The following is a 72,089-nucleotide window of genomic DNA, read 5'->3' on the forward strand; positions in this document are numbered from 1 at the left end:
GACAGAGTAGATGTGGAGAGGTTGTTTTCCCCTGAGAGAAAACCAGAACTTGAGGACAGGACCTCAAAGAAAGGGGCCATCTAATTAGGTCAGAGATTAGAGGAATTTTGTTCTCTCAGGAGATAAAGGATCTGCACAATACTTGAACCAGAGAGGTGCAGAGGGTTGGCCCATTTTCAAGTCAGACAGGTTTTTAATCAGTAAAGGAAATTAAAGATTCTGGTGAGGATAATCAGATCAGCCATGGAGTTACTGAATGGTAGAATGGACTAGATGGGCTGAATGGCCTTCATCTGCTCCTATGTCTTATAATCTTATAAAGTGGGGAGGTGATGGCCTAGTGGTATTATTTCCAGAGACCCAGATAATATTCTGGGGACCCGGCTTCAAATCCCACCATGGCAGATGGTGGAATTTGAATCCAATAAATATCTGGAATTAAGAATCTACTGGTGATCATGAATCCATTGTCAATTGTTAGAAAGAGCCATCTGGTTCACTCATGTCTGTTAGGGAAGGAAATCTGCCATCCTTACCTGGTCTGACCTACATGTGACTCCTCCAGACCCACTATAAGGGGTTGGCACATAACTGTCCTTTGGGCAATTAGGGACAGGCAATAAATGCTACCTAAATGCAGCGATGTCCTCATCCCATGAATGAATAAAGAAATCTTATGACCAAATGTTTGGTCAAAGAGGTGTAATTGAAGGGGAATGGTGAATTAGAATAATAATAACTATAAAAAGGTGCAGAGGTGTTAATGAGGGAATGGGTGAGCATAGAGCTTGGGCGACTGGAGCCCAGCTGTCAATGGTGACGACGGAAATGGGCAGAATTAGAGGAGCACAGATACCTCAGTGAGAGATAGGTCGAGAGGTGACAAAGATCAGGATAGGGTGAGGAAATAGAGCAATTTGTACTTGAGCATGAGAATTTTACACTGGAGGCCATGGGGCACTGGGAACCAATGTGGGTCAGTGAGCACAGGGGTGATAGGTATGTCAGTTAGATGGGGAGATGAAGTCTTTGAAAACCAGAAGGTGAAAAGGTGGACAGGATAGCATTAGAATGGTCTAGTCGAGAAACCACAGCAGCCTGGATGCGGGTTTCAACAGCAGATGGACAAACAGATGGATGTAGATGATGTTGGAAATTGTGATGTTACAGACAGGACAGCATTCTGTCTGCTCTGTCAACTTGATGAATCATTTCAAGCATATCAGTTAGATCATCTCTTACTTTTCCATATTCAGGGGAATACAAGCTCAGTCTGTGTAATCTATCTTCATAATTAACCCTTTCAGCCCAGAACATTCTGGTGAATCTACACTGCACTCTCTCCAAGGCTAATATATCCTTTCTGAGGAGTGGTGCCCAGAACTGAACTCAGTTCTCCAACAAGGGTCTAAATAGAGCTCTGTACAACAGCAACATAACTTGCACAAAGTCACAGTTGGTTTTGGGCGGAGAGTTTCTGGGTTATCTTTTCTCTTCTGGATGTGAGAAGCACTGAGAGCGACCAGGAAGGGAAAAAAGAAAGAGAGCCAAGGTGTTCTTTCAAATGGGGATGTTGAAGATGGATATGAGGGAGTGACCACAGCAGAGTGACAGTGACAGAAACATTGTGGTGAGTTGAAGGCCGAAGGACAGAGAGTCAAGAATTAGAAAGCACTGTCCATCTCACATGGGGAAAGAGAGGCTTCCAAGAATGGAAACTGATTGGGCAATGACCCACATGATCACTGACTCTCTGTAACCATTGGTGCGTTTGTATGAAGGAAACAAACTCCATACTGTGTTACTAAAGTTGTGTCATTTCTGACCATTGGAATTGGGAGCCAGACTAAAGCACAAGAATTTTAAAGAAATTTCTATCTCTAGTTTTCTGAGAGAGTACCCCCTGATGTGAGTTACGTGAATTAGTAAAATGAGCCATCTGTCAGGAAAGGGTATGGGTTAGAATCAGACCCTGTTTCAGTTGGGGATGTGAATTACAGACAGATCCTGTTCAGGTGACAGATGTTTGACTAATAATATGGGGAATGTTTGTACTCTCCTGTCTGAGAGGATGACTAATCTGAAGAATGATGAGAGAGTGGGGGCAAGTCTCTCCAGACCAGACTTCCCTCAGCTCATCAGAGCTAAATGTAATAATGGTGTGATATGTTCACCTTACACTCTTCCAAGATTCATTTCATGTTCTGGGAAAAACTTGAGCCATTTTCAAATTTTTAATTGTTCTGTTTGATTCAAATTTAAAAATCATTTTCAAATTTATTGTCTGTAGTTTATTAATCCTTTGTAATTTAACTTTTATCCAAACTACTTTACTGTCATCATGGTGTATTTCCTATTCACTGAAACATTGAAGATCTTACAGTAAGGCTCCTGTACACTGTATATTGGAAAATTCAAAGGAGATGTAAGGGACAAGTTTTTTACACAGAGAGGTAGGTGTCTGGAACACACTGCCAGGGATGGTGGTGGAAGCAGATATGATAGGGGCATTTAAGGAGCTTTTAAATAAGCACATGAATAAGCAAGGAATGGAGGGATATGGACCATGCATGGGCAGAATGGATTAGTTTAACCTGGCATCATGTTCAGCACAACACTGTTGGGCCAAAGAGCCTGTTCCTGTGTAGTACAGTTCTATGTCCTATGAAGTGCAGTCCATCTCCAAATGGACTATTCCATGGATTAATGTCATTGTTGGGGTTGCATGAAGAATTCCTGAGACTCTGGGCTCTCAGAGCAAATAGCTCCTTTTCTCCCCAACTTATGTTGACTGGAGCACAGCTACATTGTAAAGTGAATGAGGAAATTCTAGACATTTCCCCTTTTACTTGGACTATCTACCTTTTAGATTCTGGTCTTACTGTGGATACACAACAATGCCCCCTTTTAGATTCTGGTCTTACTGTGGATACAGAACAATGCCAAACAAGTGTGTTGTGTGATTAAGCTTCTTTATTGAGTACACATTCACATATATATTCATGGAGGCTGCTACAAGTAAACTCATAAAGCTGACGTTTGGCCTTCCCATGGATAAGGGTCTGTCTTCAAACTGCTGAATGAGACCTTTTTACTACCTTAGTGATTAACCAGACCAATTCCCCTCAAAGATCTCACTGCCCTCTAAAGCTCTTAATGTTTGTGAATTATGTCACTAAGATTGATGTTCACACACCCTTCAGGATATTGGGACAACAGTGGGAGATATTTTACCCAACCCTGTCTAACCTGGTGTTGGTGCCAAGTGGTAATGTTCATCTTCTCTCCTGTCCAGCGTTTGGCTTTTTCTCATGGTAAGCCAGTCTTTGAGGGTTAATCAGAATTTGAGCCTTCATTAGGAAAATTGACTTGAACACTTTTTATCCTTCTTAAAGGTAAATAGTCTTAGGCTATTCCAGCTGGAAATATCAAGATCTTGTAGATGTTTGATGCAGAAAAATACATCTTTTTTTTGTCCCTTGTCCATTAAGTAGTAATCAAAAGGCTGTTTTGTAGATTTTTTACATCATTGTTGCCTTCCTCACCTCAACCACCCTTTCATCCAACCCCACATGCATGATTGTAGAGAGCTGTCTATAAATGTATATCTAAGTCCAAAATCCTTGACGGACTTCAGTGAGGCATTTGACAAGATTCCTCATAGTCGACTGGTTAGCAAGGTTAGATCACATGGAATCCAGGGAGAACTAGCTATTTGATATAGAACTGGCTTGAAGGTAGGAGAGAGAGGGTGATGGTGATGGGTTGCTTCTCAGCCTGGAAGCCTGTGACCAGCGGTGTGTCACAAGGTTTGATGCTGGGTCCACTGCTTTTTGTCATTTATATAAATGATTTGGATGTGAATTTATGTAGTTAGTAAGTTTGCAGATGACAACACAATTGGAGCTGTGGTGGACAGTGAAGAAGGTTACCTCAGAGTACAGCAGGATCTTGATCAGATGGGCCAATGGGCTGAGGAGTGGCAGATGGAGATTATTTTAGATAAATGTGAGATACTGCATTTTGGAAAGGCAAATCAGGGTTAGACCTATACACTTAACAATGAGGTCCTGGGGAGTATTGCTGAACAAAGAGACCTGGGAGTAGAGGTTCTTATTTCCTTGAAAGTGACAGGTAGACAGGATAGCGAAGGAGGCATTTGTTGTGCATGCCTTTATTGGTTAGTGCATTGTGTATAGGAGTTGGGAGGTCAAGTTGTGACTGCAGGGACATTGGTTGGGCCACTTTTGGAACACTGCATGCAATTCTGGTCTGCCTGTTATAGGAAGGATGTTATCACACGTGAAAGGGTTCAGAAAAGATTTACAAAGATGTTGCCAGGGTTGGAAGGTTTGAGCTATAGGTAGAGGTCAAATGGACTCGGTCTATTTTACCTGGAGCATTAGAGGCTCAGGGGTGACCTCATAGAGGTTCATAAATCATAAGGGGCATGGATAGGATAAACAGACAAGGTCTTTTCTCTGGGATTAGCAAGTCCAAAACTAGAAAGCGTAGGTTTAATGTGAGAGGGGAAAGATTTAAAAGGGAACTTAAGGGCAAGTTTTCCGTGCAGAGGGTGGGGTGTGTATGAGATGAGCTGCCAGAAGAAGTGATGGAGGATGATACAATTACAACATTTAAAACCCATCTGGACGCATAGATGACTGTGGAGGGTTTGTAGGGATATGGGCCAAATGCTGGCAAATGGGACTAGACGTATTTAGGATATCTGGTCAGCATGGATGGGTTGGACCAAAGGATCTGTTTCTGTGCTCTCAATGACTCTGTAAGCCTCACAAAATTATCTAGTCAATGTACACAAAATAAAATTTCGTCACCCTTCTATAGGAAGTTGTTAAACTTGAAAGGAGTGTGGAAAATATTTACAAGGATGTTGCTGGTACCAGAGGGTTTGGATTATAGAAAGAGGGTGAATAGGCTGCAGCTTTTTTCCCTGGAGTGTAGGAGACAGAGGGCGAACCTTGTGGAGCTGGAGGAACACAGTGGGCCCGGCAGCATCAGAGGAGCAGGAAACAAGATTTTGAGACAGATCTGGTAAATGTTATCATCTATTCTTCTATTAGAGGAAGGAGTTGAAATTTTGGATTATTTTGTGTGAAACCCGCTCTAATGGTCAGTGTGAATGTGGAAGTTGTGGACACAGCTTTTATAGAGACATAGTTAGTGTCCAATTTCTTTTCTCGTCCCACCAGATAAAACTGAAGAGAAAACACAGGTGACCATGGGCCAATTTGTTTAGAATCAGTTAATAGGGAAAATATTAAACTCTGTTTTAGATGATTTAATTGCAGAGCCTTTAGAAGTACATCTCAAGGGCAATAAGTGATGGGAACAAATGTTGATCTGATGCCCACGTCCCATTAGTGAATATAAAACTGAAACCTGTGGGTCCGTACACTAGAGACCTTGGTGTTTATAATCCTATCGATCATCCTCAGTAAGTAAAATGTCTTATTTTAAATATATATTTTATTCATAATCAATAAGTACATACAGATATTCATACAGCACATAACAGACTCTTTGGTTCAACCCTCCATGCCGATCTCAATCCCATCTTGTCCCACCTGCCTGTTCCAGGCCCACATCTCTGTATACATTTCTTATTCATGTACTTAAACAAATGTCTCTTAAATGTTGCAACTATACCCACATCCACCACTTCAGTTCTACACAGTATTTACAGAGAACAAAAAATAAACAAAACATGCAATTATTACATTTCTGAGAGCTTCCCTAGATTTGCAAAACAAAAGTCATTTTCTACTTCTGTAGGAAGCAATTTGGAGGCATCAAGAGCATCTGAAAACAGAACAGATTCTCATTATACTCTGGCACAAAGACTTTAAACAGTAGTCTTTCCCATTGCACCTTGGTGCATTCCTCAGCAGATTGTCCTGAACATTGAAATGTGCCAGTCTGCAATATTCAGTCCAGGTCAACCCTTTACACTGTAAGGCTAATAAGTTTCAGGCAGACTGAAGAACATCTTAAACTCAGTTGATGGTCCTCCAGCCACAGTTGACATTGGTCTCGGTGTGCCTCCCAGGGAACAGCCCATAGAGCACAGAGTCCTGCGCATAGGAATGCTCAGGACAAACCTTCACAGACACCACTGTATCTCTCTTCATACCTTCTTGGCAAAGGCACATTCCAGAAGATGAGTGATATCACAGCTGTACTGAAGGAGGGCACCATGGAGGATTCGAGCAGTGAGACAATATGGGCAGAACTCAGAAATAGGAAGGGTGCAGTAACAATGTTGGGGCTGTACTACAGGCCTCCCAACAGTGAGCGTGAAATAGAGGGACAAATATGTAAACAGATTATGGAAAGGTATAGGAGCAACAGGCTGGTGGTGATTGGAGATTTTAATTTTCCCAACATTGACTGGGATTCACTTAGTGTTAGGGGTCAAGATGGAGCAGGATTCATAAGGAGCACCCAGGAGAGTTTTCTAGAGCAGTATGTATGTAGTCCAACTCGGGAAGGGGCCATACTGGACCTGGTGTTGCGGAATGAGCCTGGCCAGGTGGTTGAAATTACAGTAGGGGAGTACTTTGGAAATAGTGACCACAATTCCGCAGGTTTTACAATACCCATGGACAAAGATGAGAGTGGTCCTAAAGGAAGAGATCTAAACTGGGGAAGGCCCGCACAGCCCGCTTCTATCTCCTTCCCAAAATCCACAAACCCGCCTTCCCTGGTCGACCCATTGTCTCCGCCTGTTCCTGCCCCACCGAACTCATCTCCACCTATCTGGACTCCATTTTCTCCCCCTTGGTCCAGGAACTCCGAACTTACATCCATCACACCACCCACACCCTCCACCTCCTCCAGAACTTCCAATTCCCTGGTCCCCAACACCTCATTTTCACCATGGACATCCAGTCCCGATACACCTGCATTCCCCATGCAGATGGCCTTGAGGCCCTCCACTTCTTCCTGTCCCACAGACCCGACCAGTCCCCCTCCACCGACACGCTCATCTGCCTAGCCAAACTCGTCCTCACCCTCAACAAATGCTCTTTCGATTTCTCCCACTTCCTACAGAATAAGAGGGTGGCCATGGGTACCTGCATGGGCCCAAGCTATGCCTACCTCTTTGTAGGTTACATGGAACAGTCCCTCTTCCGCACCTACACTGGCTCCAAACCCCACCTCCTCCTCTGTTACATTGATGACTGCATCGGCGCCGTCTCATGTTCCCAAGAGGAGTTCGAACAGTTCATCCATTTCACCAACACCTTCCATCCCAAACTCAAGTTCACCTGGACCATCTCCAACACATCCGTTACCTTCCTTACATTTTTCCATCCCCACCCTTGTCTGCCTTCCAGAGAGACCACTCTCTCCGCGAATCCCTTGTTCGCTCCACACAGCCCTCCAACCCCACCACACCCGGCGCCTTCCCCTGTAACCGCAGGAAGTGCTACACTTGCCCCCACACCTCCTCCCTCACCCCTATCCCAGGCCCCAAGATGACTTTCCACATCAAGCAGATGTTTACCTACACATCCGCCAATGTGGGATACTGTATCCATTGTACCCGGTGTGGCTTCCTCTACATTGGGGAAACCAAGCGGACAGAACACCTCCGCTCGGTTCGCAATAAACAACTCCCCCTCCCATTCTTTAGACGACATGTCCATCATGGGCCTCCTGCCACAATGATGCCACCCGAAGGTTGCAGGAACAGCAACTCATATTCCGCTTGGGAACCCTGCAGCCCAATGGTATCAATGTGGACTTCACCAGCTTCAAAATCTCCCCTTCCCCCACCGCATCCCAAAACCAGCCCAGTTCGTCCCTTCCCCCCACTGCACCACACAACCAGCCCAGCTCTTCCCCTCCCCCCACTGCATCCCAAAACCAGCCCAGCCTGTCTCTGCCTCCCTAACCTGTTCTTCCTCTCACCCATCCCTTTCTCCCACCCCAAGCCGCCCCTCCATTTCCTACCTACTAACCTCATCCCACCTCCTTGACCTGTCCGTCTTCCCTGGACTGACCTATCCCCTCCCTACCTCCCCACCTGTACTCTACTCTCCACCTGTCTTTTTTTTCCCCTCCATCTTCGGTCCACTTCCCCCTTTCTCCCTATTTATTCCAGAACCCTCACCCCATCCCCCTCTCTGATGAAGGGTCTAGGCCCGAAACGTCAGCTTTTGTGCTCCTGAGATGCTGCTTGGCCTGCTGTGTTCATCCAGCTTCACACTTTATTATCAATGGATGGAAGGCTGTTTTGGGTGATGGACAGGGCTATGTTTACAATTCTCTACAGTTTCTTGCAGTCTCAGAAACAGCAGTTGCCATAGCATGCTGTGATGTGTCCAGATAGGATGCTTTCTATGGTGCATCTATAAAAATTGGTCAGAGTAATTGTGGACAGGCTGAATTTCCTCAGCTTCCTGAGGAAGTAGAGGCATTGTTGGTCTTTCTTGACTGTTACATCACCACAGTTCTGCATGAGTGACATACCACACAGAAGTGATAGAAATAGTCAGAAGGAACGAAGCACAGTAGGATTTACTATTGAAGAATAGTAAATATACTTAACAAAAGACAAAGTAGACAGCATGGATTAATCTTCAAATGCAGATCCTCTGAGTTTCTGACAGCACAGACAAAATCTTTGTCCTCTTCCTGATTTGAACTGTGTGTCAGGAAGATTTTTTGTTCAATCTGTGATTCTTTTTTATTCACTCATGGGATGTGGGCATCACTGGCTAGGCTAGCATTTATTTTCCATCCCTAAATTCCCTGCTTGAGTCGGTGGCAGCTGTTTTCTTGAACTGTAGCAGTCTTACATGTAGGGACACACAGTGCTTTTAAGGAGATGATTCCAAGATTTTCATCAAGCAACAGTAAAGGAATGGCAATAAAGTTCCATGTCAGGATGGTGTAACTACAGGTGGCGCCTTCCATGTCTCCATTCACCTTGTCCTACTTGGTGTTCAGGGTCACAGATTTGGAAGGGGACACTGCAGAGTGATGGTGGTGACTGTACCAATCTTGACATTTCTATGTTTATCATTCATTCAGAGTGTTTCTGTGCCATATTTGGATATGGGTTGTAATAATCCATTCAGTTGGTTAAATGTGAGTCGCCAGCATTTTCTCATCCAGATGGCTCATCCACATGAACACTAACTGAAAACAGACGTTCATTCCTCGTTCTCAATAGTATCTAGATGTTCATGGAATCATCAGACCCCTACAGTGCAGAAATAGAAACAGAGGAAGACAGGAATTAGGAGCAGGAGAGGGTCATTTGAGCCTGCTCTACCATTTTACACGATCATGGCTGATCTTATCCTGGTGTCAGCTCCACTTTCTTGCCTGCTCCCAATAGCCTTTTATTCTGCTTTCCATTATAAAAAATATCTATTTCTTTCTTGAATCTGTTGATTGATTCTGCCTCCACTGCACTCTAGGGCAGTGAGTGCTGAAGATTCCCCACCCCCTAAAAAGAGTAATTTCTCTTCATCTCAGTTTTGAACTATCTCCTCTCACTCTATTTCTGTGGCCTCATGTTCTACACTGACCCACAATGAGAGTATCTGTTAAATGTCCACTTTATTAATCCCCTTTAGTATTTTATATACTTCAGTCAGATAACCCCTCATTCATCTGAACTGCAGGGAGTACAAGCCCAAGCTATTCAATTACTCCTCGTACAATAGTCCTTTCATCCCTGGAATCAGTCCAGTGAACCTCCTCTGAACAGTCTCCAGAGTCACCACATACTTCCTCAAGTATGGAGACCCAAACTGAACACAATATACCAGATGCGTTTTCTCCAGTGCCTCAGCACCACTTCTTTACTTTTATAATCCAGTTCTTTTGCAATAAATGCCAAGATTCCACTTGCCTTTCTTATTATATACTGCACTTGCACGCCCACTTTCTGCAATTCTGCACAAGGATGCCCAGATCCCTCTGCATTGACACACTTTAAATCTACTTCCCATTTAAATAATAGTTTGCCCTTTTGTTTCTCCAACCAAAATAAATAACCTCATACTTATCCACATTAAGCTACATCTGCCAGTTTCTGGCCCATCCTGCTAATCTATGAATATTTATCTGTCAGTTCAACCTGTCAATGTTTGCAGACTATTTATATAGATTGTAAATAGTTAAGGTCTGAGAACAGAACCCTGTGGCACCCCACCAATTATAGTTCGCCGCCCACAGAATGACCCATTTCTTCAAACATACTACTTTCTGTCAGTCAGCCAATCCTCCATTCAAGCCAATACTCTACACTTAACTTCTGGGATCTAATCTTCTGGATCAGTTTTTAACACAGCATCTTGTCAGATACTTTCTGGAAATCTAGACATCCGATATCCACCAAATCTCCATTATTGACCTTGCTGGTTACATCCTCAAAGAACTCCAGCTAGTTTGTCAAGCACAATTTTCCCTTCATGAACCATGCTAACACTAATGATTGAGCTTTGTTTTTCCAACTGTTCGGTTATCTCCTCCTTTATGATTGACTTGAACAACTATTCAACCACAGAAGTCAAACTAACTGTTCTACAGTTTCCACTTTTTGTGCTTCCAATAAATCGATACTTTTCCAGAATCCAGGCAATTTTGGAATATCGTAACTAATACATCTACTATCTCTGCTGCCACCTCCTTTAATACCGTAGGGTGCAGGCCACAAGCCCCAGGAACTTCTCTCCCTTAATCTAACCTAATCAATTTACTTAATACCTTCTCCGTAGTTAAAATAATTTTAGAAAGTCCCTCTGTAGTAAAACGAAAGAAGCCATTTGGCCCATTAAGTCTGCACTGACCCCTCCCCGCCAATGTTTATCCCACCTTAGATCCCCACTCTATCCTTGTAATCCTGTATTTGCCATAACTAACCCACCTAGCCTGCATGTCCCAAGACACTATGAGGCAATTTACCTTGGCCAAGCCAACTAACCTGCACCTCTTTGCACTGTGGGAGGAAGCGCACACAGACTTGGGGAGAATATGCAGACTCCACACAGACGGTCACCCAAGGCTGGAATCAAACCAAAGTGCCTGCCACAGCAAGGCAGCAGTGCTAACCTACCTGCCATGCATAAAAAAACCATGCTGCTTCATTATAAGAATATCTAGTCATTTGGTGTCTTCAAACTGTTTACACACACGCATTGGACTTGCTCTTCTGAACTGTTGTCAAACATATCGGAGGACACACATCCCACACTGATGCTGTCAGTTTGAAAGCCTCTGAGATGAAGAATGTTGCTGCCACACTAGATGTCTCTGTCAAACATTTACCAGGGGAAATGAGGCAGTGGCTGCAATAAGTGAGGTTTTATTCAGATGGGGACAATGACAAGTTTAAATCCCCACCTGATCTGCTGCTCAAAGTCACCTCCATTTCACTGGACAGTTTTCTAAGCTTCAGGAAACTCCAAGCAGGCCAGGCAGCATCAGAGGAGCAGTAAAGCTGACATTTCGGTTCGGGACCCTTCTCCAGAAATGGAGGAGGGGAACGGGCTCTGAAATAATTAGGGGGGGTCGGGCTGAGGAACGTAGGTGGGATGATGATAGGTGAGAGCAGGTAGGTAGTGGTGGGGATTGGTCAGTGAGGTGGCTGGAGCAGGTAATTGGGAGAGAAAACGGACAGGTCAAGGAGGCGGGGTGAGAGGGAGGGTTGGTCGAGGGATGATACTGGGGGTGGGGAGAGTTTGAAGCTCGTAAAGTCCACATTGAGACCATTGGGTTTTAGGTTCCCAAAGAGGAATGCATCGTGCTGTTCCTCCAGTTTCCGGGTGCTGTTGTTGTCACACTAGAGGATGCACAGATTGGACATGTCGTACAGGGAGTGGGAGGGGTATTTGAGGTGGTTCTCGACTGGAAGGTGTTGTCGTTTGTCACAGAGTGCAGGTGGTCTACAAAGTGGTCTCCGAGCCTCCGCTTGGTCTCCCTGATGTAGAGGAGGCCCCATCAGGAACAGCCAGTGCAATAGATCACATTAGGGGTTGTGCAAGTGGACATCTGTCTGATGTGGAAGGTTTGTTTGGGGCCTGGGATGGAGGTGAGGGGGAGGTGTAGGGGCAGGTGTAGCACCTCTTGCGGTTGCAGGGAAAGTTGCCGGGGGTTCTGGGGCTATTGGGAAATGTGGAGCAGACAAGGGAGTCGCAGAGCGAGCAGACCCTCTGGAAGGCAGCTAAGGGTGGGGAGGGAAATATATCCTTCGTAGTGGGATCAGTTTGCAGGTGGCAGAGAATGATGCGTTGAATCTGGAGGTTAATGGGGTGATACGTGAGGACAAGGGGGATTCTGTCTCTGCTTTTATTGGGGGGAGGGGGCGTGAGGACAGAGGCGTGGGAAATTCAAGAGGCGTAGTCGAGGGCTTCCTGAAGGAGGGAAGCTGCGGTCCCTGAAATGCAAGGACATCTGGGATGTTTGGGAGTGGAACACCACATCTTGGAAGCAGATGAGGCGGAGGCAGAGGAATTGGGAGTGGGGGATCATATTCTTGCAAAGGTGGGTGAGAGGAGGTGTAGTTTCGGTAGCTGTGGGAGTTGATCAGCTTGAAACGGATATCAGTTTTGAGACGATCATCAGAGATGGAGACAGAGAGGTCCAGGAAGAAAGAGAATTCTGAGATGATCCAGGTGAACTTGAGGTTGGGGTGGAACATATTAATAAAGTTTATGAACTGTTCGAGATCTTCATGGGAGCACGAGGCGATGTTAATACAGTCATCGACGTAGCAGAGGAAGAGATGGGGGATAGTGCAAGTGTAGCAGCAGAAGAGGGACTGTTACATGAATCCGACAAAGAGGCAGGCATAGCTTGAGCCCATGCAGGTTCCCATGGCCAGCCCCTTAGTCTGTAGGAATTCGGAGGAGTTGAAGGAGAAGTTGTTAAGGGAACTGAAGGACCAGCACCTCATGTTCCACCTTGGGAGCTGACAAACTAATGGTCTCAATTTCCCAGCTTCAAAATCTACTCATCCCAAGGCGAACCCTCTCTCTCATCCCCGCCTCCTTGGCCTATCCGTCTTCTCTCCTACATGACCGCTCCTCCCACCTCACTGACCAATCCCCAACACCCCCTCCTTCTCTCACTTATCACCATCCCCCCTACCTTCCCCAGCCCAACCCCCGTCTCTATTTATTTGAGCCCCCTTCTCCTCCCCTATTTCTGAAGAAGGGAGCCGACTTGAAATGCCAACTTTGCAGCTCCCCTGATGTTGTCTGACCTACTGGTTCCTCCACCTCCGCACTGTGTTATCTCAGACTCTAGTATTACCTCTCTGGAAACTCATGTTGCTGCAGAAATACTTGGATTGGCTGTGAGAGACGTCAATCAGAGAGCCCACCCACTCTGCCCATTCTCTCTTCCTCTTCCAGCGCTGGTTCACTTCCTCTAGGGACTGAAAACCAAGTGAGGAGATGGTGAGTGAAGGAGCAGCTTTTATACAAATTGTATCCCATAATATCCACACCAGTCTTCAGGCAGTCTGACTGTCCTGTGGGTAATCAGGGGTGGAAATGTCCCTTATGCTGTGTGAGAAGATCCAGCTGAGAGAGCTGTTTACTCGGTGTTTTGTGCTGAACTGTTTGACTGGAGCTGTGTGTTGGATATTGAGTGTGTTTATTGGAAACATTTCCCTCCTGATTTCCAGGCCGAGATTTGTTGATGGCTCATTCCTAAATATGAGAAAGTGTGGTGTAATTATCTGGGAGTGCAGAGTGGCTGAAGAGTTTTACTGATTTCCAAATATTGAGTTCTGTATAGTTTGGGAGCTGATTGTTGTGCAGGGATCTGTGAATTGTCTCTGGAGTAAAATCCTGCGATTTCCTTACTAGCTGCATTTTAGGTTTAACATCCACAGCAACCCTTCCCTCTCAAGCTTCATGCTACACAGGGATACTTCAGCATCACTTTCTGAAGGTGAGTTATAAATGGGCAACAATGCTGATCTTGTCAGTGATAGCCACATTCTGTGAACCTGTGATTAAAACTGGGAAATCAGCTGATTTGCAAAGAAGGAGAGGGAGTTGGTGAAAATCATATTTTCTTTTCCTGTTTTACAGAAGAATTGCACAATACTACATAAGAGAATAGACACCATAGATAGATCCTGACATTACCCAATAAATAACTGCACAACTGTGGGAAGACAGTGAGTCCATTCACAGCATTGCTTAACACAGAGAAATTGGGCAGTGAAACCATCAGCTGGAAATCAGGCGGGTCAGGGGACCTTTGACGTATCACCAGATCTGAAACTAGTCAGTGGTGTGGAGCCTTCAACACAGCTGATCTTTCTGAAGGTTTGGCTGTGAATGATCAGTCAGGGTGAGGCTAGGAAGAACTGTTGAGTGGCTTCAAGTGTGGTAAGAGCTTCAAGCATTTTCATGAAACAGTGACTCATTACTACAAGTGAGCAGCTGTTCAACTGTGAGGCGTGTAGGCTGAAAGGCTGTCTTAACACAAAAGGTGCTTTTGTTACAAATCTACTAAAACAAAACTGCTAATATAATAGTGGATAGTCTCAACTGCAAGTGACCTTTTGCAAAGTCACTTCCATTCATGAAACACTCATGCACTCATTCTGGGGAGTAATAGTTCAAATCTGGGATATGTAACCAAGATTTCCCATGATCATTCTCATGAATGACCAACACATTCACATGGGGATAAAATATTCACGTGAGGTTTGTGACAAATCATTCTCAGTGTCATCAATCCTCCTCAGGTATCAAATCATTCACACAGGGAAGAAGCCAGTCATGTGCAGACAGTGTGGTAAATTGTTCTCCCAGTCATCAAAACTCTACATACACCAACTTGTCCACACAGGGGAGAAACTATTACAGTGTGGGGTTTGTGACGAATCATTTTCGCAATCAGGATACCTCCATGTATATCAATGTATCCATGCAGAGGAGAAACCCTTCCATTGTGAGGTGTGTGACAGATCATTCTCCCATTCAGGATATCTGCACAAACACTAATGTGTCCACAGGGGAGAGAAACCCTTTCCATGTCGAGCATGTGACAAATCATTCTCATAGTCAGTTTAGCTCTACATACACCATTGTATTCACTTAGGGGGGAAACTGTTTAAACGTGAGGTGTTTGACAGATCATTCCCCACATCATCGAAACTCCTGCTCCATCAGAGGATTCAAATAGGGGACAAACCATTCAGGTGTGAGTTCTGGCACAAATCATTCACACAGGAGGAACCCTCGGTATACACCAATGCATCCACAAAGGACACTTTCTGATGTGAGGTCTGTGACAAATCATTCTCACAGTCAGGAAACCTCCACACACCTACTAACCTTATCTGAATCTAAACATCCTACAATTTCAACAATGCATTCTTTTATAATTTCCACATAGCTAAATTGATTACCTCTTCTGCCAAGTATTCCAGTGCTATTTTATAAGTTTCTTCAGTGATGTCAGTCCCTTGTCCTGATGTTGTTTTAAATACTTGCTGCTGCTTTTGATCTATCATTTTCTTAAGTGCAGACTTTAGGGGTTCTCCTTCCAGTTTAGCATATTTGTGGTGCTCATGAGTTGCATAACGCTGATGCGCTTTGTGTTTCTTCACTATTGCAATTATGGTGTGGCAGAGCAAACACATCATTTTATCTTTCACAGCAACTATGTCATATTGCAATTCCCATTCTTCATTGAATACCCTGTTCTCTTCCTTTAATGCTCTTTTCTTAGATTTTGACATGACTGGGTTACCAGTAAAAAAGTGTTTTTAAATGGTACACACATTTCAAAAGGTGGATTGAGTATTTGCGGACAAATAGGCAGGAGGCCGCAACTAGTGCCTAAAAGGCCCATGTGAGGCATGTGACAAGTCATTCTCATGGTCAGGAAGCCTTCACACACACCAACACACAGAAGAAAAAGTGAGAGATTTGTAATAACTCATTCTCAACTGTTGTGAAGTTGGATAAGAGTACTTGTGGATTGAGAGGCAAGAAGTTAGAATTTGGTGTTTGTAAAATGCTAGAGGGGAAAGTATTGCATGGTCCCTTTAAAGATGATATGCTTTTTCTGTGTGTAGAGATTTAAATTGGATGTTTGTGAGCAGCAGCTTGAAAGTTTGCTAGCATACAGAGAGGACCTGAATTGAAACATTTTGTTTCAAAAGGCTGTACAGTTAGCAGGTCAAATAGCAGTATTTTATTTTACCAAGACAGTAGGCTTTTGAATTTAGCCAGTCAATTTGAACCAGACACTTAGATACCAAAACCTATTAGACTTAAGTATGATGGTTTTGACAGCATAGGACCAATCCTATTGTAAAGAAATATTGATAAGTCATCAAGGGTATAAAAAGAAGGGGGCATTTGGAGAAAGCCCAGAGCCAGCTGCCATCTGCCAGACCTAATGTCCCTCAGCTTTCAAGAGAATTGCTGGCTCTCACATTCTTCTTTGTCTTAAGGAAAGCACTGTCTAAATACCAGTGGTACCAATGGCACAGCTAGATAATATTTCTGACAGAAGAATCAACAGAAAAGATGCAGAACATTCCAGAAGACACGTAATCTAGCTGTAATTTTGAGAGACTAAATACTTTCTTTTATATAGGTGGGATTTGTATTTATTGGAACAGCATGCCATTAGAATCTTGCTTTATTCGGGCATAGTTGGCAGTTAGAAGGGGTTTTTCAGTTTGTTAAAGCTTCAGTTAATTTGTTCACTGTTAGAGTTAGTTAAGTAAATTGGTACTTGTTGACTTTAAAGTGAGTGTCAGGAAGTTATTTCACCACTTTAAGTTGCTGAACGACAGGTTACACCATGTTTCACATTCCTTTTAGAAATTGAGGTGAAGTGCTCCTGTTTTGGTGCTTTGGTTTTAGTTCTCGGAGTAGGGAGTCAACCTCCACTTTATAACACATTGAGGGCTCATCGCCTGGGATTTGGACAGATACGGACAAATTTGGACAGATTTGAACAGATTTAGGGTATGAAAGGTCCCAGCAAATTTAAACAGACTTGGGAGCTAGTGTCCTAGATCTTTAAAAAGAACTTAAGTGAGAAGTAGAAAATCTGTTTAATTTCGGTAACATATTGGTTAAATCAAAAGTGGGGAAATGGCTCATAACATTACTAAAGACGTTCAGGGGGTCAAGGATGCTTCCCAGATTTGCTAAGAAAATTTAGAAAGCTAGAAAGAGGTGACGCTTTTTGAATTAGCAAACAGGCTAAAAATTGGTTTTAACTTGAAATAATAAGAAAGCTGAAATTGTAGCCAAGTTAGCCAAGCATTTAGATATTTTGGTGAAACAGTCAAATACAATGGAACGAAAAAGTATAAAATTGCAAATGAGACAACTGGAGTTAGAGGACAGAGAAAGGAAAATTTCTCAAAATGTTAACAAGACATTGTAGAGATAGATGCACAGGAACATCTAAAAACTTCCTAAAGCAGGATGAAAGACTGGGTAGATAGACATGCAATGGCCAGAATTTTTATATCTGGAGATCAAATTTTGGTAATGTTGTCTTTACAAGGTGAGCCATTCAAAATAAAAATCAGTGATTCAGGGAACATAATTAATTGATACTCCTGATTGTAGGAGAAAGAACTGATTGTCTTCTCCACATTAGTACTGTTTAACATATTGACATGACACAATGAGGATGTACATGTGTATGAAGTAGTGTATTAGAGGAAGATGTAAGAAAAAAAAGAATCAAAGAGAATTAGACAATTTCCAAAGTGAACTTCCTACTATTGGTTGAACAAATTTGTAAGTATTAGAGAATTGAGACACTGTACCTTCATATCTGGAGAAAATTTGAGAGATATAGTGAGATTTCTCAGAAAATACAAAGTTTGCAAAGGTACACTTGGATGTACCACATTAACTAAATATGACATGGATGTACCTAATTTGGACCCAGTAAAACAAAACCCAAATCAGTTACTCCCAGAGAAACAAACCAAAGTAACGAAGGTAATTTAGTATCAATTGACCAAACCAAGCCAGAGTAATCAGACTTCTTCCGCAGTCTTAGTTTCCAGACCAGAAGGTTTAATAAGATTATGTGAAGACTATAGGAATATAAATGCAGCCACAAGGATGGATTCATATTCTCTTACCAGACTGAAAGATTGTATTGGTAGGGATAATAGTGTGTCTTTCTTATTAAAAATTGATTTTTAACTGGATATTGGCAAGTACCGCTGGCACGCAAGCTAGGAAAATTTCAGTGTTTCACCGAATGTATTATATCTATTTTGAATTATGCCACTTGGGTTTAAGAACATGCAAGCCACATTTCAATAATTAGAAAGTAGAGCTATTGCTGAAGGGCTGAATTGGGTACTTTACTTGCATGACAGCGCAATATAAGGTACTACATGGAAGGAATGTATGGAATGGTTAGGAAACTTATTTACACAATTACAATCAGCCGAGTTGATGTTAATTCTAGCAGAAAGTGAATTTGCAAAAGCCAAGGTGATATATTTTAGACATGCTGTACAACGACAGGTGTCACCCATAATGGCAAAGGTTAAAGCTCTAACTTTCTCACCCCAAATGGAGAGAATTAGGTTTTTGGGAAATATGTGGATTTTATCAAATGTCTGTGCGTAATTTTAGTGCAGTAGGGATGCCTTTGACTAATTTGCTACAAAAACAAATGAAGATGGTATAGTCTACAGAATGCCAAGCTGTCTTTGGCAAGTTAAAAGCAATTTTAATGAATGAACCTGTATTAACAGCACCGAACTTTAACAAACCACTTAAATTAGATGTAAATGCTAGTGACTTTGGAATTGGAGCAGTACTCTTATGGGATGACTAGATTGGAATGGAAGAGCCCATGCTTATTTTTCAAAGAAATTGAACAGGCATCAACAGAAGTACTCAAACAACCGAAGAGGAACCATCATCAATATTAACAGCTTTTCATAACTTCAAATTTTAGATTTTAGAGGTGGACACTTTGAAACTGCCATTTTTTCAGACCATATTCCCCTGTGATTCGTGGAAGAATTTAATGGTAAGATTCCAAGGTTGTTCAGGAGCTTAGATCTGCAGGTATTTAACAAAAAAATTGCATATATTTCTGGGCAAGGTAATGTATTTGCTGATGCCTTACCTAGAATATAAGCCATCATCAACTTAAGAATGTGACCAAGAAAGTTGAATCGTGAACAAGAATCCAGCAGGAGGAAGAATGAATGGCTGAGAGGTTTGTGTTTCATTTGACATTAGGGAGAGAATTATCTTTAAGAATTGATGTTATAGTCCTTCAGCCAGTCATTCAATGCAAGTGAAAGCTGCTTCTTGTTCTGCGCCTCAATATTACTGAACATTCTGTGTGAGAAGCTCAGTTTTCACTCAAAATTGTCCTCTGATAGAACCTTCTTTTATGTGTCTCACAATCTGATTTTTTCCTGAAACAATTGGCCTGATGGTGGGAGAGGTTTAAGACAGACAATGCTTTGGAATGATACCTTCCCTGTGTAAGCACTGGAGGCTAAACAACACAGACAACACTCCGTGCACGTGAAACACATGACCTGGCTCTGAGTCTGTGCGGAGATGCTGGTATATAGTAGGAGAGGAGCAGCAGGTGAAACAATCCTGACACATGTCATACGGTAAGGGTTTGGTCTCCCATGTAGGCTCACTAATGTTCTAGTTCAACCTACAACAGTGAAATAGCTTTATTACAGAATTCACTCTGAAAGGGTTTCTCCCTTGTGAGCACATTAACGGACCAGGAGATACACTGACTGAATAACAACATTGCATCTGAAGAATTTCTCCCATGTGTGAATCTGAACTGGTTCAGAAGAAGAGTTGTATTGGACTGCTGAGTTTCTCCAGCATTTTCTGTTTTTATTTTAGATTTCCAGCATCCACAGTATTTTGCTTTTATTTTAGTCTTTACTCAACTTCGTTTACTCCACATAATATCAAGAAATGGACCATAGTATGAAAGGGTTAAAAAGAATCTTGCACAGTTATTTTAAAAAGTGAAATAAATGCCAAGTATTAGTTGCTAGCTGTGAATAAAATACAAGTACACAAAACTGCAGGAAGTCAGTTCAAACAATAAGGGATTGATTGTACCTTACCCTTGACTCTCATGCCATGTTGCCTATGAGACAGCAAAGAAGTGATAATCTTGAAAGAAGTCATTCAAACAGCAGGGATATTGAGCAGGGGAGGCTAATTGATATACACAAGTTAGATGTAAATTGCTATGTTAAAAACAATTGTTGCCAGAAGTAAGATTAGATTTGGTAGGCTGTACCTGCATTCACTCCAGTTATATATTTAAGTAGATATTATATATATATATATATATATATGTAGATTTGGGTGCCTTTGTTGTGATTGGCTAGTTATATGCACAATTCAAAATTAATCAATAATATTGATTGGGTTGAGATAATTTTCCAGCTTTGAATTGGTGCATACTGATTTCTTGTCACTGAATTCAAAAGTATAACTGACTTCGTAATCCTTTGCTCGAGGTCTGCAGCGTGTCATGGCCTAACTTTCTGGGATCCTTACTGTAGCATGCAAAAGAGCCATTATAAACACTAAAGATCTCTGTCTAGTCAGTCTCAATTGATAGGGGAAAGAGGATAACTGATAGCTATCAGGCTCTGGAAATGCCTGCAACAGTGTATAACTTAGCTATGGTAGCAAAGAGTCAAGATCTGGCACCTACCAGGAGGATGGACCGAGTCCGCAGGGACACCATGTACAAGGACCTGGGAAATGGGGGAAAGGGCGTACCGAACGCCACCCTCGCCCTGATGGCTACCTTTGGTGCGGCTGCATCAAGCTGTGCATAGATCCTCAGTAAGCAAACACCATGTGTCACTACTTACTGAGGTTCTGCCTGTCCCCGGTGTTGCGAAGGATGGGCCTGGCCTCGTTGCCGGGGAACGTTCTGAGTAGTTGGACCGTCCCATACCACCTGTTCTTCGTAGAGAAATTTTTGAAAGGAAACACCTTTGACCACAAGGCCGTCAGGCAGTGGTCAGCACGTAGTATCCTCGAGACCCTTCGGGAAAGGAGAGGGTGGATCCCATCGTGTGGTTCCCCACGCAGCCTGCCAAAGTCATTTGGCAGAATGCCTCATCGCCAGAACTTTCAACCAAGCACAAGGACCTTGCTTGGCTGGCGGTGAGAGGGGCTCTGCCAGTGAGATCCTTTATGCACGCCCGGAATCTCTGCGCCACCGCATGCTGCCCTCGAGGCGGCTGCGGGGAGGACGAGACTGTCAATCACCTCCTTCTGGAGTGTGCCTATGCGCAGGAGGTCTGGAGGGGGATGCAGTGGTATTTGTCGAGGTTCGTCCCGAGCAGCTCCATGACGCGGGACTCCATGCTCTACGGGCTGTTTCCCGGAAGGCACACCGAGACCGACATCAACTACGCCTGGAGGACCATCAATGCGGTGAAAGATGCTCTTTGGTCTGCCCGCAACTTGCTGGTCTTCCAGCTGAGAGAACTGACCCCAACCAAGTTTTGCAGACTGGCACACTCTGAGGTCCAGGACTACGTGCTGAGGGACGTGCTAAAGCTTGGGGCAGCCACCGCCAAGGCGTGGTGGGGAAAGACCACCGTATGAAACCCCTCGTCCAGAATAGAAACAAGGGCCCTATCTGGTAACTGGGCCCAGCTGGCGCCTTCCCCAACTGGTCAGGGGGCCAACGGGGACTGTGCGGGGAGATGACTGCCAGGTTTTTTTCTTTTTTTTCCTTTGTTTTGTTTTTTTTTCTTTTAGTTGGTGTACGTACCCCCTGGGTAACCTGGAGCGGCTTGCATGACTGGGTAGGTGTATAAATATGTTTTTTTTGTACATTCTATGAATAAATTATATTTTTTCAAATAAAAGAAAAGATCTGGCACCTACCGGAGAATTGCTCAGATATCTTTTGTCCAGATCTTTCACAAACTCAGTCTGTCCAAAAACACCCTTCAGCTGATCAAGTGCACAGTGAAATTTAGCCACTTCTCGGGGAATAGGATTGGGGGGTGGGGTGAGGAGAAGGATGGGGAAAGAAAAGGACGAGAGTGAAGGTGCTGGATTGATTACACTCACATGGTATTGAAGGTCACCTGAGAAGTCTCACATTGCTCCCTGAACAGAAAGCAATTTCCATCCTTCATCTCATGTGTGATGGCTGTCTGAGACGACTCCTTGTGAACCCGTTCAAACTGGATCATCTCACAATGCTTTCATTGTCAGGAACTCGGGCATCACACCTATATTCGGAGAAGGTGAGACGAGGTCCATCTCTTCCTTCCGTGGCTGATGTCACCATTCAATGCAGCACAGACTAAGGCAGAGATATTGTTTATTCTCACCATCTCTTTCCGGGGCAGTTCACAGAGAGAAGTGAATGGGATATCTTGAGAGAGCTATTTCAGGAGAGGCAAATCTACCGGTGGAGGAAGTAGATGAGGTGAATGTTAAGCTGAGAAATTACAGTTGAGGGGATGTGAATCTTCACAACAAGCAAACTCATTATAGGCCAGGGATGTCACATATCAACTCATGGGACTGACAGTCACAAAATGAATCCCATCTCACTACCCTGTTACAGTGGAACTCCTCCAGCATCTTATCAATCTGTAAGCTCCCTTGTGTGCCATTCCCTCCTGTGCATGTGCCATCCTATCAATGCACATCTTTGTCTTGGATGCAGGAGGTCTTCCTCTTGTGTTCTGCTGTAAAACACATCCCACACTGATGTTGTCAATTTGAAAGCCCCCGAAAATGAAGAATGCTATTCCCCCGCGATAAATCTCTTGTCAAACATTTACCAGGGGAACTGAGACAGCAGCTGCAATAAGTGAGGTTTTATTTAGATGGAGCAATGACAAGTTTAAATCTCCACCTGATCTGCTGCTCAAAGTCACCTCCATTTCACCGGTCAGTTTCACAATCTTCAGGAAACTCATGTTGCTGCAGAAATATTTGGATTGACTGTGAGAGACGTCAGAGAGCCCACCCACTCTGCCCATTCTCTCCTCTTCCTCTTCCAGAGCTGGTTCACTTCCTACAGGGACTGAAAACCAAGTGAGGAGATGGTGAGTGAAGGAGCAGCTTTTATACAAATTGTATCCCATAATATCCACACCAATCTTCAGGCAGTCTGACTGTCCTGTGGGTAATCAGGGGTGGAAATGTCCCTTATGCTGTGTGAGAAGATCCAGCTGAGAGAGCTGTTTACTCGGTGCTTTGTGCTGAACTGTTTGACTGGAGCTGTGTGTTGGATATTGAGTGTGTTTATTGGAAACATTTCCCTTCTGATTTCCAGCCTGAGTTTTGTTGATGGATAATTCCTGAATATGAGAAGGTGAGATGTGATTATCTGGAAGGTGCAGAGTGTCTGAAGATTCTTGCTGATTTCCTGTTGCTCTGCGTTTGTGTGTGTGTGTTGGGAGCTGGTTATTATCCTGTGGAATGGGAATGATTAGCTATGTCAATGTGTTGGAAATTGGATGTTGTCTGGCCTTTCAAATCGCTCCAAGTCCTCCTCCTCACTGTCCTCCCAAGCCATAGCTCTGTAATTTCCTCAGAAAACAGAGATTTGCATTAATATTGAGCAGTTCATAACCACCAGATGCCTCAAAGGTAATTTCAGCCAATGAAGTACCTTTGAAATGTAATCACTGTTGAAATGAGTTGTTTTGTATAACTACTCCAGATATTAATGCTGGTGATCACTGTGACCAGTTGAAGAACTTGGTCAGTGCTCGGAACTGAGATTCTGCTTTGAAATTGAGTGAGGAAGAGATAAATGGAATCTGATTTGGAGAGAAATATCTGATACATTGCTTTATCCTGTTCCCTGATCATTCAGCTGTCAAGTGGGACTGAACTGGCTCATGAAGACTATGTACTTAAGTTTGTCTGTTGCAGAGAGGCTGAGCTAACCTGGAGAATGATCAGTGAAGAAGTTTGGAAAGCATATGGAAGAGATTTACCAAATTACTTCCAGGAATTAGAATAACGGGGAGAGATTGAGTTGCGAAAAATCATGAATGAAGTCTGAGCTAGGCTGTGAGGTTGTGGTGGAATGAAATCCTGTTGCTGCTGGTGGCTCACTGCAGCTCATGGACACCAAGTTTTGGAATCTGTCTTTGGTCTACTTCCCTCATGATGATGAACACAGTGAAGGAGACGTTCATCAGTTGGGACGGAAGTGGTAGTTTTCCTTGAACATGTTTGATCTGTAGCCATTGGACCCCATGGAGACAAGATTGAGAATTTCCCCCACCACCGGTGAGATGGGTCATTCCCAGGGATGGCGATAAAGGAGATATGATTCAGAGGGTATCACTGTACCTTACCAGTCTGTGGACAGCTTTCCTCATTTGGGGATCTGTTCTCAACCCATAATAGTTTTGCCCACTGCTGCAGCTGACAGCTGAATTTGACTGATAGCTGAAGATGTGCAGGCTGAGTGAGTACAGTGTAACTGATTTCCCAGGATAAACCAGAACCCCTCCAATCAGGTGCACTGAAGCAATGTTTTCCTCAGCTTATAACACTTATAACTCAGTGTGTCTTCAAATAATTATAGCTTACAAAGGAGAAATTTCAGAATCTAGTGAAGTAACATTTCTCCTGAGTGATTTTTATGTCAAACATCAACTCTAACATGAAAAGATACAATGGTGGGAAAGTTGTCCTGGCACTGTATTTGTAATGCAAAGGCCCAGTTCAGTACTCTGGGAACAGGAGTTTACATCCCACCTGTAAGAATGGAAATCTGCTATTCATCTCTTGTTGGCTTATTTGTGACTCCAGACCCACAGCAATGTTGTTGGCTCTTAAGTGACCTCTGAAATGGCTTTGCAAGCCTACCAGTTCAAGGACAATTCAGAATGTGCAACACTTGCTGGTCTTGCCATTGACAGCCACATTCAATAAAAATAAAAAACTGAAACTACATTGACTTGTTCTAGAACATAGAACATAGAACAGTACAGCACAGAACAGGCCCTTCAGCCCACAATGTTGTGCCGACCATTGATCCTCATGTATGCACCCTCAAATTTCTGTGACCATATACATGTCCAGCAGTCTCTTAAATGACCCCAATGACCTTGCTTCCACAACTGCTGCTGGCAACGCATTCCATGCTCTCACAACTCTCTGCGTAAAGAACCTGCCTCTGACATCCCCTCTATACTTTCCACCAACCAGCTTAAAACTATGACCCCTCGTGCTAGCCATTTCTGCCCTGGGAAATAGTCTCTGGCTATCAACTCTATCTATGCCTCTCATTATCTTGTATACCTCAATTAGGTCCCCTCTCCTCCTCCTTTTCTCCAATGAAAAGAGACCGAGCTCAGTCAACCTCTCTTCATAAGATAAGCCCTCCAGTCCAGGCAGCATCCTGGTAAACCTCCTCTGAACCCTCTCCAAAGCATCCACATCTTTCCTATAATAGGGCGCCCAGAACTGGACGCAGTATTCCAAGTGCGGTCTAACCAAAGTTTTATAGAGCTGCAACAAGATCTCACGACTCTTAAACTCAATCCCCCTGTTAATGAAAGCCAAAACACCATATGCTTTCTTAACAACCCTGTCCACTTGGGTGGCCATTTTAAGGGATCTATGTATCTGCACACCAAGATCCCTCTGTTCCTCCACGCTGCCAAGAATCCTATCCTTAATCCTGTACTCAGCTTTCAAATTCGACCTTCCAAAATGCATCACCTCACATTTATCCAGGTTGAACTCCATCTGCCACCTCTCAGCCCATCTCTGCATCCTGTCAATGTCCCGCTGCAGCCTACAACAGCCCTCTACACTGTCAACGACACCTCCGACCTTTGTGTCGTCTGCAAACTTGCTGACCCATCCTTCAATTCCCTCGTCCAAGTCATTAATAAAAATTACAAACAGTAGAGGCCCAAGGACAGAGCCCTGTGGAACTCCACTCACCACTGACTTCCAGGCAGAATATTTTCCTTCTACTACCACTCGCTGTCTTCTGTTGGCCAGCCAATTCTGTATCCAAGCAGCTAAGTTCCCCTGTATCCCATTCCTCCTGACCTTCTGAATGAGCCTACCATGGGGAACCTTATCAAATGCCTTACTGAAGTCCATACACACCACGTCCACAGCTCGACCCTCATCAACTTTTCTAGTCACATCCTCAAAAAACTCTAAGGTTTGTAAGGCATGACCTACCCCTCACAAAGCCGTGTTGACTGTATTTGATCAAGCCATGCTCTTCCAGATGGTCATAAATCTTATCCCTCAGAATCCTTTCTAACACCTTGCAGACGACAGACGTGAGACTTACCGGTCTATAATTGCCGGGGATTTCCATATTTCCTTTCTTGAAGAGAGGAATTACATTTGCCTCTCTCCAGTCCTCAGGTATGACTCCAGTGGAGAGCGAGGATGCAAAGATCTTCGCAAGTGGCGAAGCAATTGCATTTCTCGCTTCCCAAAGCAGCCGAGGACAAATGTGATCCGGGCCTGGCGACTTGTCAATCTTAATGTTTGACAAAATTTTCAGCACATCAGCTTCGTCTATCTCTATCCATTCCAGCATGCACACCTGCTCTTCAAAGGTTTCATTCACTACAAAGTTGGTTTCTTTCGTAAAGACAGAAGCAAAAAACTCATTTAGGGCTTCCCCTACCTCCTCAGGCTCCACACACAAGTTCCCTATGCTATCCCTGATCGGCCCTACTCTTTCTTTGACCATTCTCTTATTCCTCACGTAAGTGTAAAATGCCTTTGTGTTTTCCCGGATTCCTTCTGCCAAGCCTTTCTCGTGCCCCCTCCTGGCTCTCCTCAGACCATTTTTGAGCTCCTTCCTTGCCTGCATGTAATCCTCTCTAGCTGAACTTGACCCTAGCTTCCTCCACCTTATGTAAGCTACCTTCTTCCTTTTCACTAGAAGCTCCACCACTCTCGTCATCCAAGGTTCCTTAATCTTACCCCTTCTTGCCTGTCTCAGAGGGACATATTTACTCATCACTCCCAACAACTGTTCCTTAAACCGTCTCCACATGTCTATAGTTCCCTTACCATGGAACAACTGCTCCCAGTCCATGCTTCCTAACTCATGTCTAATCGCATCATAGTTTCCTCTTCCCCAATTAAATATCCTCCCATTCTGCCTAATCCTCTCCTTCTCCATAGCTATGTAGAATGTGAGGCAGTAATGGTCACTATCACCAAAATGCTCTCCCACCACAAAATCTGATACCTGCCCCGGCTCGTTTCCGAGCACCAAGTCTAGAATGGCCTCTCCCTTCGTCGGCCTGTCAACGTACTGCGTTAGGAAACCCTCCTGAACACACCTTACAAAAACAGCTCCATTCAAAGCTTCTGCTCGAAGGAGGTTCCAATCAATATTAGGAAAGTTAAAGTCACCCATTACAACAACCCTACTGCGTGTACACTTTTCCAAAATCTGTCGACCTATGCTTTCTTCAATCTCCCTGCTGCTATTGGGGGGCCTGTAGTAAACCCCTAACGAGGTGACTACTCCCTTGCTGTTCCTAATTTCCACCCATACTGACTCAGTAGGCAGATCTTCCTCGACAAAGGAAGCTTCTGTAGCTGTGATACCCTCTCTGCTTAGTAGTGCTACACCCCCTCCTCTTTTTTCCCCCCTCCCTATTCTTTTTAAATGTTCTAAACCCTGGAACATCCAGCAACCATTCCTGCCCATGAGAAACCCATGTCTCTGTTATGGCCACAACATCATAGCACCAGGTACTGATCCATGCTCTAAGTTCATCACTTTTATTCCTGATACTCCTTGCATTAAAGCAAACACACTTTAACCGATCCCTTGGTTCCTTCCCAGGAAAATCCTTCCCACTAGCTGGTCTACCCCTTGCTACTGCCTCGCCTGCATCAACGCTCACCTCTGGTATACAGCTCAGGTTCCCACCCCCCTGCCATACTAGTTTAAACCCTCTCGAACTAATCATACAATGTTTTTCTAAGTACATTGTTAAGATTTTCAGAGAACACAGTAACTCTGAAGACATAAATTGCATTTATTTCAGTGCATGGGGTCTTACAGGTAACTCAGGGCATGTTTGGGAACATGGAATCATAGCTATTATGGAAACTTGGCTGAAGGATGGACAGAACTGGCAGCTCAGTATTCCAGGTTTCAGATGCTAAAGGAAGTATAGAAAGAGAGGCAACAGAGGAGGGGAGTGACTTTTTTGATTAAGGAAAACATTACTGCTGAACTGGATAAGGTATTTCTGAAAAATCATCCAAAGAAAATAAACAGGTTGAAATTAGAAATAAAAAAGAAATGATCACCTTCATGGGATTGTACTATAGACCACCAATTGTCAGGGGAAAATTCAGGAACAAATATATAGAGAGATCTCAGATATATATGTAAGAATAATAAGGTTACAATAGTGGGTGATTTTAATTTTCCAAACATTGACTGGGACTACCACAGTGTTAAAGGTTTCAATGGTGAAGAATTTGTAAAATGTGTTCAAGAAAATTTTCTTTATCAATATTTTAAATGTTTCTTTTGGAGAAGGAGCAAAACTTGACCTTGTCTTGGGTGATAAGACAACACAAATGACTGAAGTGATAGGGGAATGTTTTGGATCTAGCAACCATAATTCTATTTGTTTTAAAATAGGAATGGAAAAGGATAAGCCTTCCATAACATTAAATTTTTTAATTGAAGTAGGACAAGTTTTAATTGTTTGCGAGAGAGTAGGGCCCCTTAAAGATCAAAGAGGTTGTCATTGTGTTGAACCTCAGGACATGGGAGAGGTATTAAATGGATATTTTGAATCAGTTTTTACCATGGAGAAAGAAATGGAGACTAGAGATCTCAGGGAAATAAATATGGATGCTTTGAAAACAGTTCCCATTACAGAAGGGGAATTGCTGGAGGTCTTAGAAAATATAACAGGACCTGATCTGGTGTATCCCAAGACATTGTGGGAAGTCAGGGAGAAATACTTGTATCATCTACACTATAGGTGAGATGCCAGATGAGTGGAGAGTGGCTAACGTTGTTCCTTTGTTTAATAAGGGATGTAGGGAGAAGCCTGGGAACTACAGTTCTGAGAGTCTGACTTGGGTGATGTATAAGCGATTGGAAGTCATTCAGAACGATAGGATTTATATGCATTTGAAGAAGCAAGGGGTAATCAGGAATAGTCAGCATGGTTTTGTGCAAGGGAAATTATGCCTCTTGAACTTGGTTGAGCTCTTTGAAGAAGTAACCAAGAAGATTGATGAGGGCAGAACAGTAGACACTATCTACTTGGACTTTAGTAAAGCTTTTGATAAGGTTCTGCATGGCAGACAATCTAGTAAGATTAGATCACATGGGATTCAAGGTAAGCTTGTCAATGCGACACAAAATTGGCTTAATGGCAGGAGACAGTGAGACCTGTGACCAGTGGTGTTCCACAAAGATCAGTGCTGAGTCCACTTTTGTTTGTAATTTATATAAGTGATTTGGATGAGCATACAGAAGGCATGGTTATTAAGTTTGTGGAGGACACTAAAATTGGTGTTATAATAGACTGTGAAGAAAGTTATCTAAGATTACAGAAAGACCTTGATTAATTTGGTCAATGGGCCAAAAAGTGGTAGATGGAGTTTCATTTGGAGAAATGAGAGATATTGCATTTTGGTAAAACAAACAAGAGCAGGACTTGTACAGTTAAAAGTAGGACCTTTGGTAGTATAAAAAGCAGAGGTCCTTAGGGTACATAATTCTTTGAAGTTTGCCTCTCATATAGATAAGATCAAAAAGGCATTTGGCATGCTTGCCTTCATTGCTCAGACCTTAGAGTATAAGAGTTGGGACATTATGTTGACGTTGTACGGGATGTTGGTGAGGCCTTATCTGGAGTACTATTTCTAATTCTGGTTGCCCTGTTATAGGAAGGATATTAAGCTGGAGAGGGCTCAGAAGGGATTTACCAGAATTTGACTGGGAATAAGGGTTTGAGTTAGAAGGAGAAGCTGGCTAGGCTGGGACTTGTTTCATTGGAGCATACGCGGTTCAGGGAAGACTTCATAGAGGTTTCTAAAATCATGAGGGGCAAAGGGAAGGCGAATGGCAGGTATCTTTTTCCCTAGAGTGGAGGATTTCAAGAGTAGGGAGCATATTTTTAAGGTAAAGGATGAAAGATTTAAAAAAGGCGGGTAATTTTTTTACACAGAAAATGGCTTATGTGTGGAATGAATTTCCAGAGGAAGTGATGTATGTGAGTATAGTTACAACATTTGAAAGACATTTAGACAAGAACATGAATGAGAAATGTTTCGAGGCCTTGCACAGGCAGGTAGGTAAGGGCTAGTTTAGTCTGAAATTATGATCGACATAGACTGGTTGGACTGAAGGGTCTGTTGCCATGTTGCAATTAATAAATTCACCATTTCCCCAATAATTGATATTTGGGTGACTATCTGCAGGTAGCTCCTTTAGATTCCAAGAGTGTAGGCTGTCAGGTCCTGGGAATTTATCAGATTTTACTCCCTTCAGTTTCTCTAATACTTCTCCTCTGTTGATATTAATTTCCTCACATTTTAGCCCCTACGTTACTGTCCATGTCCTGAATTAAACTTGTCTTCTGCTATGAAAACAAATCCAAAGCATTATGTTATGTCTTATTCCCCACAATATTTTCTCTCTATCTTTGCTTATAAGGGACCGATGTTTATTTGAGACACTCTGTTTCTGTTTATTTACATATAAATGCTTTTACAATCTGTTATTACAGTTTTGGCTAATTTAGTCTCAAATTCTACTTTTTTTAAACTTTTAATCAAATCTTTAGTAGTCCTTTGCGTTTTCAAAATACACTCCCAAACTGGTTACTTTTTCCATTATAAGCCTCTTCCTTTCATCTTAATACTATCCTGAACTTCCTATGTGTTTGCTTGCTGAGATTTTGTTTCTCAATGGAAATCACACTTGTTGAGCAATTTGGGTTGTTTCTTTAAATATTTTTCGTTGCTCGGTTACATCCATACTTCTGAATCTATTTATCCATTTAACCTGAGAAATGACCTCCCTTGTACAACAGAATTGGCATGACATTGAAGGTTGTGTTTGTAAGAAGTCACTCTCAAACTGAAGCTAGAACTCAAAGATATTATGATCACTATTTTGCCAAAGTTCTTTGACTGTGACATGACTAACTAACCTGCTTCATAATTTTGCAGATAGATCCTAACCATCACCTATCATGTTTCCTTTCCCTATTTTACAGCAGGAATACACCAAACTACACCAAAGAGTACAAAGGGGATAGATACCGCAGATAGATCCTGACCATCACCCAAGGAACAACTGCACGACCCTGGGAAGACATCACTCCTTCACAGCATTGGTCAACATAGAGAAGGTTGGGCAGTGAAACCATCATCTGGAAATTGGTCAGGTCAGGAGAGCTTTGACATATCATCAGATCTCAAAACTCGTCAGTGGTGTGGAGTCTTCCATCAGAACCAACCTTTCTGAAAATTTGGCTGTGGGTGGTTGGAAGAAGTGTGATTGGCTCCAAGTGTAATGAAAGCTTCAATCGTTCATCAAGTCTCTCAAATCACTAACTCTTTCTGAAAGGTGAGAAGCTGCTAAAGTGTAAGGTAAGTGAGGAGGGTTCCACAGGCACATAAAGTCTCCTAATACTCAAGGTGTATCTGTGGAACAACTGTTAACGTAAGTACAGCTACATGGAACCAAAACCCTTCAAGTGTGAGGTGTGTGATCGAGCTTTTGGACAATCATCAACACTTGTGAATCACCGACGCATTCACACAGGGGAGAAACCATTCAAATGTGAAGTATGTAACCAGAGCTTTGCCCAGTTATCGGGCCTCGTGAATCACCGGCCCATTCACACAGGGGAGAAACCATTCAGGTGCGAGGTTTGTGGCAAATCATTCTCACAGTCATCGACACTGCTCGTGCATCAACGTGTTCACACAGGGGAGAAACCATTCCGGTGTGAGGTGTGTATCAAATCATTCTCTGATTCATCGACCCTCCGCAGACACCAACGCATTCACACGGGGGAGAAACCATTCAATTGTGAGGTGTGTAACAAATCATTTTCAACATCCTCAGACCTCCGTATACACCAACGCATTCACACAGGAGAGAGACCATTTATATGCAAGCTATGTGAGAAATCATTCTCATCATCATCAGACCTCCACGTACATCAACGCATTCACACAGGGGAGAAGCCATTCAGATGTGAAGTCTGTAACAAATCATTCTCACAGTCAGGAAATCTCCGTACACACCAACGCACCCACACAGGTGAGAAACTGTTCAAGTGTAAGGTGTGTGACAGATCATTCTCTGACTCAACAAGGCTCCTGCTTCACCAGAGGATCCACACAGGGGAGAAACCATTCACTTGCGAGGTGTGTAATAAATCATTCTCTGTATCATCAAGCCTCCGTGTACACCAACGCATTCATACAGGGGAGAAACCATTCACATGCGAGGTGTGCAACAAATCGTTCACCAGGTCATGGAACCTCCTGTTCCATCAAAGGATCCACACAGGAGAGTGACAGGTTTGTCATGGAACTTTCATGAGATCTTTGACTATCCATGGCACCGCAGGATTCACACAGGGGAGAAACTCTTCAGGTACAATGTGTGTGACAAGCTTTCACACAGTCAACGTATCTCTTCTCCATCAGCACACTCACCCAGAAGAGAAATCGTCTCACAATAACTTGTGTAATGAAGCCTTCACACAGTTTATGGACCTTGTGGAGCATCAGTGAACCCACACAGGAATGACCTACCATATTTTTGTCACTCTGTCCTCAGAATGTATGAACTTTTACACAGTCTCTCAGTGCAGGGTGTTCAGTGGGACTGGGACGCAGAACAAGAAGCAGCTTTCACTCCCATCAAACACCTAGTGATGACATCACCAGTGCTGAGGGATTATGATGTCGACAATGGAACCACCCTGCAGTGTGATGTCAGTGACACAGGACTTGGAGTAATCCCCATGCAGTGAGGGCAACCAGATCATTTACACTAACTTGAAAACACTACACAGATGAAGAAAGTGAGGCTGGATATTGTCTTTATTTGTGAGGAGTTCAATGTGTATATGTTTGGGAAAGAGAAAGTAATGGTGGAGTCTGACCACAAGCCATTTCAAAACATCATTGTATCTGCTTCAGAGCATTTGCACATGGAGATTTTGTTTGGAAATAAAGTACACTCAAGAAAAGCATATGTCCATCACTGACATGCTGTTGAGAGCTACTTACTGTTTCAAGTTTCTGATGCTTGTACAGAGCATGAAACCTTCCCGATTTACTACAAGAAAAATCAGTGCAACGTGCTGTGGAATTATGAACCCAGCAGTGACATGGAGACATCTTCTGGTCTCCAGATTATTGGAGTCCAGAGGTAAGGTATTGGAGCCACTCACAGTGAATCCATGAGAATTATCAGGGAAATTAAACATCCAACAAGGAATTCCCCAGCTTCCAGAATCCTCTGAGTGGTCTCCAACTCCAAGACATCAGACAGTCACAAGTATTGACCTGGATAGTTACCCAGGAAATCTTAGACAAGAAGAAACCTTGTCCAACTACTGGGTGCCTATGCAGCTTACCCACCAGAACTAACTCTGACCTCTTGACCACCCCACTAACAAAACCCTCTCCCTTACTAAGGCCTGGCCAGAGAGCACCACCACCATAACAGACTCAACCTGTCCCGCCCCTACTATCCCAAAATTAACAAATTCCCAACCTGACAATCTCTCCTTACCCAACCTAACTAATTCTGAACCAAACAAACCCCTTCAACTCACTCAGCTGCTGACCTATCGACCTGCCATCCCAATCTTCTGATTCTCTTCACTGCTCTCTGTGTGGATTCCTGCTCTGATTCTCTTTACTTCTGTCTGTATAGATTCTAGTAATAGGAGAGTTCTTTTGGCTGCTGCTTCAGAAGTTATGCCAGAAAGTTGACATCTGCATAAGTGGGGAGTTTTCTCTCTGTTCAGTGTCAAAAATAGAGGTTCTGACTTAGGATTTGGGGTGAATCTGACAGATTTAGCAAACTATCCAACAAGTTGCAACTCTTCAAATGTTACAAAACGTTATGCTGAAAGTATGGCCTGAAACCATCAAAGGCATCCTTGTTACTGTAAGAGAGAATTGGACAAATAGACACAAACAGATTGCCAAAGATAGCATCTTGTGCAAAACGTGCAGGGTTATTATGCCTAAAGAGATGAGAATAGAACAGTATTTAAAACTCAAATTGCTCCAATTATTTCTGGAGCAACATGAGAAATATTTGACAGATTTCTAGTGTGAGAACAGCATTCTTCATCCTCGGAAGCTTTCAAACTGACAATATCAGTGTGGGATGTTTAGCCCCAGATGTGTTTTAGAGCAGATCAGAAGAGGAAGACCCCCAGCAACCAAGGTAGTGATGTCATGCAGTGGTGGGATTATCACATATACAGGAGGTGGGGTCACAGAAGGGAATCAAACAGGATAGAGAAATACAGAAGAGGAGGGAGGATGGAGCAATTTGCTTTGCTCTGTTCTCCTCCTCCTCCATCTGTCCTTCCTTCTCAATCTTCTTCCTATTTTTCACTCATCTCTCTCTTCTCTCTCAAACTCCGCCATTACAATAATGAGGAATGGTGAGAAATTGCACAATTTTAAACTCTATCATGAATGTAAAAGGTAAGCAGAAACTCTATTCAGTATTATTAAGGCAACAATGTTATTATGACTAGATTTAACTATTTATCCTGTTATGTGACACAAGTCTATGGGACTTGCTGAATTAATTGCTGGCCAAGCATGTACACTGCTGATGAGGGTTGTTGATGTTGTCTGATGTGCCCACTCTACTGTACCAGCTCTCAGACATTTCCTCCTAGCTCCCTCTGGACCATTGGCCGAGCACTATTCCTCAACTGGTGTTTACTGATCTCATCTCATCTGGAGATCTTCCCTCCACAGCTTTCTACCAAATAGTTCCCAACTCCAAAGAGCCCTTCTTCCCACAATCCATGAACAAGACTAATCCAACAGACTCATCATTTCAATCTTTTCCTGCCCCAATAAACTTTCCTCTTCTTATCTGCAGTCTATTCGTCTCTCCCCCTTGTCCAGTCTCTTCCCCCTCAGCCAATTTCTTCCACTCGCATTTGTGATTCTTCTGAAACTTAGTATTGGTTCCAAAATTTCTAATTTGTTTGCCCCAGCAGTCTCTCTTCAACATGGACTATAAAATCCCTCACTTGTCCATCCTCCAGCAGAATCATCTGAAGGCTGTGCACTTCCTTCTTGAAAAGAGGCCTGAACAATTTCCCTGTCCATCGCCCTCCACCTGGTTGAGCTCCTACTTACTTCGAATATTTTCTCCTTTAACTTGTCTCATATTCTCCAAGTAAAAGGTGTAGCGATGAGTATCTACCTGAATCCCATTGTGCAACTCTCTTTCACGGGTATGTGGAACATTCCTTCTTCCAGTCCTACTCGGACCCCCTCCTATAACTCTTTTTCTGATATAGTGAAGCCTCCTGGTCTCAGCTAGAATTAGAAAAATTCATTGGTTTTGCTTCCAGTATCCATTTTTCTCCATCTTCATCTGGCCCTACTCTGACTCTACCCCTACTTTTCCTTGACATTTCCATTTTTTGGGGATAGGCTGTCCATTAGTATCTATTACAAACCCATCAACACCCACTTGATTATATTTCATCACAATCTTCCTGTAAGGACTCCTGTAATGGCTACTTGCTGAAAGTGTTAACACTTGCCCTTTTACCTTTTCCCTTCTCACTGCTCCACGCCCCAAACACACCTTGCAGATGATGCAGCAATTTATTTTAACTGCAAGTGTTTTGTGAACCAGCACCTGTGGAACCACGCGTGTGCCGTTTGATCAAATGTTCCAGTTGATCAAGAGGTCCATATAGTCAATGTAAAACACATGAAAATCATAGAAGCATAATGCAAGGAGTATACACATCACTCTTATACTTTGTTTACAGCATAAATCCATAATAATGCAACTTTCCTTAAATTTGCTGGTAAACAGCATTCTCACTCACACCCTCAATTGACTACTTGGGCATCACAGACATCGCAATAATACAATGAACTGCCAGTATTGAGGTACATAATTTTTGTCATTTGATGGAGTGTGGGTTCATAAGGTGCCATTAAAATAAAGTTTGCTGCACTTCTTTTAATCGAGTCTACTCAATGCTGACAATGCAGTTTACATGGTGAGACTAAACACCTGGTCAGTGACCACTTAGAGGAGCACCTCACTATCTGTGACAATGACCCTAACCTTTCAGTCACTATTTCAGTACATCATCCCATACTAACATTTCTGTGTCATTGTGGAATGCTGCAATTTTCCAGCAAGACCTTGTGCAAACTGGAGGAATAGCACATCATGTTCTGCTTTGGAACTTTACAGCCTTTAGGAGTCAACAACTTCAGCCATGAACTCTGTCCTCTATTTTGATTATAAGCCACCCCCTCTGCCGCAGAATCTTGTTTGCTGTCAGCATTGCTGACCTATTTTTAACTGTTCACACATAGCATTTTCTGCATCAATATTACTTCTCTACCATTAAAATTCCCTTTGCCGTTTGCTGTGAGCATTCTCAGTATCTGTTCCATTCATTCCTCCTTCCACTTTGTCAAAAACATAAAACCACACATATTCCAGCTCCTATCAGTTCTGGACAAGACTCATATTGGATTCAGAACATTAACTGCCTCTTTCTGTACAGTGCAGTCAGACCAGCAGAAGTTGTTGAACATTTGTTTTTTTTATTTTATATGTCGACTTGATTCATGAATATGATTGACTATTTTGTGCCTCAGAAAAGTCTTGAGTATAATTTGAAGAGCTGTCTCAAATACAGACAATCAGCAGAAACTCAGCACTCTCACTATTCCTGTCCAGTGCCATTTCTGTGTTTGGAACCAGCTTCCTGGCTGATGTTTAATAAACTGATGCTGAAGATCGATAAAGTTCAATTCACACTTAATGTTACTGACACTTAAAATTCCGAATACTGCCACTTTCAACCAGGTTACACTGATAAACCTGCACCCAAAACATAGCACAAACTCTTGACTGTAATTGGTATGCTTGTGCTTGTTGCAAATTTGTCCAAAGGCTTTACTAAAGCAAATATTTTTTAAGTGCGTTTGACAATAGAAGCAGTTATTTTTAAGGGTGGTATATCATGATCTGATTTGTTTCATGATCAATGCAGTGTGTAAACATCCACTGGATAATTTTCTGAGACTTAAGATATATTTTAAATTCTCATTTCATCGACTTTTAGCCCAGAGAATTTTTCATCTTAGTAATTTATGTGCTATTTTTTCTTAGTATTTTGTCCTGGCTTTTGTACTTAGTTCCTCAGTTGTAGATGGTTCATGGTGGTCTTGTATGTGGGGAATGGACAAAAGCACAGCTGAAGAGAAGAAGGAAACAATGACTGAAGATATCTACAGCCTTGTGATCACTATTAGTAGACAAGAGTCAAAAAGATGTGTTTTTCTTATTCCAACATCTGCAAGACCTTGTTATTTTCCAACTAAATCTGACAAGATCAGAACTGAGATTATTCACCTTTACGAAGGCCTTTGATAATAAGTGCTGACAATATTTAACTAACTGATGAATCTACAAAAAATCTGCTTTAATGTGGGAGAAAGCCACAAGATTGGCAGGGGCAAAGGGGAATACCACTGGCAACAATCCTAGGTCAGAGGGGATTTAATAAAATTATGTGCTATTGTCATCTGATGTCCTGAAGGGGTGTGAACATTGGTCTGAGTGACATACTTCACACGATAACCATCAGGAGATTGTCAGGGGAAGTGGTCTGGTTAATCACTCAGGTCGTGAAAGGGTTTCATTTAACAGTTTGACCATCTAAGGACTGACCCTTGTCACAGAAGAAGGCCAGTTTTGTAAGTTTACTTGTAGCAGCTCTATATACATATACATGTGGACATATACTCAATAAAGAAGCATAATTACACTACACACACTTGTTCTGCACCATTGTGTATTGAGAGTAAGACCAGAATCTAGAAGTGGTCTGTCTGGGGAAAAGCAGAAACAGCCACACTTTCTTCACCCATTTTATGACGTGACTATTTCAGTAAACATAGGTTGGGATGAGGGGTCATGTATCTACAGGAAGCCCTGAGCCTGGGGACTTATTCATGGAATCCTAACAATCCTTGAGCACAAAGGCTGATACTCTAGTGCTCTAGTGAGAGAATGTTGCGCTGTTAGAGATACTATTGTTCAGTGAATTAAACCAAGGTCCATTCTGTCTTCAGACATGAATGTAAAAGATCCCCTGATACAATGTCAAACAAGAGCGGGGCAGTTCACGCAGGCATTCAGACCAGTATGGATCCCACAGTCAATGTCACAAAAATATAATCAGGTCATTATCACATTTTGTAGGACCACAATTTGGCTGCTCTGTTTGTTATATTGCATCAATGTAACTATTTCAAAAAGGAATTAATTTGAGATGTTTCAGGTTGGACGAGATTATGCAAGTTTACATATAAGTGCGGTCTTTCCTTCGCAAGGGAAAAATAATATTTCTAGATTAACAATAATATAACTGGAAATTATAAACCCTTTGATGAACAAAGTAACCCAGAACATGGTGACAATGACCAAAAAATCTGCATATATGGTTCTTAGTGTAGAATCCTATGAGTTTCATTGAATAAGAGCTCATGAAAACTGGCTCACTTTACTAATACACACACGTTCATACTAGGGGAAATTCAGAATACTACAGATGTTTTTTTTTTAAAATCCCTGTGCTTTAGTCTGGCTCCCAACTCTAATGGTCAGAAATTCCACAGAAATTCAGTGGTACAAAATGGAGCTTATTCCATTATACAAACTCACCAATGATCACGGAGATCCAGTGATCACATGAGTCAATGAACCAATCAGTTTCTAGTCCTGAGCACACCCCCCTGGTGAGTTAGACAGTGCTTACTAATGCTCAATTCTGTTCTTCGGCCTCTGTTCACTACAATGTTTCTCTAAGCATCAATCTGGCTTAATTTCTCCCTCACATCCACCATTTTAGATACTTGTTCCTTAAAATTACAATTAGTCTCTTCACTTATGCTGATCCTCATGATTTCCATATCCTGGGGTGAAAATCTGAGCCTTTCTGGTACACAACTGATTTGACTGTGCATCACCAGTTCTGAGTGGACCACATCATGCACCAATAGTCCTGCATTCCTCTGTCAAAACTATTTGTTACGACAGGACAACCCTGAGAAGACATAACCCACAACTTATCCTCCCCAAAAATAACTGTGTTCTTGGGGAAGTTATGTTCCAGGTGTACAGAGTCCTGTTTAGAGCCTAATTGGAGAGCAGTGTTCAGTTCTGGGCACTGCACTTCAGTTGGCCTTGGAGGTAGTGCAGCATAGATTCACTATAATGTTCCTGGCCTTAAGGGTTTAATCATGTGGGCAGGTCACTCAGACTGAATTTAATCAGCCCATTCAGGCGTGCCAAGATACATAACCTGAAACCGATAGGACTTAAACTTGGACTTCCTGGCTTAGAGGCAGGGATACTGAGTTTGCATTCCCTTCAAATTTGAAAATTAAGCAGTATATAATTATGGTTTTTAAGATGATTAAACAAGTTAATACAGTACTTTGTCCAAAACAATGGTGAGAGCATTAAAATTTGATCAAGGGGCTCTTGTGTTGTAGTGGTAGTATACCTTTTGTAAACGAGGATACCTCTGCTCCAATTTGTGTACTAACATCTCTCAACAGGTTGATTCAGAAAATATAAAACCAGAACAGGGCTGCTCAAGGTGATGTCAACAAACACAAGAAGGGGACTGGAAATCTGGAACACTTTCCACACGCTGGGGGTCAATTAAAAGTTCAAAGCTGAGATTTTATTATTTATTGCTAAACAAGGGGATTAAGGGTTAAAGTCTAGTCAGGTAGACAAAATTAAGATAAGGATCAGCCATGATCTAATTGAATGGTAAAAGTCAAAAATCACATGACACCAGGTTTTAGTCCAGTAGGTATATTTGAAATCACAAGCTCTCAGAGTGCAGCTCCTTTGTCAGTGCAGTGAGACGAGACCACACAAACATACAGTTTTATAGGCAGAGAGATGAAAGGATCATACAACTGACTTCCTCCTGTTGAATATTTAATCGGTCATACATTCCTGTATTATAGAAATTGCAGAAGCAAAATATGGAAAAATCTTCAAAGATCCCAGAAGTGCCAATGCTGGAGAATCTGAGATAAGAAGGTGTAGAGTTGGATGAACACAGCAGGCCAAGCAGATTCAGAGAAGCAGGAAAGCCGATGTTTCAGGTCTGGACCTTTCTTCCAGACTCAAAACGTCGGCTTTCCTGCTGCTCTGATGCTGCTTGGCCTGCTGTGTTCATCCAACTCTACACCTTCTCATCTATGGAAAACTCGTTAGTTTTGATGAATTAAGATGCAAATTCCAGAATCTGTTTCAAGTTACTGCTCCAAGATAATTAAAGTATGCCTAACTTTCCAAACTTCAAACAGGCAGAGTGATCTGAATAGGCAACATCTCTGGTCAGACTCTGAACTATAGGTGTGAGGCCTTGTCTTGAGTCTGTCTCAGAGTTTTAACCTGGAATCAGGATGGTTTTGTTCCAAAAGCAGGAATTTATAAAATGCCACACTGACTGACTGTGACTACAAATTGTGTGTTTCTTAAACAAAATAGACTGTATCTGCAAATAAACAAACATCTTGATTCACCCAAGATAATAAAATGTGAGGCTGGATGAACACAGCAAGCCAAGCAGCATCTCAGGAGCTGCTTGGCCTGCTGTGTTCATCCAGCCTCACATTTTATTATCTTGGAATCTCCAGCATCTGCAGTTCCCATTATCTTGATTCACCCCATAGGTTTGTGTGTGTGTGTGTGTGAGAAAGTGTTTGTGCGAGCATGTGAGTGTGAAAGAGTATATGTGAGACAGTGTGTGTGAGGGCACGTGTGTGGGAAAGTGTAATAAGTAATCCAAACTAATTAAGGTAGAGAAATCAAAACAATTTATCAAGGTGTTGCTGTCAAAACAGGACAATAAGGAGATGCTGCCAGACCTGCTGAGCTTCTCCAGCAACTTTGTTTTTGTTCAAGATTTTACAGATGCAGAAGTGTGTTACCTGTTACAGTGTGTTACAAGGATTACCTGTAGTGCGACATGAACCCAAGATCACGGTTGAGGACATCTTCACAGGTACAGAACTTGGCGATCAGTTCTACTCATATCATCACACATGGGGACACCACCCACCATATATCCGGCAGATACTCATGTAACTCAACCATGGTTGTCTATCTCATACACTGCAGGCAAGGTATATTAGCAAGACCATGCAGATGCTATGATAATGGATGAATGAACACTGTGCAACAATCACCAGACAGGAGTGCTCCCTCCCAATTGGGAAGGTCAAGGGCATCCAGCCTCTGATCTTCAGGTAAGTGTCCTTCAAGGCAGATTTCAAGATACACAACAGTGCAGAATCACTGAGCAGAGACTGATAGACAAGTTCCTACCCATGAAGATGGCTTCAACCATGATCTTGGGTTCATGTTGCACTATAGGTAACCCCCAACACATTGTTCTGTATCTATAAAATCTTTCTTTCTGTCCTGTTTTAACAGTATCACCTTGATAAATTGTTATAATCGCTGTACCTTAATTAGTTTGTACAGTTTTGGATTACTTCTTACACTCTGTCACACATGAACCATCAAACACGCACACACTTACACTGGCATATACATATACTCTGTCACGCACACTCAAGCGTGTACACACACTATCTCTCGCACTCACACAGACACACACACATGCATACATATACAGTTAAACACATGGGGTGAATTATTTCATCCAAGATATTTGTTCATTTGCAGATACATTAGGTAATAGAATGTCCTATTATCTCACATTATAGAATATATCTATTTTGTTCAAGAAATACAATTTGTAGTCAGTCAGTCAGTGTGGCATTTTATAAATTCCTGCTTTTGGAACAAAGCCAGCATGATTCCAGGTTACAACTCTGACACAAACTCTAGACAAGGCCTCACACCGACAGTGCAGTGTCTGATCTGAGATGTCATCTATTGTATGTTCTTATCGTTCTGCCTGTTTGAAGTTTGGAAAGTTAGGCAGACACCAATGAAAGTTTTAGTTATCTTGGGGCAGTAACTTGAAACATATTCTGGAATGTGCATCTTAATCAATCAAAACCAACTGAGTTCTTAATATCCTGCTTCTACAATTTCCAGAATGCAGGAATGTATGATTGATTAAAGATTCAGCGGGAGGCAGTCAGCCAGCTACTTTAGATTTGTTTGCTCCACTCACACCAGTTGTATGATCCTCTAATCTCTCTCTCCCTATAAACTGTGAGTTTGTGTGCTCTTCTCTCTCACAGCACCTGACAACGAGGCTGCACCCCGAAAGCTAGTGATTTCAAATAAACCTGTTGGACTAGAACTTGGTGTTGAGTGATTTTTGACTTTATCCACCCCAATCCAACACCAGCAGCTCCATATCATCAATGAATGGTGTAACAGATTCATGCAATTACACCAGTTCCTACTCCCTTAATTCCCCTCTATTGTCTTCTCTACTCTCAACTCCAACAACAATTGGTCAATGTTGTCCTCTCCATCACAAAGGCTTCTTACTTTCCTATTTGTGAGTGTGTCAGGAGACGCACTGACTGTATGAAAGCATTCTTATACACCGAACACCTGAATGGTTTCTCCAGAATGTGAATGGTTTGGTAATTACTGAGTATCATGCACAGCCCAGTACAGGCCCTTCGGCCTATGATGTTGTGCTGAGCTTTTACCCTAAACCTAAGGTCTATCTAACCTCCACCACTACCTTATACTATCATCCATATGCCTATCTAACAGCCTCTTTAATGAGACTGACTCCACTACCCTCTCCAGCAATGCATTCCACGCTCCAAACACTCTCTGAGTAAAGAACCTACCTCTGACATCTCTCCTATATCTACCAACACTCACTTTAAAGCTATGCCCCCTTGTAATAGCTATCTCCACCCTAGTAAAAAGTCTCTGGCTGTTCACTCTATCTATACCTCTGATCATCTTGTACATCTCTATCAAGTCACCTCTCATCCTTCATCATTCTAAAGAGAAAATCCCTAGCTGTCTCAACCTTGCCTCATAAGACCTTCCCTCCATTCCAGGCAACATCCTGGTAAATCTCCTCTGCACTTTTTCCAATGCTTCCACATCTTTCCTGTAATGAGGCGACCAGAACTGGACACAATACTCCAGATGTGGCTGAACCAGGCTTTTGTATAGCTGAAGAATAACTTCACAGCTCTTGAACTCAATCCCTCTATTAATGAAAGCTAACACAGCATAGGCCTTCTTAACAACTCTATCCACCTGAGTGGCAGCTTTCAGGGAACTGTTGACATGAACCCTGAGATCAGTCTATCTGCCACTTCTCAGCCCAGCTCTGCATCTTATCAATGTTCCCATGTAACCTAGAACAGCCCTCTGCACTGTCCACAACTTGACCCACCTTCATATCGTCCGTGAACTTACTGATTCACCCTTCCACTCCTACATCCAAATCATTTACAAAAATCACAAATAGAAGAAGACCCAGAACAGATCCTTGTGGTTCACCACTCATAACTGAGCACCATGTTGAATATTTTCCATCCACTACCACCCTTTGTCTTCTAAGGGTCAGCCAATTCTGAATCCAATCTGCCACATATCCCCCTATCCTGTGCCTCCTTACTTTCTGCATGTGCCTAAGAAGGGGAACCTTATCAAACGCCCTACTTAAACCCATGTATACCACATCCACTGCTCTACCTTCATCCATGTGCTCGGTCACCTGTTCAAAGAATTCAATGAGGTCTGTGAGGCATGATCTACCCCTCACAAATCCATGCTATCACAAATTAAACTGTGTCTATCCAAGTGATCATAAATCCTATCTCTCAGAGCCCTTTCCAATAACTTGCCTCACTGAAGTAAGATTAACTGGCCTGTAATTTCCAGGGTTATCCCTAATCTCTTTTTTGAACAAGGGAATGACATTTGCCACTTTCCAATCTTCCAGCGCTATACCCATGGAGAGTGAGGACAAAAAGATCATCGCTAAAGGACCTGCGATCTCTTCCCATAGAATCCTTGGATAAATCCCATCAGGCCCGGGAGGCTTATCTATCTTCAAGTTCCTCAAAATTCCTAGTACATCTTGCTGACTAACATTCACCTCCTGTAGCCTACCAGCCTGTTTCACACTGTCCTCCCCTGCAACTAAGTCCCTCTCAGTTGTGAATACCTTAGAAAAGTTATCATTAAGGACCTCTTCCTTCTCTTTCGGCTCCGTACACAAATTCCTTTTCCAATCCTTGGTAGGCCCTACCCTTTCTCTGGTCATTCTCTTATTCCTCATGTACATGTAAAATGCCTTGGCGTTTTCCTTGATCCTGTCTGCCAAGGTTTTCTCATGCCCCCTTATAGCTCTCCTAAGCCCTTTCTTTATCTCCTTCCTGGCTAACTTGTATCCCTCAAGAGCCTTTTCCAATCTTTGTTTCCTAAACCTTACATCAGCATCTTTCTTGCTCTTAACCAGTCATTCAACCTCTCTTAAGAACCAAGGCTCGCTCACTCAACTACATCTTCCCTACCTGCTAGGGACAAACATATAGAGCACAAGCAGTAGCATTCCTTCAACAATCTCCACATTTCTATAGTGGTCTTCCCTGACAGCATCTGTTCCCATTTTATATTACCCAGCTCTTGCCTAACAGAAATGTAATTACCCTTCCCCCAATTCTACACCTTACCCTGCTGTATGTACCTATCCTTTTCCATGGCTACTGTAAAAGTAACAGAGTTATGCTACCACCAAAATGCTCTCCTACCCACAGGTCTGACACTTGGTCCAGTTCGTTGCCAAGCACCAAATCCAAAGTAGCCTCTCCGTGTGTTGGTCTATCTACATACTGTGTCAGGAATCCTTCCTGAAATTGATGACAGTGTGAAAGCTTTGGCACACGCATCAGACCCGAATAGTTTCTCCTATGTCAACCGTCAGATGCAGCAACAGCTTCAATGTGCCGAAGAAGGATTAGTTTCACACATCACAAATGAATGGTTTCTCCCAGTATGAATGCATTGGTGCACATGGAAGCTCAATGACCTTGAGAATTAATTGTTTCATGCCTCACACATGAATGGTGTCTCCCATTTGAATGCATCAATGACTGACCAGGATTGATAATTGTGCAAAGCCCCTATTACACATCTCACACTTGAATGCTTTCTGCCCAGTGTGAATCCTCTGGTATATCAGGAAGTTCAGACTTCACAAAAGTTCTATTACAACTTCACAGCTGAGCAACAGTTCCCCAGTACGAATATATTGGTATCTGTAGTTTGATGACACTGAAAACAACTTGTTGTGTACTTCACATGTGCATGGCTTCTCTCCTGTTGGATGCACTAGATCTGATGATGGTATAAATCCCCTGTCATAAACCTCACAAGTAAATGGTTTCTCCCCATGTAACTGTTTTGGTGATTCGCAAGTGTTGATTCTTCATCACACACTTCACACTTGAATGGCTTCTCTTCCGTGTAGCTGTGTCTGTATTTACTGTTGTACATAAGAGTTGGGTGGGAGGGTGAGCTGTGACGAGGATGCAGAGATCCTTCAGCATGATCTGGACAAACTGTATGTGGGTAAATCAATGCAGATGCAATTTGGATAAATGTGAGGTTATTCACACCAGAAGCAAAAGCAAGAAGGCAGATTGCTACCTGCATGGCTGTAAATTGGGAGAGGGGAGTGTGCAGCAGGACCTGGGTGTCTTAGTGCACTAGTTGCTGAAGATAAGTGTGCAGGTGCAGCAGGCGGTAAAAAAAAGCAAATGGTACGTTGGCCTTCATTGTGAGAGGTTTCGAGTACAGAAGCAGAGATGGGTTGTTGCAGTGACACAGGGACTTGGTGAGACCACACCTAGAATTTGTGCAGTTTTTGTCTCCTTTTCTAAGGAAGGATGCTCTTGATCTAAAGGGACTGCAGCAAAGGTTTATCAGGCTGATTCCAGCGATGGTGGGACTGACATATGAGGAGAGATTGACTTGGTCAGGATTGTTTTGGAGTTCAGATGAATGAAGGGGAATCTCATAGAGACTTATAAAATTCTAACAGGGTAGGTGCAGGAAGGTGTTCCCAATGGTGGGTGTGACCATAACCTGAGGTCACAGTCTGAGAGTGCAGGGTAGACCATTTAGGACTGAGATGAGGGGACATTTCTTCACCCAAAAAGTGGTAAGCCTGTGGAATTCATTACCATAGGAAATAGTTGATGCCAAAACATTGAATGTATTCAAGAAGCGGCCCTTGGGGTGAATGGGATCACAGCTTATGGGAAGAAAGCAGGATTAGGCTATGGAGTTGGACAATCAACCATGATTGTGATGAATGGCAGAACAGGCTCGAGGGGCTGAATTTCCTTGTCATATCTCCTTTGCTATTTTTCCAAATGCCTTGTGTGTTCAAGAAACAGATTTGAGCCTGTGGAACACCCCACAAGAACTTCACTGCCTTGGATGCTGTTGGTCTTCTTCCTCTAATTTGCTGTTAAACAATGAGGCATCTATTCCCACACTGGAAATCTCTGTCAAACTTTTCCTATATTAACTGTGGCTGCAGCTGCAATAAATGAGTTTTATTCAGATGGGACAATGACAAGTTTAAATCTCCACCTTATCTACTGCTCAAAGTCACCTCCATTTCACTGGTCAATTTTTCAAGCTTCAGGAAACTCATGTTGCTGCAGAAATATGTGAATTGACTGTGAGACACGTCAATCAAAGAGCCCAGAGATAACGAGGATGAACACAACAGGCCAAACAGCATCAGAGGAGCAGGAAAGCTGACATTTCAGGTCTGGACCGTTCCTCAGAAATGGGGGAGGGAAGGGAATTATGAAATAAATAGAGAGAAGGGGGGAAGTGGATGGAAGATGAATAAAGGACCAGATAGGTGGAAAGGAGACAGACAGGTCAAGGAGGCGGAATGAAGCTGGTAGGCAGGAGGTGGGTTGCGGGTTGAGGTGGGAGGACCAGGTAGGTGGGAGAAAGGACGAACAGGTCAGGGAGGCGGGGATAAGGTGAGCTGGTTTTGGGATGTGGTCAGGGGCGGGGAGATTTTGAAGTTTGTGAAGTCCACATTGATACCCTTGGGCTGCAGGGATCCCAAGCAAAATATGAGAAGCTGTTCCTGCAACCTTCAAGTGGCATCGTTGTGGCACTGGAGGAGGCCTAGGATGAACATGTTGTCCACAGAGTGGGAACTGGGAGTTGCAGTGGTTCACGACTGGGAGATATAGTCGTTTGTCACGAACCGAGCATAGGTGTTCCACAAAGTGGTCTCCAAGCCTCCACTTAGTTTCCCTGATGTAGAGGAGGCCACATTGGGAACTGGGATGGGGGTGAGGGGAGAGGTGTAGGGACAGGTATAGCACTTCCGGCAGTGGCAGGGAAAAGTGCCGGGGTGGTGGGACTAGTGGGGAGTGTGGGGTGGACAAGGGAGTCACGGAGAGAGTGGCCTCTCCGGAAGGCAGATAAGGGTGGGGAGGGAAAGATGTCCTTGGTAGTGGGGTTAGATTGCAGGTGGCAGAAGTGGCGGAGAGTGATGCATTGGATCCGGAGGTTGGTGGGATGGTACGTGAGGACAAGGGGGATTCTGTTTTTGTTGTTATTGCGGGAAGTGGGTGTGAGGGAAGCATTGCGGGAAATGCAAGCAATGCAGTCGAGGGCGTTTTTGACCACTGGGGAGGGGAAGTTGTGATCCTTGAAAAATGAGGACATCTGGGACATCCAGGAGTGGAAAGCCTCATCGTGGGAGCATTGTGGCGGAGGAGAAAGAATTGGGAATGGGGCAATGGCGTTTTTGTAGGAAGGTTGGTGACAGGTAGTGTATTCTAGGTAGCTGTGGGAGTTGGTAGGCTTGAAATAGATTTTGGTTTCCAGGTGGTTGCCAGAGATGGAGACAGAGAGGTCCAGGAAGGTGAGAGAGGTATCGGAGATGGTCCAGGTGAACTTAAGGTTGATGTGGAAGTGCAATAACAACAAAAACAGCTCCCCCCTCACCCCCATCCCAGGTCCCAAGAAAACCTTCCACATTAAACAGATGTTCACCTGGACATCTGTTAATGTGATATACTGTATCCGCTGTCCTGATGTGGCCTCCCCTACACTGGGGAAATCAATCGGAGGCTTGGAGACTGCTTTGTGGAACGCCTACGCTTGGTCCATGACAAACGACTGCACCTCCCAGTCGCGAACCACTTCAACTCCCCCTCCCACTCCTTGGACGACATCCTGGGCCTCCTCCAGTGCCACGACGATGCCACCCAAAGGTTGCAAGAACAGCACCTCATATTTTGCTTGGGAACCCTGCAACTCAATGGTATCAATGTGAACTTCACAAGCTTCAAAATCCCCCCACCCCTGACCACATCCCAAAACCAGCCCAGTTTGTACCCGCCTCCCTGTCATCCTATCTCCCACCTATCCGCTCCTCCCACCTCAAGCCCCATCCCCACCTCCAACCTACCAGCCTCATCCCTGCCTCTTTGACCTGTCCATCTTCCTTTGACCGAGTAACCCCATCCTAATTCACCAACTACACTCACCTTTACTGGCTCCACCCGACCTCCTTGACCTGTCTGTCTCCTCCTCACCTATCTTCTCCTCTATCCATCTTCTATCTGCCTCCCCCTCTTTCCCTATTTATTTAAGAATCCCCTTCCCCTCCCCCATTTCTGAAGAAGGGTCCAGACCCAAAACGTCAATTTTCCTGCTCCTCTGATGCTGCTTGGCCCGCTATGTTCATCCAGCTTCACACCTTTGTTATCCCAGATTCTCCAGCATCGCAGTTCCTACTATCTCTGAATCAGAGAGCCCACCCACTCCGCCCATTCTCCCCTCCTCCTCTTCCAGAGTGGGTTCATTTCCTGTATGGACTGCAAACCAAGTGAGGAAGTGATGAGTGAGGAAGCAACTTTTGTACAAATTGTATCCCACAATATCCACACCAGTCTTCAGGCAGTCTGACCATCCTATGGGCAGTCAGGGGTGGAAATGTCCCTTATGCTGTGTGAGAAGATCCAGCTGAGAGAGTTGTTTACTCAGTGTTTTGTGCTGAATTGTTTGACTGGAGCTGTGGGTTGGAAATTGAGTATATTTATTGGAAGCATTCTGCTTTCCAGGCTGAGTTTTGTTGATGGCTCATTCCGAACAATGAGAAGGTGAGGTGTCATTATCTCTGAGGTACAGAGTGATTGAGGATTCTTCGTGATTTCTTGATGTTGTGTTCTTTGAGTGCGTTGGGAGCTGGTTATTATCCTGTGAACTGTTATCAAGTCATAGAGATGTACAGCAAGGAAACTGACCCTTGGGGTCCAATCCATCCATGCTGACCAGACATCCTAAATAAATCTAGTCCCATCTGCCAGCATTTGGCCCATATCCCTCTAAATCCTTCCTGTTCATCTCCCTTTTAACTGCCTTTTCAATATTATAATTGTATCAGTCTCCACCACTTCCTCAGACAGCTCATTTCCATATACATACCACTCTCTGCATGGAAAAGTTGCCCCTTAGGTCCTTTTTAAATCTTTCCCTTCTCACCTGAAACCTACACCCTCTAGTTTTAGTCTCCCTCATACCAAGGAAAAGACCTTGGCTATTTAACCCATCCATGGCCCTTTTGATTTTATAAAACTCTACACAGTCACTCCTCAGCTTCCGAAGCTCCATGGAGTATAGCCCCAACCTATTCAGTCTCTTCCGATAGTTCAAACCCTCCAACCTTGGCAACATCCTTGTAAACGTTTTCTGAACCTTTTCAAGAATCACAACATCCTGCCTATAGCAGGGAGATCAGAACTGCACACAGTATTTCAAAAGTGGCCCAATCCATGGTACAGCTCCTCCCATGACCTCCCAACTCCTATACTCAATAATGACCAATAAAAGCAAGCAAACCAAATGCCTTCTCCACCATATTATCTGCCTGGGACTCCATTTTCAAGGAACTATGAATCAGAACTCCAATGTTTCTATGTTCAGCAACACTCCCCAATCGTATCATTAATTGTTTCATTTGCCCTAATTTGCTTTTCCAAAATGCAGCCCTCACATTTATCTAAGTTAAACTCCATCTGCCACTCATTGGCCCATCTAATCAAGATCCCGTTGTACTCTGAGGTTACCTTCTTTACTGCCCTTTGCACCTCCAATTTGATGTCATCTTTTTTCCCTGTATTCATTCAAGGAGTGAGGGCATTGCTGACTAGGTAGCATTTATTGCACAGACAGCAGTTAAGAGTCAACCACAATTCTGTGGGTCTGGAGTCACATATAGGCCAGACCAGGTAAGGATGACAGTTTCCCTCCCTAAAGGACATTAATGAACCAGATAGGTTTTTCCAACATTTGGCCATGGATTCACGGTCATCATTAGACACTGCTGTGGCCGGATTCACCCCCAGGTCCCCAGAACTTTCCCTGGGTCTCTGGATTAATAATCCAGCGATAATACCACTAGGCCATTGCCTCCCCATCTGCAAACTTGCTAACCATATCTGGATGTTCACATTGAAATCAGTTATATAACTGAGGTAAAACAGTGGACCCAGCACCAATCCTTGTGGCACACCGCTGGTGACAGGTCTCCAGTCTGAAAAGCAATCCTACATCACTGTCCTTTGTCTTCTTCCTTCAAGACATTTCTGTATCCAAATAGCTAGTTCTCCCTGCATTCTATGTGAACTAACTTTGCTAACCCATGAGGAAGCTTTTTGAATGCCTTACTGAAGTCCATATAAATCATGTCCACTGCTCTGCCCTCATCAATCCTCTTCATCAGTTCTTCAAAAAACTTAATCAAGTTAGTGTGACACAATTTCCATTCACAAAGCCATGTTGTCCATTCCTAATCAGTCCTTGTCTTTCCAAATACATGTGAATTCTGGCCCTCAGGATTCTCTCCAACAACTGGCCCACCACTGATGTCAAGCTCACTGGTCTATAGTTCCCTGGCTTTTCCTTACCACTTTTCATATATAGTGGCACCATGTCTGCCCATTTCCAGTCTTCCAGCCACTCACCAATGGCTATCAGTGATACAAACATCTGAGCAAAGGTTGCAGCAATCACTTCCCCAGCTTCTGACAGAGTTCTAGGATACATCTGATCAGGTCGCAGGGATTTATCCACCTTTATTATGTTTCAAGATATCCAGGATCTCCTCCTCTGTAATATGGACTTTTTTCAAGATGTCGCTATTTATTTACCCATATTCTCTACCCTCCATATTCCTCTCCACAGTAAACACTGATGCAAAATATTTGTTTAGTATCTCCCCATCTTCTGCCATTCCACAATTAGGCAGCCTTGCTCATCTTTAAGGGGCTCTATTCTCTGCTCAGTTACCCTTTTGCTGCTAATGTATTTAAAATCCCTTTGGATTCTCCTTAACTCTGTTTGCCAAAAATCCCATGTCCCTTTTTGCCCTCCTGATTTCCCTCTCAAGTATACTCCTACTGCCTTTATGCTCTGCTAGGGATTCACTTAATCTCTGCTGTCTATCTCACATATGCTTCCTTCTTATTCTTGACCAAAACCTCAATTTCTCTAGTCATCCAACATTCTCTACTCCTACCAGCCTCGCCCTTCATCCTAACAGGAACATACTGTCTCTGGACTCTTGTTATCTCATTCTTGAAGGCTTCCCATTTTCCAACTGTCCCTTTACCTGCAAACATCCGCCTCCAACCAACTTTTGAAATTTCTTGCCTAATACCATCAAAATTGATCTTCCTGCAATTTAGAACTTTAACTTCTAGACCCAGTCCATGCTTTTCCATCACTATTTTAAAAATAATAGAATTATGGTCATTGGCCTCAAAGTGTGCCCCCACTGACATCTCAGTCACCTGCATTCCCTTATTTCCCAACAGTAGGTCAAATTTTGCACCTTCTCTAGTGTGTACGTCCACATACTGAATCAGAAAATTTTCTTGTGCACATTTAACAAATCCGTCTCCATCCAAGCCCTTAACACTATCACAGTCCCAGTCTATGCTTGAAAAGTTAAAATCTTTACCACCCTAGTATTCCTACAGATAACTGAGGTCTCCATACAGATTTATTTCTCAATTTCCTGCTGACTGCTGGGGGGTTCTACAGTACAATCCCCTTGTTATTTCTCAATTCCAACCAAATAACTTCCCTGGACATATTACCAGGAATATACTCCCTAAGTACAGCTGTAATGTTTTCCCTAATCAAAAATGCCACTCCACCTCCTCTCTTGTGCCCCCCCCCCCCCCCCACCAACTTTGTATCCTTCCTATAGTGCTGAAACCCTGGAACATTAAGCTGCCAGTCCTATCCATTCCTGAGACACATCTCTATAATTGGTATGCTATCCCAGTCCCATGTTCCCCACCATGCCCTGAGTCCATCTGCCATACCTGGTAGACTCTTGCATTGAAATAAATGCAGTTTAATTTATCAATCCTACCTTGTTCTCTGCTTTGTTCCTGTCTGCCCTTACTGTTTGACTTGCTCCTTTTCTCAACTGTACCAATCTCAAACTGATCTCTGTCCTCAGTATCTCCATGGGTGCCACAAACCCCCCACTTACAAGTTTAAATCCTCCCAGGCAGCTAAAGCAAATCTCTCTCCCAGTGTATTTGTCCCCTTCCAATTCAGGTGCATTCTGGCCTTCTTATACAGGTCACTTCTACCTCAAAAGAGATTTCAATGATCCAGAAATGTGAGTCCTTCTCCCCTATGCTAGACCGTCAGCCACACATTCACCTACACTATCTTCCCATTCCTACTCTCACTAGCTTGCGGCATCGGGAATGATCCAGATATTATGACTCTCAAGGACCTCCTTTTTAAATTCTTGCCTTACTTCCTATATTCTCTCCTTGGAATCTCATCCTTTTCTCTTCCTATGTTATTAGTTACAATGTCTACGACAGCCTCCTGCTGGTCCCTGTCACCTTTGAAAATATTCTGCACTCTCTCTAAGATACCATTGATCCTGGCACCATTCTGATGTCTCACTGCCGGCCGCAGAAACATGTGTCTGTCTATCAAAATTGAACACTTGGAACCTGACATCCCCTCATTACATTAAAGCCAGCTTCGGCACCAGTGCAACATTCCCCTGAGAGTTCATCCCCCTACATTTTCCATAACAGCATATTTGTTTCAGAAGGGGATAACCACAGAAGACTCCTGCACAACCTGCACCCCCCTCCACCCTTCCTTTGACTATATCTTCAGTTTATCTCCCTTCCTGCAACTGCCATCTGTCACATCCCAGCTCTTGTAAATTCCTCATTGCCTCTGACTGCCTCTCCAGCTGATCCATACAATCCGATTGGATTTGCAATCAAACCCACTTCATGCAGACATAATCATCAGCAACATGGAAACTCTCCCTTATCTCCGACATCCAACAGGATGAGCACATCATTCTACTAAAGGCCATCTTTGCACCTTAACAATCTACAGACCCAAAAAATAGCACAGTCTTACTGCTCTAAAAACACTGCTCCAGGGTAACTTAGTACCTACGTTTTCATATTTTTAAAGTTAAATCAAGAGCAAATCTCAATTAAAAACAGGTCATCAAGAAAGAACCCACTCTACTCATTATTTTCAATTTATGAAAGAAAAACAGTAAAGATATACTTTAAAAAATGAGCCACTTGGCTGTTCCCCTGCTGTGAGCTTCCCCACACAGGTTTCTCCAAGGTCAGCTGTGAATTTCTCTGTTTGTTTTATTTTCTTCAACAAACTCTGATGTCCAAAGATACTTGAAATCAAACAGCAGCGGCAGATTCCCTACTGCATCAGACAGCTGTACAGGTTTATTTCTCCATGTGATTCACTTCTCATGTGGTCACTGCCTTTGCCTCTCTTCCTCATGTGTAAAATGCCATTGTTTTGATCTCTTTTTTTCTCAATGTTCCAAAACAATGCAACAGCTTATAAAACAGTAATTACTACTCCTGGAATTCAAAGAAATCAGCTCCAACACTGAAAATACATCAAAAAAGGAATAGCTCACACAGCCACAATTCTTTTCCATCCTCCATCTTGGATTATTTGTTGAATTTTCTCCACTTTCCATGTCGGTGCAGCCCATCTATAAGGGCAAGAGAAATGCATTAGTGGAACACTAATCCCTGTAAGTTCACCATTAGCTTACAAACTGTCCTGGTTTGAAACTGTATTGGTATTTCTTCTCTGTGACTGCAGTAAAAGATTTTGAATCCCGTAAGACCATAAGACATAGGAGTGGAAGTAAGGCCATTCGGCCCATCGAGTCCACTCTGCCATTTAAATCATGGCTGATGGGCATTTCAACTCCACTTCACTGCACTCTCCCCATAGCCCTTGATTCCTTCTGAGATCAAGAATTTATCGATCTCTGCCTTGAAGGCATCTAACGTCCCAGCCTCCACTGCAATCCGTGGCAATGAATTCCATAAGCCCACCACTCTCTGGCTGAAGAAATGTCTCCTCAGTTCCATTTTAAATTTACCCCCTCTAATTCTAAGGCTGTGCCCATGGGTCCTAGTCTCCCTGCCTAACGGAAACAACGTCCCAGCATCCTCCCTTTCGAAGCCATAAATTATCTTGTAAGTTTCTAATAGGCCTGACCTCAACCTTCTAAACTCTAATGAATACAATCCCAGGATCCTTAGCCAATCATCATATGTTAAAACTACCATTCCAGGGATCATCCATGTGAATCTTCGCTGGACATGCTCCAGTGTCAGTCTGTCCTTCCTGAGGTGTGGGGCCCAAAATTGGACACAGTATTCTAAACGGGGCCTAACTAGAGCTTTATAAAGCCTGAGAAGCACATTGCTGCTTTTATATTCCAACCCTCTTGAGATAAATGACAACATTACATTCGCTTTCTTAATCACAGACTCTACCTGCAAGTTTACTTTTAGAGAATCCTGGACCAACACTCCCAGATCCCTTTGTACTTCTGCTTTACGAATTTTCTCACCGTTTAGAAAATAGTCCATGTCAGTATTCTTTTTTGCCAAAGTGCAAAACCTCGCATTTGCTCATGTTGAATTTCATCAGCCATTTCCTGGACCAGTCTCCTAAACTGTCTAAATCTTTCTGCAGCCTCCCCACCTCCTCAGTACTACCTGCCGGTCCACCTATCTTCGTATCATCGGCAAACTTCGCCAGAATGCCCCCAATCCTTTCATCCAGATCATTAATATAGAAGGCGAACAGCTGCAGCCCCAACACTGAGCCCTGTGGGATACCGCTTGTCACCAGTTGCCATTCCAAAAAAGAGTATTTTATCCCAACTCTCTGCCTTCTGTCAGACAGCCAATCCTCAATCCAAGCCACTAGCTCATTTCAAACACCATGGGCTTTCACCTTGCTCAGCAGCCTCCCGTGAGGCACCTTACCAAAGACCTTTTGGAAGTCTAGATAGATAACACCCACTGGGTTTCCCTGGTCTAACCTACTTGTTACCTCTTCAAAGAATTCTAACAGGTTTGTCAGGCATGACCTCCCCTTACTAAATCCATGCTGACTTGTTCTAAACTGATCCTGCGTTTCCAAGAATTTAGAAATCTCATCCTTAACAATGGATTCTAGAATTTTACCAACAACCGAGGTTAGGCTAATCGGCCTATAATTTTCCATCTTTTGCCTTGATCCTTTCTTAAACAAAGGGGTTACAACAGCAATTTTCCAATCATCTGGGACTTTGCCTGATTTCAGTGACTTTTGAAAGATCACAACCAAAGCCTCCGCGATTTCCTCAGCCACCTCCCTCAGAACTCTAGGATGTAGCCCATCGAGGCCAGGAGATTTATCAATTTTTAGACTTGTCTAGCACTTCCTCTTTTGTAATGCCTACCATACTCAACTCTGCCCCCTGACTCTCCCTAACTATTGGCATACTACTCATGTCTTCCACTTTGAAGACTGACACAAAGTACTTATTAAGTTCTTCAGCTATTTCCTAATCTCCTATCACTAGCCTTCCAGAAATTTGAAGCGGCTCAATGCCTACTTTTGCCTCTCATTTGTTTCTTATGTATCGAAAGAAACTTTTACTATCATTTCTAATATTACTAGCTAGGCTACCTACATATTTGATCCTCCCCTTCCTTATTTCTCTCTTTGTTATCCTCTGACTGTTTTTGTAGCCTTCCCAATCTTCTGATTTCCCAGTGCTCTTGGCCACTTTATAGGCTGTCTCTTTTTCTTTGATACATTTCCTGACTTCCTTTGTCAGCCATGGCTGTCTAATCCCACCCTGGATAATCTTTCTTTTCTTTGGGATGAACCTCTGTACTGTGTCCTCAATTACACCCAGAAACTCCTGCCATTGTTGCTCTACTGTCTTCACCACTAGGGTCTGCTTCCAGTCAACTGTAACACCATTATATCCGATTTTGCCTTCTCTCTTTCAAACTGCAGACTGAACTCTGCCATATTATGATCACTGCCTCCTAAGTGTTCCCTTACTTTAAGATCTATTATAAAGTCTGGCTCATTACATAGCACTAAGTCCAGAATAGCCTGCTCCCTTGTGGCTCCTTGTGGGAATCCCAACAGCAATGTGGGTATATCTATACCCTGCCTACCCTGCAGGTGATTCAAGAAGGCAGCTCATTCTGTGAAAGGCATTTATGCGTCTCCTGTGCAATGACACCTACACTCAGTGAAAAATCTGAGGAGTCAGCCCCTCTAGCAAGGGAGGAGTGGGAATTGGAGGAAATCATGTTTCCTTTTCCCATTTTACAGAAGGAATACACCGTACTGCACCAAAGAATACAGAGGGGATAGATACCACAAATAGTTCCTGACCATCACTCACTGCTGGATCACACAGCTGTGCAGGTTTATTTCTCCATTTGATTCATGAACAACTGCACGACTCTGGGAAGCTATCCAGACCAACGTTTCTGAAGGTTTAGCTGTGGGTGATCAGTCAGGGTGAGGGTGAGAAGAAGTGTTAGTGGGCTGCAAGTGTGGTGACAGCTTCAATTATTCATTGAGTCTCATAACCCACTTACTGATTGCTACAGGTGAGAAGCTGTTTGATTATGAGGAGGGCTCCATATGCTCAAATGATTTCCTAACACGTAAGGTGTGTGTGTGTGTGTGTGTGTGTGTGTGTGTGTGTGTGTGAGTGAGAGAGAGAGAGACGATCAGTGCTGCATTAAGAGCACTGACATGGATGAAAAATCTTTTAACTGTGATGCAGGCGACAAATTATTTTCCCATTCCTGTCACTTCCACATATACCAACGCATTGATACATTGGAGAAGCCATTCTCTTGTGAGGTTTGTGACAAAACCTACATGACATCGTCAAGCCTCATTAGACACCAGGAGAATTCACACGGGGGAGAAGTTGGACATGTGTGAAGTGTGCGACAAATCCTTCACACAAATTTCGTGTCTCCTGGACCATCAAACAATTCACACAGGGCAAAAGCCTTTCATTTGTCAGATTTGTGGTAGATTTTTGTGACATCTTCGAGTCTCCTTCGTCACCAGAGGAATCACACTGGGAAGAAACCCTTCCAGAGATGGCTTTTACCTAATCCTCTGACCTTCTGATGCACCACAGAATTCACATGGGGGAGAAACTTTTTAAGTGTGAGCTCTGCAACCAAGCCTTCACATGGTTGTCCCACCAACACCAACAATTCACACTGGGAAGAAGCCATTCAAATGTGAGGTTTGTGACAAATCATTTTCGCATTCATTAAACCTCTGCAGTCACCAACGCATTCACACAGGAGCAAAATCTTTCATGTGTGAGATGCGTGACAAATCATTCACAGAGTCATCAAACCTTCATGCACATCAATGCATTCACACAGGAGAGAAACCATTCCAGTGTGAGCTGTGTGAAAAGGTTTTCACTAACTGCTCTGATCTCCTGAAACACCAGAGGATCCACATGGGTCAGAAGCCATTCAAATGTGATGTGTGTGAGAAATTATTTTCAGAGCCATCAAACCTCCACACACATCAACGCATTCACAAGGAAGCAAACCATTCCGGAAGAGAGATTTGTGAGGCTTTTAGCCACTCCTCTGATCTCCTGAACTACCAGCAGGCTCACCTTGTGAGAAACTATCCAGCTATGACTGGTGGCACACAGGGTTAGCGATGTTTGTCAACACCAACACCAACTGAGTTGTGGGTCAAAGCCTTCACAAAGTCAATACACCTGCCACCCCATCACAGGACCAAATGGGGGAGTAACCCTTCAAGTGAGAGGTTTACGATAATGTATTTCTGAAACCTTTGAAATTCTGGAGACACCAGCAGATCCAGGCTAGAGAGAAACCAGTTGAGTGTGATGGATATGACAAGACTGTCACAGTTAGCATATCCCTTTTGATTGTGGGATCTATATTTAAAACATCAGGGATTACCCCTCTGCTGTTCTACAACACAGTGCCATAGGATCTTTAACATTCACCTTAGAGGATAGATGGGCCCTTTGTTTAACTCATCTGAACCCTGGTATCTCTGACAGTGCAGCACTTCTATATAAATAAAACTAATTGATTTGCTCAGAGATAATATATTTAACTGTTTGTTTCAGTAAAATACATACCAACTACAGGCACATAAATTGTGGCTGATGGTTTACTTGTGTTTGTATGGGATTTATCAGCGTAATCCAGATGAAATTGACCATATTGGGAATTGCAAATGTCACGTGTGTCGAGTGTAAATGTTTTTGATTTTTGTGATCGTTAATGATGATTTATTAAACAGCCAAGAAGCTGGTGCCAAACACAGCCCCAGGTGGGAATAATGAGAGTGGTGAATTTCTGCTGATTGAGTTTGTTTGAGGCAGCTCTTGAAATTACACTCAGGGTGATGAGGTTTTTGGGTGATCAGACACCACCAGTCAGTCATATCCAAGGCTCTAATCTACATTCTGTGGCCAGCAATTATTTCAGTAAACAGGTCTGCAGGTAATTGTTTACATCTGTTGAAACAGAAAAAATATTTCAACTAATTTAATATAGTTGTCATGACATTGTTACATCAACAATATAGAGTTTCTCCTTTGTGTTTTCACTCATGCTTGGGTTTAAAATGCTGCAATTCCTCTCAATCCTCATCTTTATGATGCTGGAGGTGAAATGGAAAGAGATGAAGACAAAGGGGATGAGGGGTAAGGGGAATGACAGGATAGGAGAAAGGTACAGGAAAGTGAATGGGAATGAAATTAAAGAGATAGAGAATGGGGGGAAGAGAGAGAGTAGAAGAGGAAAGAAAAGGACACAAAGGGAGATGATGAAAGGTTGCTTTTTGGACTGAGACCTGTGACAAGCATTGTGTGCAAGGATCGATGCTGGGTCCACTGCTTTTTGTCATTTATACAAATGATTTGGATGTAAATATAGGAGGAATGGTTAGTAAGTTTGCAGGTGACATCAAAGTTGGTGGTGTAGTGGACAGTGAAGAAGGTTACCTCAGAGTACAACAGGACCTTGACAGATAGGGAAAGAGTGACAAACATAGTTTAATTTAGATAAATGTGAGGTATTACATTTTGGTAAGGCAAATCATGGCAGCACTGATACACTTAATAGTAGAGCCTTGAGGAGTATTGCCAAACAAAGAGGCCTTGGGTGCAGGCTCATTTTTCCCTGAAAGTAAAGTCACAGGTAGACAGGACAATGAAGAAGATGTTTGGTATGTTCGGCTCTATTGGTCAAAACATTGTATACAGGAATTAGGAAGTCATGTTCAGCTGTGCAGGACATTGATGAGGCCACTTTTGGAATACTTTGTTTAATTCTGGTTTCCCTGCTATAGGAGAGATATTGTTAAACGTGTTGCTGTTGTTAGAAGGGTTAAGCAATTGGGAGGAGACTGAATAGACTGGGGCTTTTTTCGCTGGAAGCATCAAATGCTGAGAGATGACCTTACAGAGGTTTACAAAATCATGAGGGGCATGGTTAGGGTGAATAGCCAAGCTCTTTTTCCCATGGTAGGGGAATTCAAAACTAGAGGGCATAGCTTTAAGGTGAGAGAGGAATGATTTAAAAGAGACCTAGGGCAGCTTTTTTCATGCAGAGGGTGGTACGTGTATGGAATAGAGCAAGAGGTGGAGGCTGGTACAGTTACAACATTTAAAAGGCATTTGGATGGGTACATGAATAGGAAGGGTCTAACAGGCATATAGGCCAAATGCTGGCAAATGGAACAAGATTAATGTTGAATACCTGGTCGGCAGAGATGATTTGGACTGAAGAGTCTGTTTCCATGCTGTACAACTCAATGAGTCTATGAGAATAAATTACTCAAAAGTAAACTACTTTGTTAAATATAATTAACACTCAGCAGCTGCAGAGGTTGCTGGTGTTTTATTGAATGGCTGTTTTCCCAAGGTACTGGCAGTGATTGATTATACACACACGGTATTGAAAGTTAGCTGAGGAGCTTTACAGGGCTCCCTAAACAGAAAACAATTCCCTTCCTTCATGTCATGTATTCTGGCAATCTGGGAATACTCCATGTGAACCCATTCACACTAGATTATCCAACAATGCTTTCATTGTCAGGAACTCAGACATCACACCTACTTTTGGGAAAAATGAGGAGGGTGATGGCCAGCGGGTTAGGGATGAAGTCCAGCCTTTCCTTCCATGGCTGATGTCACTATTTCATGCAGCACAAACTTAGCAGGAGCTGTTGTTTATTGACAACCGTACCTGTCTGAGGCAGCTCACAGAGATAAGCAGAATGTTTTAGAATTGTTTCAGGTATCGGTTGTACCCGTACGTGTTGCAGTTTCCCCAAAGAGACAGAATGGCCATAATCATCCTATTGAACTGCATACTGAACAATATAATGTATTCAGGCAGGCTGACTATCCTGTGGGTAATCAGGGGTGGAAATGCCCCTTATGCTGTGTGAGAAGATTCAGCTGAGAGAGCTATTTACTTTATGCTGAGGAAGGGTCACTAGACCCGAAACGTTAACTCTGATTTTTCTTCACATTTTCTGCCAGACCTGATAAGCTGTTCCAGCAACGTCTGTTTTTGTTCCTAATTTACAGCATCTGTGGTTCTTTTGGTTTTGTTTATTGGGTGCTTTGTGCTGAACTGTTTGACTCGAGATGTGAGTTGGATATTGAATGTGTTTAGAACATAGAACATAGGACATTACAGCACAGTACAGGTCCTTCGGCCCTCGATGTTGTGCCGACCTGTCATACCGATCTCTAGCCCATCTAACCTACACTATTCCATGTACGTCCATATGCTTATCCAATGACGACTTAAATGTACCTAAAGTTGGCAAATCTACTACCGTTGCAGGCAAAGCGTTCCATTCCCTTACTACTCTCTGAGTAAAGAAACTACCTCTGACATCTGTCCTATATCTTTCACCCCTCAATTTAAAGCTATGCCCCCTCATGCTCACCGTCACCATCCTAGGAAAATGTCTCTCCCTATCCACCCTATCTAAACCTCTGATTATTTTATATGTTTCAATTAAGTCACCTCTCAACCTTCTTCTCTCTAATGAAAACAGCCTCAAGTCCCTCAGCCTTTCCTCGTAAGACCTTCCCTCCATACCAGGCAACATCCTAGTAAATCTCCTCTGCACCCTTTCCAAAGCTTCCACATCCTTCTTATAATGCGGTGACCAGAACTGTACGCAATACTCCAAGTGCGGCCGCACCAGAGTTTTGTACAGCTTCACCATAACCTCTTGGTTCCAGAACTTGATCCCTCTATTAATAAAAGCTAAAACACTGTATGGCTTCTTAACAGCCCTGTCAACCTGGATGGCAACTTTCAAGGATTATTGGAAGCATTTCTGTTCTGATTTACAAGTTGAGCTTTGTTGTTGTCCATTCCTGAATATGAGAAGGTGAGGTGCAACTATCTGAGGGCTGTTGAGTTCTGTGTGTGTGTGTGTGTGTGTGTGTGTGTGTGTGTGTGTGTGTGTGTGTGTGTGCGCGCGCGCGCATGTGTGTTGGGAATGGTCACTATACTGTACAATGTTAATTTGACAGTTGCTCTGAGGGAATGTTGGAACAGCAGAGGGATTATTGTCTTCTTAAAGAATAGCAGTGGGAAGTATTTTGCCTCCACTATGTCCACCAATCACTGAGACCAAACTCCATATTACTGCGTTTCCCTGGATCCTGTCAAGCCTGTCAAGAACCAAAGTCTCAGGTTGAATATCAGCAATTGATTTAGCATTAATAGTCTTTTGTGAAAGTGAGTTCAATCTCCTGCCACCTTTTTGTGTGTCAAAATGTTTTCTCATTTCATTCCTGAAAGGTGTTCCTCTAATTTTAAGAACAAAAAAATAAAAACCAGCATTCCATTATTTCTTTCTACCCACTCATGATATTTTCATGATCTCGATACATGGGTCCCCAAGTATCTTCGAACCTCCACTATGTGACTGTTCCTTTCTTGGGCCTGGATATGTGCAGCTCTAAAAACACTCAGTGAGCAACTACAGGATAAACACCCCATATGACGTGAATCCCATCTAACATTTAGAGCATTCACTCTGTACATTGTGGACACTGAGCAGCAGCAGTTTGTGCCATCCACAAAATACATGGCAGCAATTCATTCATTAACTTCACCTTCCAAACCCATGACTGCTGCCATCTAGAAGGACAAAAGCAGCTGATGCATAGGAACACCACCCACATTCCCCTCCAAGTTACACACCATTCTGATTTGGAACTTTGTCACTATTCCTTCGCTGTCACTGGGTCAAAATGCTGGAACCCCCTTCACAACAGCAGGAGGAGTGTACCTACTACCTCAAGCTACCTAATGACCCCAGTGGTTCAAGGAGGTTGCTCAGCATCACTCTCTGAAGCACAATCTGTGACAAATTATTTTTACAGAGTACGTCTGCACAATCCAATATATCCATACAAGAGAAAGTATTTCACGTGGGAAGTATGCAAAAGATCAATCTGGCAGTCAGGTAACATTCATACACACAGAAGAGAGTGTGTCTATGATGAGGCCTTAGCACTTTTTTTGGGGTCTGGCAAATCAGTCACCCAGTCACATGGGAAGAATATATGATAACTCATTCTTGAAATTAGATGAACTGTGAACAGCAACATATTCACATACACAAAGAAGGAATTGTTTACCTGCGAGGTATGTGAGGAACCATTCTCAGTCTGACAAATATTGCAGAAACCAAAACTTGCGTGCTGTGAAGAAACTGTTCACGAATGAGGTGAGTGAGAAATCATTCGCACATTCGTTCATCCTCCTTGTATACCAGCATTTTAAAAAATAAACACTTTTTTCTTCCAAACCTTGGACTGAAAATGGGGAAATGGACATTGCTTTAAAAGAGAAAGAGTGTATTAAATTTCTTTTGCAACTTAGAAACATAAAGTGAAATGTCTAAGATAATATTTATTCCTGGGATAGATACTTCCTAATCAACCTGTTCAATGATGTTATTATTCACGTCTAGAGCAGGTGGAACTTGAACCCAGGACCTCTGGCTCAGATGTGCGGACACTACTATTGTGCCACAAGAGCCCTTAGTTCTTGAGACAATGTCCCCATACAAAGTAGCATCACCTGTGTGTGTTGAGGGCGACTTTACACAGAGATAGTCTTTTGATTGGCTTTTCAATGGGCACCGTCTGTTGTTAGTTCAGGGAGCTCAGCACTGTTATGGTCTTCAGATTGGTCTGGCTGCAGCTTAACCCTGTGGGTAACTGCTTGGTCAGAAATGTCCTGCAAGTAATGAACATCTCTCTATTTATTTGCTGATTGCTCTCTTTCTCACTGTCTCTGGCAAGAGAAGTTGGACAAAGAACCAAAAGAATTGCGGATACTGAAAATCAGAAACAAAGGCAGAAATTGCTGGAAAAGCTCAGCAGGTCTGGCAGCATCTGTAGAGAAAAAGCATAGGTAATGTTTCAGGTCCAGTGACCCTTCTTCAGAACTGAATTTGGATACTACATTCAGAGAATCTGAAAAAAATTCTAAATAATAAAAGGAAAGACCAGAGTTCAACCAATAAACCAGTGAATTGAAAACTTGACCATCACTTTGCAGATAGCATCACAGCGCTATCACTAAGAAACAAGAGGATTATGAGAAAATCCATCCTACTTCGATGGCCTGAAATTTTTGTGTTTATGGAACTGTGCTTTCACAGACTGTACAGGGGTGCAAATGTCCCTTATGCTGTGTGAGAAGATCCAGCTGAGGGAGCTGTTTCCTCAGTGCATTGAGCTGAGTTGTTTGACTGGAGCTGTGTGTTGGATATTGAGTGTGTTTATTGGAAGCATTTCTGTTGATTCCCAGGCTGAGTTTTGCTGTTGTCTCATTCCTGAATATGAAAAGGCGAGGTGCAATTATCTGGGAGGTGCAGAGTGTCTGAGAATTCTTACTGATTTCCTGTTGTTGAGTTCTCTGTGTGTGTGTGTGTGTGTGTGTGTTCAGAGCTGGATATCATCTTGTGGACTGTGAACGTAGTTCTCTTGGATGCGTGCACTCGGATCTGGATGTTAACTGTCTTTTCAAAGTAGCTTTTCTGTGAGACCTCTCACCAACCTATCTCTGTAACCTCCTCAGAAAACAAGACTATTTTGTCACTGTTTGGATGTGGGTATAGCTGGTTGTGTCACCATTTGTTGTCCATCCCTAATTGCTGCCATTATGAACTGCTGCAGTCCATTTCATAGAACCACAAAATGTCACAGCACAGAATGTCATTCAATCCAGCAAGCCCACAGTGGCTCATCATATTAACTTCAGGTCCACCTTCAACACCATAAATTCCAACCAAACTCATCGCTGAACTCAGAGACCTTGTTCTCCACCACCACCACCACCAACGCACCCCCCCACCCCACCCTACCCAACTGGATCCTCAACTTCCTGATCCACAGACCACAATCAGTAAGGATTGGCGATAACACCTCCTCCACAATAATCCTCAACATCAGTGCCTCAAAAGGCTGTGTACTCAATCCTTATTATACTCCTTATAGACATATGGCTGTGTGGCCAAATTCAGTTCTAACTCCATTTCCAAATTGGTGGGTCAGATCCCAAACAATGATGAGACAGAGTACAGGAAGGAGAGAGCTTAGTGTTACTGTGTGAAGACAATAATCCCCCGCTCAATATCAGCAAAAATAATGAGTTGGTCATCAACTTCAGAAAGTGGAATGGAAGACACGCCCCTGTCTGTATCAATGATGCTCAGGCGGGTGTGGTCAAGAGCTTCAAGTTCATAGGAATAAATATCACCAACAATCTATCCTGGTCCATTCACATCGATGCTCCAGTCAAAAAAGCACACCAATGCCTCTACTTCCTCAGAAGGCTAAGGAAATTTGGCATGTCCACAATGCCGCTCATCAATTTTTATAAATGTACCAGAGAAAGCATGCTATCTGGATGCATCACAGCTTGATATGGCAATTATTCTATCCAATACCACAAGAAATTACGGAGAGTTGTGAATTCAGCCCAATCCATCACAAAAACCAGCCTTCCTTCCATTGAGTCTGCGTATACTTCCCGCTGCCTCAGGAAAGCAGCCAACATAATCAAAGACCCTTCCACCTCGATAATACTCTCTTCCACTCTTTTCTGTTGAGCAGAAGATGGAAAAGTTTGAAAACATGTACCAACGCATTTAAGAACAGCTTCTTCCCCATTGTTATCAGATTTATGAACAGACCTCTCATATATTAGAGTTAATCTTAATCTGCATCTTCTGTGCAGCTAGAACACTACGTTCTACATTCTGTTCTGTTATCCTGATGTACTTATGTAAGGTATGATTTGTCTGGTTAGCTTGGAAAACAATATTATTCACACTATCTCAGTATATGTGAGAATTAAGTGAGCATCATTACCTGGTGTCAAACTCCTGTTTTCCCTATATCTTTGCATGTTATTTTTATCCAAATAAACACCCAACTCTCTCTTGAATGCACCAGTTGAAACTCCCTCCACTCCACCTCCAGGCAGAGCATTCCATATTCTAACTACTCACTGAGAGAAAATATCTTTCATCTCTTCACCCTTCAGTATTTTCCAGATGATTTTAAGTCTGTGCCCTCTTGTTCTTTTTACATATGGGAACAGTTTCTCCCTATCAACTCCATGCAGCCTGCTCATAATTTTGAAAACTTCCATCAGATCTCCTCTCTGGCTTTTTCTCACCTAGAAAAGTACCACTTAACTATACCATTTGGTGTGGGTATGTCTGGAATGCCATTAGGGTATGCTTCTATGAAGAGCTTTTCATAATCAACAACTAAAGACCACCCCCCAATAAAAATAAATACAAAGTCCCCCTGATCCTCGCATAGCACCCAACCAACCTCCGCATCCAGCATATCATCCTTCGCCACTTCGGCCACCTGCAATCCAATCCCACCACCATAGATATTTCCTTCTCCACCCCAAATGCCTTTTGCAGGGGCTGCTCACTCCACGACTCCCTTGTCCCCTCCACACTCCCCACCACACCCAGCACCTTTCCCAACCACAGAAGGTGCTACACCTGCCCCTACACTTCCACTCTCACCTCCATCCAAGGCTCAAAACAAATTTTCCATATCTTATGGGTTCCTCTGTACATCCTTCAACCTGATCTCTGTATCCATTGCTCCCGATATGGCCTTCTCTACAGCTGTACATAAAATCAGCAAAACCTTCGGGTTGCCATTTTAACTCCCCCTCCCACTCCCTTGATGACATGTCCACCCTCAGCCTCCTCCAGTACCACAATGATGCCACATGCAAACTAGAGGAGCAACGCCTCATATTCCGCCTCGGGAGCCTACAGCCTGAGCACAGAATTCACCAGTTTTAAAATCTCCCCACCCCTGGCCTCATTCCCACCTCTTTGACCCGATACAACCTATCCATCTTCTTCCCCACCTATCCGTCCCACATTTCCCACTGAACAATCACCACCAATCACCATCCTATCTATCCTTCCCCAGCCCCACCCCATCTCCCTCTACTTATTACCCAGCTCCCCAGTTCTGATGAAAGAACCCAAACCGAAACACTGACATTCCTGTGCCTCTGATGCTGCCTGACCTGCTGTGTTCCTCCAACTCCACACTGTTGACAGTAGCTAAACCAAAGCTCATAACAGCTCATGGAATTTTTAAAGCGTAGTCACTGACTTAATATAGGACAGCCTGAGACAGCCAGTGCCTGTATAGCCAGCTCCCGCAAGCTCCTTCTGCAGGGGATCTGCTGGAACCTCACCCGTCTGATTTGCACCAATCACCCACATCCTCTGCAGCTCATCAAAGCCATCTATAATCTTCCTCATCTGACTACAAGCAGGTTCACTTATCTTTCTACAGCCTTGAGCCATGTCTTGAAACAGCAGTGTGAGAATGACCAGATAATCTGCATTTCACTGGTGCTAATTTAGGGATTAATGTTGGCAGGGTACAAGGAGTAACTCCCCTGCTCTGCTGCACCACCCACTGGGTGAGTGGAATCTGATATGATGGAGAGAAGTATTGTACTGTTTCTGATTGGAAGTTAAGAGCAACATATCTGTTTTATGATGTCAGTGTAGTAACTCAGTCCAGAATGCTGAGACATACAGCATGGAAACAGACCCTTCAGTCCAACTCATCCGTGCTGATCAGATATCCTAAATTAATCTAGTGCCATTTGCCGGCATTTGGCCTATATCCCTCTAAACCCTTCCTACTCATATAACCATCCAGATGCCTTTTAAGTGTTGTAATTGTACCAGCCTTCACCCCTTCTTCTGTAAGTTTATTCCATACACACACCACCCTCTGCATGGAAAAGTTGCCGCTTCGGTGACTTTAAATCTTTACCCTCTCATCTTAAACCTATACCCTCTAGTTTTGGTCTCCCCTACACTGGGGAAAAGACATTGACTATTCATCCTATCCATGACCCTCGTGACTATAATTCAGCCTCCAACACTCCAGAGATTATAGCCACAGCCTATTTAGTCTCCCCCTATAGCTCAAACCCTGCAACCCTAGCAATTTAGCGAAATCTTTTTTGAGCAGTGGCTCAGCAAAAAGTACAGGTAAACTAAGGTAAAATCCTTTTAACTTTCCTCTTTAGTCTTTGAGCATTTGCAATGGTCATAAAAGCTGCAGCATGCTCCTCCTGCAGGATGTGGGAACTTGGGGAGACTTTCATCATCCCTAATGGCTACACCTGTGAGAGGTGCACTCTGCTGCAGCTCCTAGAAGATTGTGTTAGGGAGCCGGAGCTGGAGCTGGATGCACTCAGGGTCATCTGAGTTTTAATGAGGTGGTCACACCTAAGGTGCAGGCAGAGAGTAGTTGGGCGACCATCAAGAAAGGCAAAGGAAGTAGGCAGACAGTGCAGGAGTCCCCTGTGGCCATTGTCCTCAAAAACGAGCATATCGTTTTGGATACTGTTGGGGGAATGGCCATTCAGAGGAGAGCAGCAGTTGCGAAGTCAGTGGCACTATGACTGGCTCTGGGGCACAGCAGGAAAGGGTTAAGGTAAACAGGACCTCAGTGATAGGACACATGATAGTTAGGGAGACAGACAGTTGATTCTGTGGCCGTGGATGGGAATCCAGGATAGTGTATTGCTTCCTGGATGCCAGGGTCCAGGATGTCTTGGAGCAGCTGTTCTCAAGGGGTAGGGTGAGCAGCCAGAAGTCATTGTGCACGTTGACACAAATGACATAGGTAGAAATAGGGATGAGGACTGGCAGAGAGATTATAGGGAACTCGGATAAAAGTCAAAAACTAGGACCTCAATGATGGTAATCTCTGGATTACTTCCAGTGCCACATGCTAGAAAGGGTAAGAACAGGAGAATATGGTAGATGAATGCATGGATAAAGAATTGGAGCAGAGGACAGGGATTGAGTATTCCTGGATCATTGGGATCTTTTCTGGGGCAGGGGCATGTTTCACCTGAACTAGATGGGGACCAATCTCCTGGCAGGCAGATTGACTAGTGCCACAAGGGAGGGTTTAAATGAGATTAGCAGGGGGTGGGATCCTCAACAGCAGGCAGGCAAGTGTGAGGATGGAAGGAGGTACAGTAATCAGAAATAACAAGTTCAAGAGACAGGTCAGGCTGCAACATGACAGGGAGCGAGGAATGTCTGTTGGATTAAATTGCATCTATTTCAATGTAAGAGGGCTGATAGGTAAGGCTGATGAGCTCAGGGTGTGGATAGGTACGTGGGATTGGAGATTATAGCCACTACAGAAACATGGGTAAGGGAGGGCCAAGACTGGCTGCTTAATGTGCCAGGGTACAGGTGCTTCAGGCAGGACAGGCTGGGGGAAAGAGGGGAGGAAGGGGAGTATCACAGCAGTGGTCAGAGATGAAGTAACAGAGATGAAGTAACGAAGGGGAATATCACAGCAGTAGTCAGAGATGGTAACTGAGGGATCATCCAGTGAGGTGGGTAGAGTTAAGAAATAAGAAGGAAATGGTGACATTATTGAGATTGTACTATAGGCTCCCAAATTGTCAATGGGAAGTAGAAGAACAAATATGCAGGGACATTGCAGAGACTTGCAGGAGAAATAGGATTGTCATAGTCGGGATTTTAATTTTTCCAACATAGACTGGGAATGCCATAGTGTTAATGGTTTAGGTGGGATGGAATTTGTTAAATGTTATCAAGAAAGTTACCTCGAGCAGTATAGAGACTTACTCGGGAAGGGAAAAACGCGACATACTCTCAGGAAATATGGCAGGACAGGTGACCGAGGTGACAATGGGGGAGCACTTTGGGGCCAGTGCATAGTTCTATTAATTTTAAAATAGTTATGGAGAAGGACAAAACTGGTCGACAGGTTCAAATTCTAAATTGGGGCAAGGTGAATTTTGATGGAATTAGACAGGAGCTTGCAAGGGTTGATTGGAGTAGTTTGTTAGCAGGCAGAGGAACCTGTGGCAAGTGGGAGGTCTTCAAAAGTGTGATAGATAGTGTTCAACGTATATATCTCCCTGTGAGGATGAACAGCAAGGTTGGCAGGAGTACGGAACCCTTGATGGCAAGACATATTGAGGCTTTAAGCAGTATAAAGGGGGAGGAATGGCTCAATCACAGGCAGCTGGGATCAAGAGAATCCCTGGATGGATACAGGGGATACAGGAGTTAAATGAAGAAGGAAATCAGGTGAGCAAAAAGTGGGCTGTGAGTTAGCTTTGGCTGAGAAGATTAGGGAAATCCAGAGAGATTCTTTAAGTATATTAAAGGAAAAAGAATAACTGGAGAGAGAAAAGGACCTCCCAAGGACCAAAGTGGATATATATGTGTGGAACTGCAGGAAATGAGCGAGTTCCTCAATAAATATTTCTCCACTGTGTTTACTGTGGAGAAAGACATGAAGACTTGGGAACTTGGGGAAGTTAGTGATGATATCTTGTGAACAGTCCATATCACAGTACAGGAGGTGTTGAAAGCTTTAGAATGTACAAAGGTAGAGAAATCTCCTGGTCCTGACCAGATACATCCATGACCCCTGCAAGAGGCTAGAGAAGAAATTGCAGGGGCCCTGGCTGATATATCTGCATCGTCGTTAGCCACAGGTGAGGTCCCTGAAAATCAGAGGGTAGTGAATGTTGTGCCTTTATTCAAGAAGGGCTGCAAAGAAAAACCTGGGAATTAATAGACTAGTAAGCCTAACGTCTGTTGTAGTTAAGTTACTTGAGAAGATCTGAGGGATAAGATATACGTGCATTTAGAAACACATCGTTTGATTAGGAGTAGTCAGCATGGCTTTATGCCTGGGAGATCATGCCTCATAAATTTGTTAGAGGTCTTTGATGAAGTGACCAGGAAGGTTGAAGAAGGCAAGGTGGTAAACAGAGTCTATATAGATTTCAGTAAGGCCTTTGATAAGGTCCTACATGGTAGGGTACTCGAGAAGGTTAGATTGCATGGAATCCAGGGAGAGCTGGCAAGTTGTATACACAATTGTCTTGATGGTAGGAAGCAGAGAGTAATAGTGAATTGGTGCTTGTCAGACTGGAGGCCTGTGACTGCTGGTGTGTCTCAGAGGTTGGGCCCATTGCTGTTTGTTACAAATATCAATGATATGGATGAGAATGTATAAGGCATGATTAGTAAATTTGCAATTACACGAGAATAGGTTGTATCATGGACAGTGAGGAAGGTTATCAGAAATTGCAACAGGATCTTGAAAATCTGGGGAAATGGGCCAAGAAATGGCCAAGTGTGGGGTGGTGCATTTTGGAAAGTCAAATCAAGGTAGGAGTTTCATGATGAAACTTAAGGAGTGCAGTGGTACAGAGGATTCCTCGAAGTTCAAGTGTAGAGTTCTCTGAAAGTGGAGTCACAGGGAGATAGGGCAGTGAAGAAGGCTTTTGGCGCACTGATCTTCATTAGTTGAGGCATTGAGGATAGAAGTTGGGAAATTATGTTGTAGTTGTACAAGACATTGGTGAGGCCTCACTTGGAGTACCGTGTTCAGTTTTGGCCACTTTGCTATAGAAAGGATGTTCTGAAACTGAAAAGAGTGCAAAAGAAATTTACAAGAATGTTGCCAGGACTCAAGGAACTGAATTATAAAGGTTGGACAAGCTAGGACTTTTTTCTTCAGAGCATAGAAGGCTGACAGGGGAATCTTACAGAAGTGTATAAGATCATGAGAGGCATGGACAGCGTGACTGCACTCAGTTTTTTCCCAGGGTTGGGGAATCGAGAACTAGAGGGTATCGGTTTAAAGTAAGAGGGGAAAGAATACATGGGAACCTGAGGGGCAACTTTTTTACACAGAGGATGGTACGCATATGGAATCAGCC

At 43.2% G+C, this 72,089-nt stretch overlaps 1 protein-coding gene across 5 annotated transcripts; it reads left to right on the forward strand.

Moving 5' to 3' along the window:
- Positions 1-13,399: 13,399 nt before the first annotated feature.
- On the forward strand, positions 13,400-38,073 carry LOC125446389 (zinc finger protein 271-like). Of its 5 annotated transcripts, none has more exons than XM_048519932.2 (2): positions 13,400-13,442; positions 31,271-38,073. In XM_048519932.2, exon 2 carries the CDS (start codon positions 31,734-31,736, stop codon positions 32,583-32,585), a length of 852 nt encoding a protein of 283 aa, XP_048375889.1. In that variant the 5' UTR covers positions 13,400-13,442; positions 31,271-31,733; the 3' UTR covers positions 32,586-38,073. The 5 variants fall into 5 exon arrangements, with proteins under 5 accessions (XP_048375889.1, XP_048375890.1, XP_048375891.1 ...); XM_048519933.2 differs by having other exon boundaries at positions 13,420-13,442; positions 31,274-38,073; XM_048519934.2 differs by lacking the exon at positions 13,400-13,442 and adding an exon at positions 13,922-13,941.
- Positions 38,074-72,089: the final 34,016 nt, after the last annotated feature.

The sequence above is a fragment of the Stegostoma tigrinum genome, chromosome 34, assembly GCF_030684315.1.
Source record: "Stegostoma tigrinum isolate sSteTig4 chromosome 34, sSteTig4.hap1, whole genome shotgun sequence".
Taxonomy (NCBI): Eukaryota; Metazoa; Chordata; class Chondrichthyes; order Orectolobiformes; family Stegostomatidae; genus Stegostoma; species Stegostoma tigrinum.

Bases quoted from the DNA above. Each gene is read 5' to 3' on its own strand.
- LOC125446389 (XM_048519932.2), top strand. From the start codon at position 31,734: ATGGAACCAAAACCCTTCAAGTGTGAGGTGTGTGATCGAGCTTTTGGA.